Here is a 71863-nt window from a genome sequence, read left to right as displayed (position 1 = left end):
ATGGCAGAAAAAAAAAACTTTCTATACATTAATGCGCTGTTTAGAAAGAAGCCCGAGTTTGCCCACAGCAGGTGTGGGCTTTGCGCGTGCGCTGAAAAATATAACAAAAGTCATATGCAAACAATCTCTGAAGACTTCTTAAAAAAGGCTGATAATTCGCGAACATAATCAGATCACGAAAGATTACAAAAAACAAAACCAAAACAATACTTAAACCACAAAAAAAAAAATCAATACACAAGGCCCATTTATGTGGTTAGGTCCTACGACCTATGCTTATAAAAGTCGCATGGCCCTACCCGTGGCACTGACGTCACAGCGTTGTGGAGGTGCTGGTGTCGGCGCGGCGCCTGCCGGGCCGGCACCAGCGCTTTTAGCGTAATCAATACAACGGGTCTGCGCTTGTACTGAGTAGGCATCGATGCCAGGGACTGGCTTACCTTGACGGTTTCTGGGATGTCCGTGGGGTAGGCGACGTCGCTGCCGAAAGCCACGGCTGCATTCTCCTGTCCCGCGTCGTTCAGCCGGACGATGGCGGAGTCCACGTACCACGACGCAAAAAGCGCTAGTGAAACGAAGCACGGCACCTTCGTCATCCTGAGGGAAAGCAGCCAAGTACGGTAATCATTGTAGACGCGTGTGTGATGCTAGTCTATCCGCTAATGTGCACCAATATACTTTTTGCAAAAATATCAACAGGCCGCTTCTATCATTCGCTGCACGCGAATGATGGGACCGGCTTGCATTAAGCGCCGTTCACACTCTTGCAACCGACTACGACCGAGAGAGACCAGAGTGGTTTTTAAGCCTCTTGCGATCTCTTAGGACCAGCTCCGCTGCACCGCATCCGGTCCTAAGAAGTCACAGAAGGCAAGGCTTAACAACCAGTGTGGTCTCTTTCAGTTGTAATCGGTTGCAAGAGTGTGAACGGGCCTTAATTCTGCTTAGATACAGAGAAAGAGAGAGAGAGGGGGAGGGGGGGGGGGGGGGGGGGGCTGGCGTAGTAGATGCAGTTGCCTGGGGTGCTATGTTGCGCTTTTTGCACTCCCAGGAGACTTGGAAGAGGGAAGTGACGTCAACGACACAGCAAACGCAGATTGGATGTCGACAGAAGAAAACGAAATCAACATCCAATCTGCGTTTGCTGTGTCGTTGACGTCACTTCCTTCTCCCTAGTCTCCTGGGAGTCCAAAACACGCAACATAGCACCCCTGCGTGCCCTCGCGCGCCCGCCGCTGCGCTACAACCAGGGACTCACACCGAAAAATATTACGTTTCGGGTACGGCTACCGCTCCCAGGTAATATCAGTTTCGTACCGTTTTTTTTTTTTTTTTTGCGGTTTTAGTGTTTACGTTTTTGGTTACCGGTTACACGTTCCTAAAAAAAAAACGTCTTTTTTTTTTTGTTTTTCAACTAATTTGTGGTATTGAAATGCTGGAATGCCGTGTTATAATAAGTAGTCACAAATATCCAACAACAGGACATTCACAATAATAAGAACTCAGAAACGTTTTATGACTTTTAATTGGTCAAAAGTTACTCAAGTTTCTAGCTTCAACACTTGTTCACTACATCTATTTGCATTATATAGTTTGATACCCGAGCATACATGTTACCCCCGCTGCTCTGGGTTCATCGCTTTGTATATAATGAAAACGATAATTACCATTGCTACTTTGTTGTGTGGCAGCGTTTGTCGATAAACCTCAGAAAGTTTCGACTGGGTAACGGAAGACTTGTTTGCTCCTTCCGGTTGCTACGGTTTGTTGCAGCCTACACGGAAGAGTCTTCGCCCACACCGAAGGAACGAGCAGAACTACAACCCACCTCTAGCAAAATACTTCCGAGTGAAATAAAGTAATAAAATTAAGCGCTGGGCTATTTGGTGAAAATCAAACATAATGTAAGTGCAATAGCGCCAAAAAGGAAGACAAAGAAGAGGAAGGAAGAGCGTAGGAAGCTGTAAAAATATCTCCTGTACTGTTTTTTTTTTTTTTTTTTTTTTTGGTTTTGCGGATTTCAATCCGCAGAGGGGGCAGAGATAAAGGCATGATGCCTGACAGCGCCTCTGCCCCCTGCAGTTCATACAGCGGAAATAGCATTTCAAAGAAGTCACAGTGATAATAAATAACAAGACAGCCATCGTCATAAAAACAAATAGAAACAATTATTATAGAAATATCTGAAAGCACATGAAATACAATGACTCAACTCAAACAACTACACAAGCGGCACAGCTTGGACAATGCGGGCGATATGCTTATCATAACCCAGAAGTAAAATAAAATTAAAATAAAGATAAAGACAAAAATAGACACCGTTTTTTTTACATATCTACTAAACATTTATAAACAAAGACTTATAAGAAAAAGCGGAAACAAGCTAAATCAAAACCAAAAATCAGACTACAAAGCCAAAATTGAGAATTCCGAAGTTTCGTAGTACGTTACGTTTTATTGAAAATAAATATAAATAGATATGCATGCCTTAAATAGATGAAAATGCGATATCACTGCAAACCAGAGCTCGTCTGCAGTCTCTTTGGAACTTTGGAAAAGGGGAAGTGAAATTAACGTCAATGCCAGGGGAATTAAATAATTTAGTACTCATGTACGATAAACTTTGCCTGCCATAATTTGTTCGTATGCTTGGGATCCTACGTTTCGGGTCTCGTAATGTGTAGGCACTAGAAGGAGGTGTCTGTGTCAAATAGAGGTTGTTTTTGTAGATCCATTGAAATAATTTAAAGTGATATATCCAGTCTGCCTTCAATATATTATATTTAACAAAAAGTGGTTGAGTGCTCAAATTTCTGACATTACCTCTGTAATTTTCGCAAATACGAAGAATTTTTTTCTGAAGGATGATTAGTTTGTTGTAGTTAGATGCAGTGGTCGTACCCCAAACCAACATACCATAACTGATCTTAGAATAAAAGAGAGAATAATACAACGTCATTTTAAGCCAAGTGGGTATCAAATTTTGCATTTTATATATAATACCAACGACTCGAGACAGCTCTGCCTTCCTTCTATTTACATGGGTGGACCACGTGAGCTCTTCGCTAAACCAGACCCCCAAGAACTTTTGCTCTGCAACTTGTTCTATAACGGTGTTTTCAAATATAATGTTAATAGAGCTGTTGTCGCGCTTACTAACAGGTTTGAAGATTATGTATTTTGTCTTACTTGTGTTTAGCTTGAATCTATTTACTCGTAACCAATTCGATAAATTAATGAGGTAGGCATTGCAAGCATTTTCTAGGTATTCTTTAGTCACACCAGTAAAAAATACATTTGTGTCATCAGCATTCATTACTAACTCGGGGGAGCCTGGTATTATCGTTATGTCATTCACGTAAGCTAGAATTAATAAAGGACCTAGAATGGAACCTTGAGGAACGCCGTGCTGTATTCTCAATTTACTAGATGCTATGTTGTTAATAGAGACGTACTGCTGACGATTTTGTAGATAAGATTCTATTAGTTTTAGCGCTATTCCTCTTATACCGTATCTCTCAAATTTTTTTAGCAGGATATCATGTTGAACAGTATCGAATGCTTTTTTTTAGATCTAAAAACAAACCAAGCGTGAGCTGTTTGTTTTCAATGTTTTCTACAATTTTGTCCTTAATGTCTAGGAGTGCTTGCTCGGTTGATTTATGTTTCTGAAAGCCATATTGCTATTTCGTTATTATGTCATACTTCAGGAAAAAGCTAGTTAATCTATCATTGATCACGCGTTCATAAATTTTTGAGAATATTGGCAAAAGAGAAATTGGTCTGTAATTATGAATATCTGTTGCTCCACCTCCCTTGTATACAGGAATAACTTCTGCTAATTTTAGTTCGTCAGGAAAGTCACCACTCACAAGCATCTTGTTTATAACGTCGGATAGTAATGGACTCAGCAGAGCTGCTTTATATTTCATCGGCAGTGCCTTCATTTCGTCATCACCGGCGGCAACAATATTTTTTAAGCTGTCAATTATTTTATTAACTTCCCTTGGCGTCGTCGAAGCTAGCATTATAGATGCTGACGGATTAGCGGTCGTTGTGTATTCAGCTGTGTAGTCGTGTTGTTCAGCGTACTTGCCGATATCAACAAAGTGCTGATTTATTTTGTCGGCAAGTGCTTCACCAGATACACTTTGATTATCTATTAGGATATGTTCCACGTGGTTGGTTGCTTGCCTTCTATTAGTGAGATCGTTTACTGTGTCCCATATTTTTCTATGGTCATCGTGATTGCGTTCGAATTTATTTTGATAATATTCGCACTTCGCCTTTTTTAGGTCCGAGTTTAATTTATTTCTTATCTTTTTAAACTCAGCGAGCATGCTTAGGTCACGCTACCTAATAAAAGAGTGAAACTTCCTATCCTTATCTTTTATTCTTTTCAGCAGGTCAGCAGTCACCCACGGTTTTCTTATCTTTTTATTTCTTACTTTTGTTTCCTTCAGAGGGAAAGCTGTATCATAACAGTTTTTAAATTTCACCAGAAAGTTTTGATAAGCTACTGTAGCGTTGCTTTCAGAGTAAACGTCATCCCAGGTTTCCTGTTCTATAAGGGAACTAAATTTGCTCAGGGTCTCTTCGCTTATTGTACGATGCCAAAACGTTTTTGAGTCGTTTACACGAGCCATTTCAGGAGTAGATCCCAAGCAAAAAATCTGAAGATGATTGCTTATGTCTTGTACTCGAACCCCAGCTATAACATCATTTTTATTCAAGTTTGTGATGCATACATCGAGAGAGGTGGCAGTATTTAAGGTCACCCTTGTTGGCACTGATATCACATTATTACAGGCATGCTCATTAAGCAAATCTCTGAATTCGTTTGCTTGTGAATTATCGGAAATGGTGTCTATATTTATATCTCCCAGAATCACGAGAGGCGCTGAAGTTGATCCTAGAACACACAATATATTATCAAGCGTATTCATGAATTCAGCAATATTGCCCGAAGGCGGTCTGTATAAAGCAACAACTACTGTGTTCGATATTTTGATAACTAAGCTTTCAATGTTTTCATCAATCCTTGTGAATTCGTCAATTATTTGGTACCGTAGATTGTCCTTGATATAGATTGCTACGCCTCCACCTCTTTTTTCTTGTCTGACCAGACTTTCGCATTTATAACTATGAAACTTAGGTGGTGAGTCACTACTCGTTAACCAGGTTTCAGTAAATATAATTGCATCAAATTTTGCATTTACAGAATGTAAGAGAGCTTCAACAGTATCGACCTTATTTTTTAGACTTCTCGTGTTCATGTGTACTGCCGAAAACTGTCGTTTGCTTTTTTTGTACATTTTATTGAAGGCCGTGCAGTCATAATAATTACATTCGGGTTGCAAGTCTTCCATCAGAATGGTAATGATCTATAATTTGTGAGTGTTACTCGATTCAAATTGCAATTCTGTCGACGTCAGTCATGCTAGTAATTTTTAGGGCGTCAGTGTTCACATCTTTTCTCGCGAAGACTTTACCGCTGGAGGACCAAACAAACTTCCAGCCCACCTTTTTTTTCTGCGCAATTGCTGCGCCAAGCAGTTTCTTGTTCTTGCTGGTCAGATGCTCATTTACGTATACGGGACAGCTAGGGCCACCGTAATTGTTGTGTTCTGCTTTTATGTTGGCAACACTGTACATACCATAACGTGATCTGGCAACCTATGACTCGCATTAAAAAGGCTTTTTCGTTCAACGTTCGAATGGACTAGTCGACCCTTTCTTCGTGTCCTCAGGACACTACATAATGGCGACGAGGGAAGACCGTTGAAGAACCCTGCCGGGCCTGCTACTGCCTGCTGCCGGTGAGCGGACGCCATGCTCAGTTACAGTCCGTCACCACCCCCGTTCCTCGCTACGCCGGGACCAGCGTGCGTGCCATGGCGGCAGTGGAAGTTAGCTTTCCTGAACTACTTGGAAGCCGTTGGCGGCGACGACTTCGCGCCAAAACGCAGGAGGGCCATTTTGCTCAATGCGCTGGGCCTGGAAGGACAGCGGATCTACAATAGTGTAGCACCGACTACTCCGGCATCGGTCATCAAAGAAAAAGGAAAGGAAGGTGTTGTGGCTTACGACCACGGTGCTTACGACAAGAGACAGGACGAGGTGCAGCCGATGTAGCTTCCAGAGCCAAACGGTTTTAATGTCCCGTGCATTCGTTTCGTCTCGCACATCCCAGGCGCGCGCTCACTTCTTTGCCCGCCGCCTCGCGCTATTTATTGAAACAATACTCAAGCACAACACTCCTTCCCCATCAATGTTTTGGCTGACTCACACAAGAATACCTCTCCGGTGGCCTACGTTGTCGTATGCTACTTCGAAGCACTGGTGTGGTCGGTACCGCTGTCTCGGAAACAGGCTCCATATCGAGGGCAGCAGGCTCTGTCATGTTGTCTCGAGAACCACCGGACGCCCTTCGTGGTGTTGCAGCCGGAGTGTCGACATTTCTTCTCTGTGCAGACGAATCTTCGAAGTGTCTCGGACGGACATCATCCACGTGCACATACCGATGCTGATCTTGCACTATCACGACGTAGGTTGATGCACTTACTTTCTTCAACACGTCCCGCCAACCATGCAGGATCTGTCGGACGTGATCCCCGGACGAGGACTTGGTCGCCTTCTTCGAAAGTTCGCCAAGAGCCTCTTCTCATGTCGGCGGCTGTCTTGATTTGTTGCTGGCGATCTCTCATGCGTCTCTCCATTTCAGGATGAAGGAAGCTCAGACGGGTCCTAGGCTTCCAAGAGAGAAACAGCTCGGCTGGAGTTCTGTCGGTCGTACCAGTTGGGGTGTTTCTGTATGCAAACAGGAACTGGTCGACTCGATGTTGCATCGATTTCGGTACACCCGTCCGTTGCTCGTCGATTACCTGCCTCAGGAGGTCCCGCTTGATGGTTTGCACACACCGTTCCGCGCTTCCGTTTGAGGCGGGATGGTACGGAGGACTTTTCGTGTGGCGTACCCCATTCATCGACAGAAACTCTACGAACTCTGTCGCCACAAACTGGGGTCCATTGTCTGTCACTACCTCTTCTGGTAGTCCAAACGCGGCGAAAACACTTCGCAATCTTTCGATAGTACATTTTGTCGTAGTGGAACTCATTAGAAACACCTCTACCCACTTTGAATGAGCATCTACGACAATCAAAAACCAGTTCTGATCCCGGAATGCAAAATCAAGATGCACCCTTTGCCATCTGCGCGTTGGCCAACCCCACGTTAATAATGGAACACGTGGTGGCGCGTTCTGCGTTAGTTGACAAGTACTACAGTTTTTGACAGTGTTTTCGACATCATATGTTATCAAAGGCCGCCACACGTGACTACGTGATAGCATTTTCATTCTGGTGGGGCCTGGATGTCCCTCGTGCAACAGGGACAACACTTTTTCCCTAAACACTTCGGGAATGATCACTCGATTTCCCCATGTTACACACCCTTGTCAACTGACAATTCGTGACGGCGCACAAAGTACGGTTGCAATGCCTCATTATCCACATGTGAAGGCCATCCGTTCAGTGTGAAAAACAACACTCTTTTCATCACACTATCCTTTTCAGTTTCTCTCCTAATTTCACGAGCTGACAATGGCACTTCGTCCACCGCCGAAAAGAAACTGACGTAGTCTGAGCTATCGTTCACGTTGGGCAAAGGCAGACGTGACAGCGCATCAGCATTCTGAATCTGGCTACCCTTCCGATAAACCCACTTGTAACTGTAGGCAGCAAGTAAGAGAGCCCACCTCTGCATCCTGGCTGCTGACATCGCCGGAATTTGTTTTTCATGACCTAACAGCCCTGCCAACGGCTGTTGATCCGAATAGATGCTGAAATTTCTGCCATACAGATACTTGTGAAACTTTTTCAACCCAAAAACAACTGCTAGGGCCTCTTTTTCAATTTGGGCGTAACCCTTTTCAGCCTTGCTCAGAGTTCGTGATGCATAAGCAATCGGTTTCTCATCATTCCCAACTCTGTGAAAAAGAACCGCTCCCACTCCGTACGCTGAAGCGTCACATACAAGCCCCAATTCCTTTTTTGGGTCATAGAACGTTAAGACGTTTTCATGCGTAAGCCACGCCTTACTTCTGTTGAATGCGTTGTCTTCTACCAACGCCATTTTGCGCCCTTCTGTAATAAGTCATACAACGGCTTCAGCTCGGTTGACATGTTCAGCACAAACTTGCCATAAAAGTTAATCATGCCCAAGTAGGCGCGCAGTTCTGATTCATTTTTGGGGCATGGGGCCTCCCGTATGGCCTTTACTTTCTCTTCCGGTGGTCGAACCCCATGTTGATCTATCACATGTCCCAAATAATGAACAGACGTCTGAAAAAATCTACATTTTTCTTTCTTTAGTCTGATGCCTTGTTGGCTGAACCGTGCCAGCACGCTTTCCACCTTTTTGTAGCAGTCCTCATAAGTTTCGCCCGCTATTAGTACATCGTCTAGATAGCACGCGACATTTCTCAGCCCTTCCAGTACTTTGTCCATGACGGACTGAAAAATTGCAGGAGCACTAGTGATGCCGTAAGGCAATCTCGTGGACTTAAACAAGCCAAGGTGTGTGTTCACAGTGACCAAATCTTGTGACTCCGGATGCAATTCCAGCTGCTGGTAGGCTGTAGACAGATCAAGTACGGTAAAGTACTTACAACCACTCAGTAAAACAAACAAATCTTCCATGAGCGGGAGAGGGTAGTGATCCGTCCGACAGACTGGGTTTAAGGTCACTTTGTAATCTCCACACAACCGGACCTGTTTGTTTGGTTTAGGTACCACTACCAAAGGTGTCGCCCACTCACTTTGCAACACTGGTACCAATATTCCTTTTGTTACTAATGATTGAATTTCCTGCTCCACAGCTTCTCTTAGCGCATAGGGCACAGGTCGCGGTTTGCAGTAGACAGGGGTGCTTTGTTCCTTCAAAACCAGTTTAACCTGTTGTCCTTTTATCAAACCCACACCTTCTCCAAAAAGTTCAGCGTACTTCTCAAAGAGCCTTGCTTCCTTTTCTTCTCTTACACCGTTTACGCATGACCAGTCTAGCCTCAGCTCTTCTAGCCAGTCTCGACCAAGCAGCGGGGTTACGTTGCCCCCTGGTGCCTTAACTACAATAAGAGGAAGTGTCTTTCTCTGTCCATTGTGCTCGACTGGTACTGACAACTTCCCAGTCACCGTGAGAAAATTCCCCCCATACGTTCTCAATTTAAGGTTGCATGGCTCCTTAGGAATGTTTGCCCAGTATTTCACACACCACGATTCTGGCACTACCGACACGGACGCTCCAGTGTCTATCTGCATTTTTACGAGCTTGTCGGCTACTTTAACATCTACTTCATAGTTACGCCTTCCCGTTTCACACGCGCACACTGTGTAAAGCTGCATATCATCAGCTCCCTCACTTGCGACGTGTTTAACGGAGTCTGTTTTGAACCTACAAACTTTTGCCAGGTGTCCGACCTTTTTACAGACATGACATTTGTACTTGTGGTACTTGCAGGGCTGTCCAGTGTGTACCTGTCCGCAGTAGGAACATGAAGACGTGGTGTCTCCCGTATGCCCGGATGTCTGTTTAGTCGTGGAAGCTCGTGGACCCTTATTTGACTTGCGCCACGGTTCCCTTTTCTGTTGCCGAACCGCGTTCACGTCGTCTTCTTCTCGTTGGCTAGACGACCTATGACGACCTGCAGTAGGCTGAAACGTGATGGTTTCTTTGCGTGCGAGCTCGATGCTTTTAGCAATGTCACACGCGGCACCAAACGTCAACGTCGTCTTCTTCAACAAGTCGGACTGTGTTTTCTTGTCTTTTAATCCCGCGACGAACCTGTCGCGCAAAGCATCATCCAAGAAACTGCCGAACTCGCAAGTCGACGCGAGCCTCTTCAGCTCCACTGAAAAAGTGGCTACCGTCTCCTCTTCCTTTTGGTAGCGACGGTTAAACTTAAACCGCTCTGCTATCACCATCGGCCTCGGAGCGTAATGACCTTTCAGAACCGCCACCAACTCCTCCCAGCTTTTCTCTTCTGGTTTGACCGGATGGAGTAAAGTCTTAAGAGTCTTGTACGGTTTCTGGCCAATTGCGGTGACAAAAGCAGAGAGCCTTAGGGCTTCGCTTACCTTTGTAGCCTTTAGGTAGTGTTCGAATCTTTCGACGTAAGATTCAAAATCTTCGTCACCATCCTCCACAAATGGATCGAACCTTCCCAACCCTGCCATGTTCGTTCGTCCTTGCCGTGGCCCGGTGGATTCCTTCTACGATGCCCGTTGCAGTCGTGATGGACGTTCCATACCTCGTCGCCAATTATGTTGTGGCTTACGACCACGGTGCTTACGACAAGAGACAGGACGAGGTGCAGCCGATGTAGCTTCCAGAGCCAAACGGTTTTAATGTCCCGTGCATTCGTTTCGTCTCGAACATCCCAGGCGCGCGCTCACTTCTTTGCCCGCCGCCTCGCGCTATTTATTGAAACAATACTCAAGCACAACAGAAGGAGTCACCGAAGGGCATGACGACAAGAACGTATTCGACGAAGCACTGGACGTGTTGGACAACCACTTCTCGACTGCGACGAACGAACTGATGGAAAGACATCGTTTCCGTCAGCGCCGTCAGCGCCGTCAACTGCCGGGAGAAGCCTTCGAAGCCTACGCCGCCGCACTTCGTGAGTTGTCGTCGGACTGCAATTTTGGAGAGGCAGCTGACAAGACTATACGCGATCAGCTCTTGGAGGGAACAGCGTCGCAGCAGATACGCGAGCGCCTGCTCTTCGAGGGAACGAGTCTGACACTAAATCGCGCGGTCGACCTCGGCAGGCACATCGAACAGACTCAGCGAGAGCTGAAGGAGTTTGCTGGAGACCCCGTCGTCCAGCGAGTTGTCGACAAGCCGACGAGTGGGAGCACCGGAAAGGCGTCGACTGCGTCGTGCTACCGTTGCGGCTCGACTGCGCACCGCGCGAATGCGAAGGAATGCCCGGCCAAAGACAAGACATGTCGCAACTGCAACAAGCGGGGGTACTTTGCTGCGGTGTGCAAGACGAAGCGGAGGCAAGAAGGTCGGCAGGAAAATCACGCCGCGAAAGAATTGTCGGCGGCCACGAACTCTGTCACGATTTTGAACCTGGACCCTGACAACATGCGAGAGAAAGGGATCTACGTCGACATCGACGTTGACAGCGTGACATTACGGTTTATGGTCGACACCGGCTCGTCTGTTTCACTTCTGAGTGAAGATATCTTCCACAAGCACTTCGCTGGCCGCTCGCTGACTGACGCGACGGTGACGCTGCTGGATTATTCCAAAAAGCGCATCCCAGTGAAAGGCTGTTTTTTAACTGACGTGGCCTACAAACACACACGCACGCGTGTTCTGTTTCATGTTGTACAGCGTGGCAAGTCACTTCTTGGACTGGATGCCATTCAGAACCTGCAACTGAACATCCACGGCGACACGCTCAGTTGTCTACAAACTGTCGCGCACTCAGCGGATTTGCTGCCAGTGAATTTACGCGGTGAATTCTCACATCTTTTTTCGGGCGAGCTTGGCCTGGCCAAGGGCTTCGTTCATCAAGTCAAGGTGCGTGCATCGGTGAAGCCAGTCGCTGCGAAGCTACGCAGATTGCCCATTACGTTGCGCGAACAGGTGTCTGAAGAGTTGCAACGGTTGGAACGTCTCGACATCATCGAGCGGGTGGATGCAGCGGAATGGACCTCACCCATTGTCGTGGTTCGGAAGAAGGACGGCACAATCCGGTTGTGCGTCGACTTGAGGGAACCGAACAAAGCCATCATCGTGGATGGGTTCCCACTTCCCCATACTGAGGAGCTGCTGCACCAGATGGTGGGTGCTACCAGGTTTTCAAAGCTCGACTTGGCATCTGCGTACCACCAGGTCGAACTGACGCCGACAGCCGCGAGTTAACAACTTTCGTCACCCACGATGGTCTGTTTAGGTTCAAGCGTGTCTGTTTCGGACTTGCACCAGCGCCGGCTGCCTTCCAAAAGATGATGTCGCTCATCCTGAAAGGATGCAGTGGGGTTCTCTGTTACATTGACGATGTCATTGTGTGGGGGAGGACGACCAGCGAGCACCAAGAAAACCTGAGACGTGTTCTGAGGCGCATTTCCGAGGCTGGACTCCAACTGAATGACAAGGGGGTGTTCGACGTAGACCACCTTTCTTTCCTCGGACACGTGGTGGGCAAGGAGGGCCTCGCTCCTCTGCATTCGAAGGTGGAGGCCATCGTTCAAGCACCAGTACCGAAGGACGTCTCGGCGTTGCGGTCATTTCTGGGACTCGCAGGCTACTACTCCCGTTTTGTCCCACACTATTCTGATGTGGTCGAGCCTCTCAGGAAACTTCTGCGTCAGAGCCAGGCATTCACTTGGGATGACGCATCGCAGAGAAGCTTTGAGAAGATCAAAGAGGTTCTGTCGTCAGGTCCCGTCATCAAGATGTTCGACCCTAACCTTCCAGTAGTTGTGACTACCGATGCATCAGACACTGGCCTTGGAGCTGTCCTTCAGCAACAAGCTGGGCAAGAGCTACACACTGTGGCCTTTGCATCCAGGTCACTGACTTCTACCGAGCGGAGGTACTCTGCTGGGGAAAAGGAGGCGTTGGCGTGTTTGTTTGCTTGTGAACATTGGCACATCTACCTCTGGGGCCGAAGGTTCCTACTTAGAACGGATCACCAGGCGCTTGTGACTCTGTTATCGTCCAGAGGTTCCGGCAGGAGGCCACTACGAATTGCAAGGTGGTCAGCGAGACTTCTTTACTACAATTTTGACATCGTCTATCAGAGAGGCAGCGACAATGCTGTCGCAGATGCGCTGTCCCGACTACCTTTGGTGGCAGCAGCAGAGCCAGAGATGGAGGAAGAAGTTGTGTCTTTAGTGTCATCTTGCATCACCAAGGATCAAGTGCAAGTCGCAACGGCCAAGAATTCTACCCTACAGCTAGTGACCAAGTACCTTGAGAAGGGATGGCCAGCAAAGAGGATGCTCACTCAGGAGCTGATGCCTTTCTTCCAGCTTAGGGATGAATTGTCTATGGTGGATGGCATAGTCTTCAGGGAAGACAAAGTTGTTGTGCCGGATTCGCTGACCTCGGACTTGGTTTCTTTTGCACCCGAGGCACACCCTGGCATCGTGAAAACCAAACAAAGACTTCGAGACAAGTTCTGGTGGCCCCGGATGGACAGGCAGGTGGAGTGTGCCGTGCGAAGTTGTCACGTGTGCCAATCAGCCGACAAGTCAGCCAAACCGGTCGTGGCACCACTACGTCCAGTTACTCTCCGGAAAAGCCCTGGCAGAAGCTGGCTATGGACATCGTGGGCCCGCTGAACCTGACCACCGCAGGTCCTAAGTTTGTCGTCACCCTTGTGGACTACCATTCCAAGTGATTCCAAGTGGCCGGAAGTTTGTTTTGCAAATACAGTTACGTCACACGCAGTGATAGATTTCTTGCGAGGCGTGTTCAGTCGGGAGGGCTATCCGGAAGAACTCGTAACAGACAACGGGCCACAGTTCAAGTCAAAGCTTTTTGAAGACTTCCTGAACCAAAGAGGAATCAAGCACTGTGTCTCGTCGGTATACTACCCACAGGCCAATGGGTTGGTCGAACGATTCAACAGGAGTCTGAAGGACTTTATTCAAGTTGCAGTTTTGGAAGGACGACCGCTTAAAGAAGCCGTCGTGGACTACTTGGGCGTATATCGGTCTACCCCACACTCAACCACAGGAGTGTCTCCTGCTCAGCTCCTCCACGGTCGTCAACCAAGGACCCGACTTGACATCATGGGCCTTCCGTCAAAGAACTTCTTCCAGGAGCCAGCCACGGCAATGGAACAGTTACGAGCTCGTGTCCAAAGCAAGCAGCGCTCGACGAAGGAGTATACAGATGCAAAAAGAAGTGCCAAAACTCCAAAATTCAAAGAGGGAGATTTCGTACGGGTTCGTAAACCCACAAATGGCGGTAAGGGTGAGCTATCATATTCCCGACCACTGAAAATACAAAAACAGGTGGGTCTAGGCACTTTCCGCTTGGAAGACGGACGCAGCTGGAATGCCTCCAAGCTGGTGGCTGTGCCTGAGGAGTGCGTCACGGAAAGAAGTAAACGGTTGCTACACTTGCTACCCGTTCCTGGAGATGAAGAGCAGTCAGCCAGGAGAACAGTCACGGACAACCAAGGCGAATACTCCGTTGGGGAGAATCGCGAAGCTTTGGCAACACCATGTCAAGTTTCTGGAGGCGCAGACTTGGTTGACGAACATCGCCTAGCAGCTTCGGAGACGCCAATACTGTCGTGTACGGCGAACTGTTGTGGCACGTTCTCAACAGAGGGCGCCACCTCACCGGCGCACTGGGCAGCAAGGAGAGGCAGCGCGGCAAGAAGGACGCTGGCAAGATGGCGTAACGACTGAGTATCAATAAACATGTTCTCTCGTGACATATGAATGTTCGACCTCGGAAACATGACATGGTGGCAGCGGTAAAAGAAAGAAACAACTAACCTCAAGAACAAGTAGACGCCGTCCAGAGACCGTTGAGCGCCCACCAACTACTCAACATGCCGGACGAAGAAGGAAACATCGCCACACAAAGGGCAGCGGGAGCGCAGCAGCAAAATGGCGGGAACTTCTTCAACCCGTTCGCCATCGAACTTCCAGAAAAGTTGGACTTTCGCGATCCAAGTGACTGGAAACGGTGGAGTGCACGTTGGGAGCGCTACCGTGTCGTGTCGGGTCTTCACCTCCGCGACGCGGAAACACAGGTGAACACTTTTCTGTACGCGATGGGCAAGGGAGCCGAAGACATCTTAGCGTCATTGCAACTGACCGACGCCGACCTCGCCGACTACACAACAGTGAAAGGCAAGTTCGAGGAACACTTCATCCCCTGCACGAACATAATATTCGAGAGAGCAAAGTTTAACCGTCGTAAGCAAGAAGCGAACGAGTCCGTCGAGGCGTTCATCACGGATCTCCACAAGCTCGCCGACACGTGCGAATACGGTCGGCTGAAGGAAGACCTCATCCGCGACCGGTTGGTTGTGGGACTTTTAGACGTGGGATTAAGCGAGAAGTTACAGCTAGATCCCAAGCTCACGTTACAGACCGCCACAAAGAAAGCACGTAACTCGGAAATCGTAAAAAAACAACAGAACGAGCTGCGCGATAAAGCTGAACAAGGTGCTGCGGTAGACGAACTGCGAGGGCCAAAAGGACGCCTGAACTACGGAAATGGGCCACGAAAAGGAGGCAAGGCACCAGTCAGACATCCGACGGTACAAACCTCTTGCAAGTGGTGTGGCAGCACTCAACAACACTCAAAGAAACAATGCCCTGCGGCTGGAAAGCAGTGCCACAACTGCAGGAAGACCGGGCATTACGCCACTGTATGCTTGTCGGGACGTCAACACTTGGGAGGAGAACCACAGCAGAGGCCATTCACCACAAAAAAAGGAACTGCAAATGCGGAAGCCGTGTTCCTCGGTGAGCTCTGTGACAAAGAAAACCAAGAGCCATGGTTCATCACAGCAACGGTGGAAGGACGTCCAGTGCACTTCAAAGTTGATACAGGAGCAGACGTCAGTGTTATTCCTCCGTCCCAGCACAACAACTGCATGGAGAAACCAAAGACACCGAACAAGAGACTTTTTGGACCTGGCCGAACACCCATCAAGGCGAAGGGAATGTTTGATGCAACCATTTCATGGCAAGGCAGGTCAACATACCAACAAGTCTTCATAGTGGAAGGGCTACAGACTGCACTGTTGGGACGACCAGCCATACGAGCTCTTAACGTTCTGGCACACTTGGAGACAGTGGAAACAAAAACACAGGATAACCCGACTCAAAAAGGCAAGTCTCCCGAGGCGAGACCAGAATTCAGCTCACTGTTCACGGGTCTGGGTGAAATGAAGACAGCTTACAGGGTGACGCTCCAAGCCAATGCTACACCTTATGCAGTGGCAGCACCCCGACGAGTACCTGTTCCACTCCTGCCTAAAGTCAAAGCCGAACTCGAAAGCATGGAGAAACTGGGAGTCATCAGGCAAGTTGACCATGCAACGCCCTGGTGTGCGCCTATGGTCATTGCAAGGAAAAAGAATGACGAGATCAGGATATGCGTCGACTACGGACAGCTAAACCAGAAAGTGATCCGGGAGAGAGTCATCATGCCAACAGTGGAGGAAAACCTGGCAAAGTTGGCAAATGCGAAGCTCTTCAGTAAGCTCGATGCCAATGCTGGCTATTGGCAGACACCCCTTGCACCAGAATCACAAGACTTGACCACTTTCATTACGCCATTTGGAAGATTTCAGTTCCTGCGGCTACCCTTCGGCATCGCAACAGCTCCGGAGTTCTTCCAGAGGGAAATGCTCCGCATCCTCGAAGGACTGCCTGGGCAGGCATGCCACCAAGACGACATTGTCGTGTTTGGGAGAGATCGAGCTGATCATGATGCTAAACTTCTAGCAGTGCTCCAGCGCCTCAAGGAAGCTGGAATGACGTTAATTTCACGCAAGTGTGAATTTCGGAAAACGAAAATCAAGTTCCTTGGACACGTGCTGGACAGTAACGGTATCGCTGCAGACCCGGAGAAAACAGAAGCCATCAGAAAGATGTCACCACCAGGGAACACGACTGAGCTGAGATCCTTCCTGGGCATGGTGAATCAGTTGGCCAAATTTCTTCCAGGACTAGCCGAGAAGACAAAGCCGCTACGAGAGCTGCTGCTCAACGAGACGAGTTGGTGTTGGCACCAACCTCAGCAAAGAGCGTTCGACGAGATCAAGGCTGACCTGACGACAACTCCTGTCCTGTGCTACTACGACCCTCAGAAGCCTTTGACACTATCAGCAGACGCTTCATCATATGGCTTAGGAGCCGTACTCCTCCAAACCGACGACGAGGGGAAGCGACAGCCAGTGGCATATGCCTCCAGGGCTATGTCACCAACAGAGCAAAGGTATGCTCAAGTGGAAAAGGAGGCTCTCGCTGCAACGTGGGCGTGCGAGCATTTCAGGATGTATGTGCTCGGACTGCACTTCGTGATTGAGACTGACCACAAGCCATTGGTGCCTTTGTTTTCGACGAAGAGCATTGACGAAATGACACCACGACTTCAGCGTTTTCGCATGCGTGTGCTCGAATACGACTTCACGATTGTGCACATTCCAGGAAAGGACATGCGCACTGCCGACGTGTTGTCGCGAAAGCCACTACAGTGCCTAGATGAAAACCTCGCGTCAGCGATCGAAGAGTATGAACTACTGACGATCGAGCAACTGCCAGCCTCGACTGACATGCTAAACAAAACTAGAGCCGAGCTGCAAAAGGACAAGACGACGTCACTCGTCATGCACTATTGTGCAACAAAATGGCCCAAAACGGAGACGTTGACACCAGAAGTGCGCAAGTATGCAAGTGTCGCCGACGAACTGTCAGTTGTACATGGACTCCTGCTCAGGGGAACAAGACTCGTCTTTCCTCCAAGTCTACGCCAGGAAGTACTGGAAAGACTTCACACAGGACACCAAGGTATTGTCAGGTGTCGAGCGAGAGCCCGCGAGTCTACATGGTGGCCAGCGATCAGCCAAGACAGCGAGGTGTTCGTGAGCAGATGCCCAGCCTGTGAGAGGCACCGCCAAGCACCAACAGGGCATCTGCTTCAAACTCCTCTCCCAGAACGTCCTTGGCAAGTGGTCGGCACCGATTTGTTTTACTTCAAAGGAAGAAACTACATCCTAGCCGTCGACTACTACTCAAAGTTTTTTGAACTTGAAGAGCTGCACGGGACACTGACGAAGCATGTTGTCCATTTTCTGGAAGACCTGTTCGCTCGCTATGGCATTCCAGATATCATTAGGTCGGACAACGGCCCACAGTATAACTCACTCGAGTTCGCACAATTTCTGAGTGGCTGGGGCGTAGAACATGTGACATCTAGCCCACACTATGCCCAGAGCAATGGTGAGGCTGAGAGAGCGGTCCAGACGGCCAAAAACATTCTGCGAAAATCTGACAGGGTCATTGAAGGCCTTCTGGCACACCGAGCAACGCCAGGCCCTGAGGGCTACTCCCCTGCCTAACTTCTCATGGGCCGCAAGCTAAAGACAAATGTTCCTACCATACCTGAGGCATTGCAACCAAAGTGGATGTATCGATCCACGTATCGACAACGAAACAAGGCCATTCGGGAGAGGGAGGCGGAAAACTACAATATACGACACAGGACGCAAGAAAGAGAGCCCCTTCATCCAGGTACGGTGGTCTACGTCAGGCAAGGCACCCAACAACAAGGAACCGTTGTTGGACCAGCAGATACACCGAGATCATACATCGTCCAGACAGCCGCTGGGAATGTCCGACGTACAAGAAAGCACCTGCACGCAGTGCCTCAGGGAAATCTTCCTAACAATGGAAAACCGCCCTGCCCAGAAGAGGCCATTCAAGTCACCCGCAGCGGTCGAGCCGTGAGACCACCAGAACGTCTCAGCCTCTAGTTGAGCCAAAGACTCGCTTCTCAGGAGGGGGAGGTGTCGTGTACGGCGAACTGCTGTGGCACGTTCTCAACAGAGGGCGCCACCTCACCGGCGCACTGGGCAGCAAGGAGAGGCAGCGCGGCAAGAAGGACGCTGGCAAGATGGCGTAACGACTGAGTATCAATAAACATGTTCTCTCGTGACATATGAATGTTCGACCTCGGAAACATGACAAATACAAATTACGATTGGACCAGATTCCATTGAAGAACAACGTCGGGAAGTTTTGACATCGCCGGTACAAGTGTCACAAGATGAATGTCCTGTTGTTGGACTTCGACTGGAAGATTCTGCGGCGCCTACAAAGGCTCGAGGAACGACGTGGTCGGACGGACCTTGCAGAGGACCGTCGACAAGAGAACGGCGGCGTCCCTCCCGTCTGCAGGACTTTCATATAAATTAGCCATTTTTTGCTTAGTTGTTTCGTTTTTCAGGGGGGGATGATGTGTTCTGCTTTTATGTTGGCAACACTGTACATACCATAACGTGATCTGGCAACCTATGACTCGCATTAAAAAGGCTTTTTCGTTCAACGTTCGAATGAACTAGTCGACCCTTTCTTCGTGTCCTCAGGACACTACAGTAATCAAGCTCTTGAGTTGTCAGCCTTTGTTTTTTTTTACTTTTCCAGGGTTTTGTTTCTCTGCGCGCGCCGTACGAAACGGACAATAATGTTTTTTTCGTTTGGTTTGAAAGTAGGGACGCGGTGGCATAGGTCGATATCATGGTCAGAGATCGGAACATCCAGAATGCTCGCGATCCTTTGAACAATGTCATAAGGGTCACACTCCGCTGGGACTCCTTTGATTTCAAGGTTATTAGACCGCTGATACTGCTCGAGTTCTACTTTAGTACTAAGCCTGTTGTTCTCGGCAGTTAGCTCCTCGTTTCGTTTTGATAGTTCTTGTACCTCTTTGCGAAGTTCTTTCATCTCATCCCTAATTTCCTTAACACCATCACATGTATCATTGCAGAATTTCACGCTGTCCTTCACAGTCCTTAGGTCAGCCCTGATCTCCCGTCGCAAATCAAGCGCTTTCGAAAGCTCCTTGTTATCCTTGCTCATTTTTGACTATACTCCGTTTCAAACATAGCGTGCAACGTAGACAAAGCTAGCGCGCCGGTTTGCACAGCCGACCGCGACTACGTTCGCTCCACAAAATAGTGCGGCCCCTGAAAAAAAAAAAAAAAAAAAAAAACAAAGTCGGAAAGTGTACATTTTTGTAGCTAGTAACTAATAGTGGCGTTATGATTTCGAGGGAACACCGATTCTTTTTCAATAAAAAGGAAAAGATAATGTAAACTACTCCAAATTATTTTCCGTTTTCGTTCGTGCGGCACTCGCACTCGCTTCGGGTTTTCGGGTTGTGCGGTTGCCCCTGCCTCGCCGGTTTCGTGAAGATGGCGTCTTACGCGGGAAGCTTTCTTTTCCTGCTCGGATATTTTCGAAGATTCGTTGTGTGAAGATCTCGCAAAAGTGCAAGCACGTGATCGCCAACGTGTACGCGAGTTCAAGAACGTGTTTCCCGGAGACGTCGGTCCGTGAGGTCCTGGAGACGGTCAGTAACGACACGGAGTGTCTGGCAAGGTGGCGTCCCCGAAGCGAAGACCTCGCAACGTGAAAGTTCCGAGCACGCGGACAGTGTTGTGAACTGCCACCTGTTATTTCTGGTGTTGAAATCGGCCTTATGGCTTCAAAGTGAAACAAGCCTCAAGAAGGAACTGTGTCGGTGATGAATCGTGCCCACGGCTCCGTCTGCTTGCGGGACCTTACAGCAGGCGGTGCCCGTGATTGCATTCCGAAGCGTCTGGGTTCTTGTGCCTGCGGGACCGTAACCATGGTCGGCTCCGTCTGCCTGAGGCACCTTAACCTTGGTCGGCTAAGTAAACGACGCACATGCCCGTGCCTGTATTCCAAGGCCCCTGCTTTCCTCGAAAAGGAAACAACACTCGATCCTGATCTCGAGTGCCGTGTGTTGTGTACGCGTCTATTGTGAATCACTCCCGCTTGATGGGGGCGCCGGCACCAGAGCACCGAGATACTGCCGTCTGGATGACTTCTTCCATGCACCGGCGAGTATTCTGACTCTGAAGGAAACTTCCATGAAGTCACATCACGTGAGGGAATGCCAAGCCGTCTGAACAATGGCAGTGCGGTCCCCTAATCACAATATTCGTTATATAAAGGACCGTCCACCACACTCTCAAGGTACTCTCTGATTTTCACGCTACCATGTAAATAAACGGCTTTAAATAGAGACGCCCTGGATCTCGACCGTTCTTCCGTTTTGACGAGGCCGGCGCAAGTTCGAGCGGAACACCAGCCCCTAGTCTACCTTCTTATAAATAAAAATCAACAAGAAAAGAGGAATTGAAATATGCACTTCCGCAATACGCACAATCTTGCACAAAAAACCGGTCGAGGAAAAAAAAAAAAACAAAAAAAAAAAAAACCTTTGCGCCCTAAGTGGATTCGAACCACCGCCACCGAGATGTCGGCATCGCCGGCATCACTAGAGTAGCGCCTTGTACCGCTCGTCCACGAAATCTCGCGGAGTAACACAATTTTGTGTTTTTTCATGCGCACTACTTCAGTAGCTTTCCCAGCGTTGCACGCGATGTTTGAAACGGAGTATAGGAACTAGGGTGATTAGGGAAATGTACACGTCAACAGTTCTAGCCCAAAACAATCAGTGGAATTAAAACAAAAGCAAAAACAATAGTGGCTGTGTTCGGCAGCAGTGCAGAAAGTGTTCTCTAAATTAAAACAGGAAAGTGAATATATTCTCACCTATGGAAGAACACAGAGTAGATTAGCGACTGGTATCAATCTGCACCGCTGCCGAACTGTTGTCCGAGTTGGTGTGCTGCCTGCTTATATGAACGAATTTCGCCGCAAGCGGCGCCTTGGTCTTCCTTCGCTTCGGCGCGTGGCGATGTTTCCGTTGGATGACGGGGCGATGTCTTGCGAGGCAGAAAAGCAGCGCGAGGCCGGGAAACTCTGGAAGAACACAGAGTAGATTAGTGACTGGTATCAATCTGCACCGCTGCCGAACTGTGTTCTGTCGAACTGCCGTTCTGAAGTGGCCAAGGTGGCCCTTCATTTATTTACAGGAGATATTTTTAAGATGTTGCCCGGACCGGGAACCCAGCCAGCTGATGGTGCAGCCGTGGAAGCCTTACTCCAGTGATCTGCTCGAACGATGTCTCGTGGAGCTTCTTTTTCTTTCACCCTTGCACTGCTGCGCGTCTTTTCGCGTGGCTCGCTTTCTGTGAGCCACATCGCTATCGCGGACGCCTAGTCGCTACAAGTATCCCCCCCCCCCCCCTCCCCCTTAGTGGGGCAGTAGGAGTTTGCTCCACGTAACAGTTCTTTGTTTTCTGAAGGGTTCTTGAGTAGTCCTGAGACTGTCGTCTTGCGGCTTCTGCGAGGTCAGATGATGACACGAATGCAGTGTCGCAGATTGAGGCTGCCATAAAAGCAGGTTTTTCACGGTCGATGGACACGACGTCGGTTCGTCCATTAATGATGATGGTTAAAGTGTTCTTAGCTCGGGAAATTACTTTAAATGGGCCATCGTAAGGTGGTGTTAATGATGGACGCACGGAGTCACGCCGTAAAAACACATCGTTAGTTCTGTGTGAATGAAAATTTTCCGTTGTGCTTGTTGTTGAGGCAGGGTCGGTCGCAAAGAGGATAACAGGTGTCGTAGACCTTGAAGATACGAAGGAAGGTCGGGTGGTGGAGTGGACAGGTGTGTGAGGAGCTCGCCAGGAAGACGAAGCGTTGTTCCATATAATTCGGCAGCTGTGCATTCAACATCTTCCTTCAAAGTGGCCCGGATGCCCAAGAGCACCAAAGGAAAATGGTTCACTCAGTTGGTCCTGTTGTGATGAGCGAGGGCTTGAGTTGCCGGTGTTGCCTCTCGACCATGCCATTGGCGGACGGATGGTAGGCTGTTGTGGGGATGTGGAACATTGCAAGCATTTTGGCCAGTGATGAGAAGAATGAGATTTGGAAATGCATGCTACGGTCCGTGGTGACAATGCAAGGGCTGCCGCACCGTGAAATCCAGTGGTGAACGCTTGTGCCACGGTTTGTGCGGTGATGTCCGATATCGGGATCGCTTCTGACTATCTGATAAAGCGATCCACGCGTGTAAGCACATATCGGAACCTTTGGAATGGTGGGAGCGGTCCAACAACATCCACTTGCTCGTGGTCGAAGCGGGCATCTGGTGGTTTGAAGAGAAGTAGCGGACTTTTTGTATGACGCTGAGCCTTGGAGCGTTGGCAAGAGGTGCAAGACCGCGTCCAGAAGCGAATGTCTTGGTTACTGTTGGGCCAAACATATTTCGAGCAGATGAGTTGTTGGGCTGCTTGAATACCAGGATGGTTCAGGTCATGGAGTGGGTGGAAGATGGGGCGTCGAAAAACGGGAGGGATGTAAGGTCGTGGCGTACCCGTGGCGTGTCGCAGACCACCTCGCAGTTTGCAAGTGGTAGTAATACAGGTCGAAGCTACAGTGAGGTGGAGGACCCTTGCAGTCTCTGCAACTCGGCATCATTCTGATGAGCTTTTTCCAGTTTGAAGAAATCGAGGTAAGGTGACGCAGTGATTCTCTCGGCGTGTGACGGGCACCTGCCGCCTCGTTGTTCGCCCCCAGATATGTGGCGCAGATCAGTTGTATATTCAGATATATACGCGAGGTGGCGAATCTCTCAGGTCAAATACGAGGTTCGATTAGCGTGGAAGGCGAGGGTGAGGGTCTTGCGGACCGTAAGGACATGAAATCCCGGCCTTCCAGGAACTGTCTGTAATGTCGTACTGTTGCATCGGCAAAGAGTTCGCGACCAAACGTGCTGTAACGTGTCTCCGCCGGCTTTAACTTATGTGAGAAAAATTCTAGCTGAAACCACTCCGCCTGATTTTACTGTTGAAGCACGGCTCCCATTGCGACATCCGAAGCGTCGACTATAAGTTTCGTGGGTGCGTCTGGTCGTGGATAGGCGAGAAGTGCCGCGTCGACAAGAGCTTGCTTTGCAGTCTTGAATGCCTTCTCTGCCATCGAATTCCATTCGGCCGGTGATGTGGGACCTTTTGGTTAGCGCAGTAGATCTGGTAAGGGCTTGAGAATTTGGGCACAGTTGTTAATAAAGCATCGATGGAAGCTGACAAGGCCCAAGTATTTTCGTAACTTACAAAGGGACTTGGGTTTGCAGAAATTTCCTGATGGCTTCATTTTCGAAGGTAACGGGGAAATACCTTCGGGTGTCACTCGGTGTCCTAGGAACTCGAGGTCGGACGTTCCGAAGACACATTTTGATGCGTTGACGACGAGTTCATAGTTACGTAGCTGCCCAAAGAGTAAGCGCAGATGTTCGTGTTCTCCCGGGGAACTGCTCGTGCAGTTCCCTCCGAAGGTGGCTATGGTAGATTCATTTGCTGCGATTAGATTTTTTTCTGTCTGCTTAGCTCGCAGTGTGTTACGGATATCTGTTAATTTTTGTATTGTTCCTAACATTCGTGTTAATACTCCCCCTATGTAATGTCCGAAAGGGCCCTTGGGAGAAATAAATAAATAAATAAATGAAGAGGTCGTCAAAGTATGCAAAGACGAAGGGCAGCCCGCCACTTCGTGCGTGAATCGTTGAAATGTTTGTGCCAAATTTCTAAGCCCGAAGAGCATTCGCACAAACTCGAATGATCCCAACGGCGTGGTGACAGCAGTTTTCGGATTGTCAGCTGGCTCAATAAGTATGTGGTGGTAAGATTCTACTAAGCCCGCCTAGCTGCAAATGCAGGTCCCGTTGAGTTTCTCTGTGAAGTCATGCAGGTGTGGTAGATGGTAACGATCTGGCAACGTGCTGGCGTTGAGAGCGCGAAAATCGCTGCACGACCTCCAGTGTCCTGGCTCCTTTTTGGGCACCACGTGTAGAGGTGATGCCCAACTGCTGTTCGACGGCCGAATGATTCCGAGCTCGAGCATGTGCTCGAATTCCCGTCGAGCCGTTTGGAGTCGTTCACCGAAGAGGCGGCGAGGTCGTCCGTATACAGCCGGACCAGAGGTGACGATGGTGTGAGTCACAGCATGCTTGGTCAGTTGTGGCATGCTGAAAGGCCTAGTGACTTCTGGGAAACTCGTTCTTCATAGATGCAAGTCCCCTTAATGGTAAAATTTGGCGTATGCCAAGGGATGAAGCGGTTGCAGACATGCCATTTACAGCCAGACCTGTCGTATTGTCGAGAAGACGACGGTGGCGCATGCTCACATCAAAGTTAAAGTTAGGCAAGAAGTCAGATCCTAGGGTGGGACACTTGACGTCAGCGATGATGAAGAGCCACCTGAAAATTCGACGTAGTCCTAGGTCAAGAGTCACTGATCGCATACCGAAGGTGGGTATGGTAGATTCATTTGCTGCAATTACGTTTCTGCCTTTATCCAGGTGTCTTCTTTCTGCTGCTATGGGTGAGATGACGGACGCTTCGGCGCCGGTGTTGGCAAGAAGTCGACAGCCCGTGAACCGATCAGCAATGTAGAAAACGCGGATTGCTGCTGGGCCGGAGTCACTTACCGCTTTAAGTGACTGGCCGGGGTGTTTTCCTTCCAGGCACATGGGGGGGGGGGGGGGGGGGTGACGCTTAAGGGGTCGCTGTCCGTACTTCCGGTGGTACCAGCAGGTACTCGAACTCGGTGACGGCGATCGCGCTCGAGCGGAAGACGTGTTCCTCCGGTGGGAAGGGCTGCGTTGCGAAAAACTCCGTGTTCCACCGGCAGATTTTCGTAAAGACGCGACGGTCGCTGTCAGCTGGCCGATCATTGCTTGAAGTTCCTGTGTGGCAATTTTCGTGGACTGAGGTTCTGTCAGCACAGTTACCGTCGGTACCGCGTACTCCGCCACAGGGTCTGCCATTTCCGCAAGACGGTCCAAGGACATGTCATTTGATGGTGCTAGGACCATACGAACGCCTTGCGGTAGCCGTTGCAAGAACAGTTCCCGTAAGATGGAGTTGTTTACGTCGGAGGCCTGTTCGCTAAGAAGCTGGCATAACCGGTGCAGGAGTTGCGACGGCCGTTCGTCCCCGAGCTCCTCAGTTGTCAGAAGACGTTGGAGTCAACTGGTGGTGGATTCTGACTTCCTCAGTAGAATAGTGGCCTTTGGTTAGTCGTATGTATCTGCAGGTACGGTCGCCGTGAGCTCATCGTCGAGTTCGCCAGCGATGTCAGGTGGCAGGGCGGATACTACGTTGTAGTATTTGGACAGCTGGGCACTGACGCACTTCAAGTTAACTTGGGCTACTACTGCCTGAGGAAACCAAGATCTAGGGTTCTTTGCCTAAAATGGTGGAAGTCGTAGCTATACTTTGGCCAGCGCTGTGTTCTCGGAAGATGTCTGGTCCACCGAGTTGTTCGATGTCCCGTGCTCGTCCGCGCGACGAGACCCGTCGGCTCGGTTCATGACCCTGAAGTGCGGACCGGGATAGGGACAGGGCAATGGACGCTGGTCAGCGGATGAGTTTGCTGATGTGTCGAGGTTGGTATCCGCCTTCGGAGGTCTCCAGGTCACCAATTGAAGTGGCCAAGGTGGCCCTTCATTTAATTACAGGAGATAGTTTTAAGATGTTGCCCGGACCGAGAACCAGACACCTAATAGTGCTGCCGTGGAAGCATTTCTACAGTGATCTGCTCGAGTAATATCTCGTGGCTTCTTTTTCTTTCAACCGCGCAAAAAAAAAAAGAATAGTCGTTAGTTGTTTATACAGCAGAAGTTTATACACGGGAACACTTAACTGCAGTTACGCTAAACCACAATTAGCGCACAATACTTGCCGATAACATTCTGCGGCGATGCAGTCAGAGCTGTGGGCGAACGTGCGCTTGAGCATCTTGAGCACCCATCAAAAGAGTTCACGCGCTCTCTTCACTTCTTTTGAAATAGCTGTCCGAGGGTATAGTGCGGCATCTGTGCTGCCACGTAACCGCAGTTAAAGCTCAGTTAACCGCGGTTAAGGGTGCCCGTGTAACAGGGGTATAACAGGGGTATTAGTCTACCTAGGGTGCCTTCATGTGCGCTTTGCTTAGGGTGGTGGCATCTCGCCATTTTGTCTCACACGTTTATTTTTATTTTTTGTTCAGAAGCGCGTGAAAGGGCGTGGCCCTGCACGCCTTTTTGGCGTTGACTGTAATATGGCGACATTTTGTTTTCGTTGATTTCTTTGTATTTTCCCCTTGAGCGCGTACTGTCGGCATTGGGAACTACAAAGGGTGGCATCACCCTAAACAGAAGGACATTGAGGCACCCTAAGTCTACCGGAACATGGCGACAATGTTACCCGCTGTAGATAAGCAATTTAGCCAGTGCGGTACAACCACTAGCCTGGGGTCTTTAACGTGCATCACGCAGTAGTGATACACGACCGCACGCCGGTACGATGCTCAGCCAGATCGAAACGGGCAGGGGTGCGGTTGAACCCCGGATCCCTGGGTTCTGCAGCGCGAGCTTTCGCTCCACGTGCTCCGAGCTGGTGTGCGCTGGCTCCAGTGTGCGCTAGCCCACTCGGCCACCGATCCCCCTTCACCCGCGCACTGGGGCGCGTCTTTTCGCGTGGCTCGCTTTCTGTGAGCCACATTGCTATCGCGAACACCCAATCGCTACAGTTTCTTCCAAAATATAGGTTGTTGTGCGCTGTTATATCTACGTCATGTTTGCTATTTCCAAGCAAACGCATGTCGTATAGACCAAATCAAGTCTCTGGCGTCACAAAACTACGGTGGCGCTGCCGTCGGCAATGCGCATACGCAGAAGCTTCGCTTCACGCGGACCTGGTTTCTGCGCCTCGCAATGCCCTTACCTGGTGTAGGCAAACGCGGGCTAGTTTGGAAACACTGTGTTGGTGTATAGAAGCGCACGTTTCAAGCGATCCGTTTCAGGGACGCTAGAAAAATTGTACATTTACATTAGGTGGCGCCACGCCCGAAAACATAGCGTGGCGCCACCTGACGGGCCTATCGTCGTGACGTAGCATGGGGGATCACGTGACCGTTTCCTGCACTCTGCGTCAAGGGTGGAGTGTCTCGGTTTTCACTTTTTTAATACTACGGGTCTTTAAGGCTTCTTTTAACCCAATGTTTCGTTTCACTACTCGTCCCAGTCAAGTTCCCAAAATCGGCTACCGAACGAATGCTTCCGTTGAGCCGGTTGCAGGCGAGCAGGGAGCCCGTCGCTGCACGGAAGCGCGGCGGCGAGGACCAGAGGGTTCGGGCCAAATTATTGTCGTTTTCGGCGGCTGTCTCGCGCACCGCAATAGATGTTGACGAAGTGCGACCAACCGTTGAAAGTAAGCGAACTTTTCTTTTATTTGACTAGGCGTTTTGTTACAACTGTGTACCCCTTTTCAGTTACGCTGCCTGTAAGTAGCTTCAATACGTTCGTGGACAAGGCCCACCAAACATCCCGGCTATTGCTCGAGGGCGGAAGAGTTCTTGAAGCGAGACACGTGTCCTCTTGCAGCATCAATAAGCTAGGTAAGGATTGCTACACGTTCATTGAATTCGTTCTCCAAACATCGGCACTCACTTCGGACCTACACGAGCTGGAGGTAACAATGAATGGAAGAAGCATGTAATGAACGCATGCGTGGCATCACTCTCTGTGGCTCCTTTTTGTGTTTGTCGCTTACGAGCCAAATGCGAAAGAGCGTCGATCTCTGACGTGCGCCCTCCTTGTGGAGGATCACTAAAATAACTTCAGAGCATTTACCAAACATCTGGCTCCAACCGCATGAACGAAGTCTTCATCTCAAAAGTGCTTGCTCCACACTGTTGAACTCTTAATGCCGGTTCACACATACAGCGGAGCGCTAAGTTAGCGCTACGTGTGCGCTCCAAGGAGCGCTCATGTGGCGCTTCCTAGCGCGTGAGATAGCGCTCTCTTAGCGCTTCAGAGTCTCTCTGTTAGCGCTACAGAAGCGCTCTCACGGTCCTTGTGCCGTGCTTGCTGCTGCGGAACAGCGCGTACACGGCGATTTCTTTGTTGTTGTTTTTCCTCTGGCATTGAAAGAAAAGGAAGTAAAAAAGCCGCTCTCCAAGCAAAGCATCGGGCAGGCGATCCATGCAGAATCCTGGACTCTCAGTGACTAATTGATTGGGTACGATCTCATCGCTTTCTATTCGATATGCGTGACCCTGGTTTCAAAGACACGCAGTTAAATACCTTCGAAAGAGCTCTGTCTCGGTCCCTCGGTCTGGGAATATGGTTCGCCGGATACCCGCCGGTCTCGGTGCCGAAAAATTTCGCGCCCCCAGAAAACTTTTTTGTGTGCTTCTGGGCGTTAAGTCGTCCACACACATATGCACTAATTGAGTATGTAAGAGCATTTGTCGCGTTTCTATTTCGGCGTCGCACATGTCCTCCATGGTGCTGCTGATGCACATCCAACCACATGAACCGAAACGGCAGTGCACGCGCTAATCGGCAGCACCGCGGTACAAGAAGCGCTACTGAAGCGCTAACAAGGCTCCACCGAAGCGCTAACAAGGCGCTACCGAAGCGCTAACAAGGCGCTACCGAAGCGCTAACAAGGCGCTACTGGAGCGCTAGCAAGGCGCTACAGGAGCGCTAACAAGGCGCTACTGGAGCGCTAACAAGGTGCTAATGGAGCGCTAATCACGCGCTATGTTAGAACAAAGTCACGCGCTAGGAAGCGCCACATGAGCGCTGACGCAGCGCTAACTTAGCGCTCCGCTGTATGTGTGAACAGGCCTTTAGAGTTTAATTTGCCCGGTCTCCGTTTCACAAGCCATTCCGTTTGCAGCTGCTTCTTCTTTGGGGGGATCTAGAAGGTGATGTTTGGGTCGGTCGCGTAACTGCGGTGTTGCGGCACCGAACAGTACTTTAACATTGCTCCCTGAGCTCGACACCTGCCGAAGCTGATCCACGCGTGTATGATCAGGCTTCAAACACAGAAAAAACACGTGAAAGTACCGAGCGAACTGTTTCCGAAGACCACAACCAAAAGCAAGACGGAATTGCTGGCCTTATCACGTGATCCCTCATCCTACGTCACGGTCGAGTGATCGCAGCGCTCCAATCGTTCCCGCTCGGGGCCAATAGTAGCGTCATTTTTCTCAGGGGTTTGGAGACAGAGCTACTACAAATATGTTGCAACTGGGGATGTTACGAACTTTCGTCGAGCCTGATATTTACGTCGAACTTCAAGGTTCGATTGGTATGACGAACCTTCGAACTTTTAACCAGGTTCTTCAAGGTTCAGCCTTGTGGGGCTGTGTGGCTAGACTTTTGATGCAAGCACGTCCAGGTTTGGAGAAAATGTGTTTTTTTTTTTTTTTCGGAATAGGTTATTTCTCTTTTTATAATAAGATAGGTCAACGGAGCATAATTCTAATAACTTAAAAGATAATAACATATATTATTCTTGCTATATTACCGAAAAAAAACAGCGCTGCCCTTAATAAAAGTAGAATGTTTGACTTGATCATTTCGTCATCACCATCCAATCTAAATCCAACTGAGCCAGCTCGTCGCGCAAGCGCGTAACAGTCAAACCCGAGTCGAACTTCTTTAATGCCGAATAAGAATTCGAAACCGTCGAACCTTGTCGAACTCGCACCTTAACCGGTTCACGAAGTCCATTTTTCACTGCCTTGATCGTACTCTCCCCCCTCGCCGTTTATGCGGCGATTGGACGGGGGGAGGGGGGGGGGGAGGGGGAGACTGTAACGAGACGTTCGTTGTTTTATATCCTAACTATTTATTGACATTATTTACACGTTGGTTCTAATAGCTGTCGAAGTACGACATGGCTGCCCTGCTGATCACCCGAGAAGAAGTGCCCGAGCCCCCTTGGCGTATTCTTCTTCATCCGCTGCCGTGGCTTCTATCTGGTCGCCACACTACTCCCCCTTCAGTCTGTAGGACGTTTGTGGAAGAAAGAAATGGACCTTGCGTCGCGGAGAGTTGCTGTGGAAGTGAGTCAAACGCAAAACACATGCGCGTCAAAACCGTCCGATCCGGCGTGCGAACTGTCGAGAAGATGGCTGCTCCGAAACGCCGCACAGGTCGGTTCGCGACACATGGTTTCCGACGCCTCGTTGAGTCGCTCCGTTCAGCTCCGCCCAGTTTCGGGTATCCATCTACCGAATGGATGGATGGATGCTAATGGCTATATTTATAACGGGCGGTAGCTCGCGCCACCTAGCCTAGAAAAATAAAATACTTCCCTCGCCCTTCTTGGTTTTTCTGACTTTAAACAAACATAATATTTTTATTATATTCTATTAAAGTGTGGGCGTGTGAAGATTTTCCGCGAGGCTACTTTTCTGCTCAACATCACATAATGGCGATAGACCGCAGCGGACCTTACGAGCCATCCCAGCGAAGCGAGCACTGCGTACAAATCACGTGACTACGTACCGCGCGCATTGCTGCGTCTCTTCCAAAGTTCACGTGACACTCACATGACATTGAAATGGCTCGTAGCGTCCGCTGCTGTCCATTGTAAGGTGAAACAGAGTATATTTGGGTTTCGACGGTCTCGATCGGTCCCAGAAGGCAAGCTTGCTTTGGCGCGCGAAATCTGCAGCTCGTTTTGTGCGCGCGGGAAAACTCGATGGCCTCCGTTTCCTTCACAACCACGAATAACGTCGCGTGACGCACCGCGCACCGCCACATCCGCTCCCCCAGTCACGTAGCGCCTCCTCGCCCGATCGGTCCGAAAGTCACGTGACAACATGACCTTCGCGCCATCCGTGCTGCCATTGGCTGCGGCCCTCCGAAAATCGGACAACGGTGCGGCGATATCTGGCAAGTTGGTCGCACGCCGGCGCCGGACGGAGCCCCCGTCCGACGCTCCGGTGCGACGAAAACCCTCGGCTCCCGGACTTCGTTATGGCAGTTCGCACGTCGGATTGGACAGTTTGGGCGCCCATGTGTCTCGCGCTTCATAGTAGTTGTGGACAGTTGGGTGGGTTCCATATGGGCAGGCTTGAGTCTGTCAATCGATATGGTTTGTTGCTTGCCGGTGAAGGCTTCGGCGAACAGTATAGTCTCTTACAAAAACGTGGCTTGTCTTGGTAAGATCCTTACTAATAAAAACTGGCCGTGGTGATCGCCGTAATGGGGATATTGGTCGCAGTTTTGACATGGTGTCTTTGAGCCGATGAGCATAGTTGGTTGGGTCCGGAGGAACCGCTGGTCCCATGGGGGTGAAAAAATCTTCTAGAGGGCGCAGGGACATTCCGTATACGAGCTCCGCAGGAGTGCATAAAAGTTCTTCCTTGAATGCCGTTCGCAGGCCCAGAAGTACCAGTGAGAGCGATTCTGTTCAATGAGGGTTATCTTGACGCGCCATGATTGACGCTTTTAGCTGGCGATGAAATCTTTCAACGAGACCGTTGGCTTGTGGATGGTAAGCCCTCGTTCTTAGTCGACTGGTGCCAAGAAGACAGGTGAATTCGCTGAAAAGTGCAGACTCAGACTGCCGACCGCGACCTGTGGTGAGAGTGGCCGGCACGCTACACCGTGAAATCCAGATTTGAATAAATCCTTTAAGACAGTGCTTGAGCTGTGATGCTGCTAATGGGGAGGACCTCTGGCCATCTGGTGAAGCGGTCAATGGCGGTTAGTATATATTTGTTGCCTTGTGATTCAGGTAGTGGGCCGACTATGTCTAGGTGCACATGCTCGAAACGGGTACTCGGATTAGGAAAAACAGCTGGTGCAGTGTGCGTGTGCCGTGAACCTTGGCTCGTTGGCAAGGAAGGCAGCTGCGAGCCCAGTTTTGAACATCAACGTTGATGCTAGGCCACGCGTAACGCGCGGTTATTAGCATCTGTGATGCACGGACACCGGGATGTAACAGCGCATGGAAGGAGGCAAAGACTCGTCGTCGTAAAGCGATTGGAACAAATGGTAGAGGGGCACCAGCTTGACGTATCACACACCAACGGGTGTGAGAGTCCAGGTATTGTGATCTCTCGAAGAACTAAGGCACCTGGTGTAGTTCTGAGCCTGGTTAACTCTGCGTCATTATGTTGATGTCCCAAAAGTGTAGCACTTGTGAGGTTTAGATTATCTGAGTTTTGGGTGATAACTGCTCGAGACAAGGTGTGGGCAACAATGTTATCAGTCCCTTTTATGTGCCCAATGTCTGTGGTGTCCGGAAACTCAGAAATGAACGACATTTGCCGCTGTTCCCGAAGAGAGTGAGTTCCACTGTCTGGCTTGTGAGATTGTATGGCGCCTGCCAAGGGCTTGTGATCCGTAAAGATGTGAAATTGCCGAGCTTCCAGAAAATAACTGAAATGACGGATAGCGGAGTAAACAGCCAGGAGCTCACGATCGAAAGTGCTGTATCGGCGTTCCGTATCGGTTAACTTGCGAGAGAGGAAGGACAGTGGTTGTCATACACCCTTGTGGAACTGCTGGAGTACCACTCCAAGGGCGATGTCGGAGGCGTCGGTGACAAGACATATTGGTGCTCCTGTTTTGGGATCATGAAGCAAGGTGGCACGTGCAATGTGTTGTTTGATGCTGCCGAACGCTTCATTTGTGGCATCTGTCCAGTTTAACGGTGCTGTTTTTACGGTTGGTAATATTTCTTGAAGAGGCTGAACAAGCTTCGCGCATCCAGGGACAAAGCGGCGATAGAAATCCACAAGCCCGAAGAAACCCCGTAGTTCACGCGCTGTTTGGGGCTGGGGTACTCTTTTATAGCCTTTACTTTTGAATAGAGTGGACGAATGCCGTGACGATCAATTTGGTGGCCTAGGAATAAAACGCTGGGCACACCTAAGTAAGATTTTCTTGGTTGATCATTAAGCCGTGCTCAACCAATTTTCCAAAGAGACATCGTAAGTGGTCTTGGTGTTCTTGCTCGGTGCGACTTGCGACAAGAATGCCGTCTGTAGGCATATACGAAAGGCATTCCTCTGAGGACTTGGTCGAGAAATCGTTGAAATGTCTGCCACCGTTCCTCAGGCCAAAGGGCATTCGAAGAAATTTGAAGAGACCGAACGGTGTTGTTGTTGCTGTCCTGGGAATGTCCTCTAGAGCCATGGGAATTTGAGGGTAAGCGCGAACAAGGTCAATGGTGGAAAAAATTACCACTCGGTCGAGAATTGCTGCTGCATCGTGTATGTGGGCTACTGGGTATCGGTCGGGTACGGTGGCTTGATTAAGAGCTCTACAGTCCCCGCAAGGACGCCAGTCACCTGGTGTTGATTTTGGCACCATGTGGAGCGGTGATGCCGAGGGCCGACAAGTACTGTACTGCCAAACAGGCCAGCTCCAGCATGTGGTCAAAGGCCTGTTTAGCAGTACAGTACTTGTCGGGAGGGAGCCTCTGGGGTTGAGCGTGAACTGGAGCGCCGGTTGTTTCAATATGGTGCTGGATGTTATGCTGTGCGTGGGTAGTAAAGGTGCAGGGACGAACCAGGGATGGAAACTTCGCAGAACTTCTGCGTACTGAGAGTTGGAAACGGAGAGGAGAAAGTCCTATCGACTGGAATTTTGTCCGAACTCCAGATACTGCCAGATGCGTTGTGTAACCAAAAAGACGGCGGCCGCGCACATCGACCAGGAGGTTGAATTTCTGCAGAAAGTCTGCTCCGAGAATTGGGTATTGCGTGTCTGCAACAATTGATACCCAACGGAGGATGCGACGCAACCCGAGGTTGATGGTGATAGTTCCCAGCCCATGTGTAGGGATGGTGGTGCCGTTTGCGACCTTTAGCTTCGAAGGTTGTTGTTTACCACGGTCTTGAAGGGATGACGGTACCACCGAAACTTCAGCACCAGTGTAGACCAGAAAACGTGCTTTTGAGTCTTTGTCGGTAAAGAAGAAGAGACATGGACGACTGTGTAACTGGCCAGCATCGCTCGTCGTCTTTAGTAGCCGGCTGGATTGTTTCCCTTCTTCTGGCAGGTACATTTTCGTGCGTCAGCGCCGAAGGTGCGATGATACCAGCACTGTTGTGTGGAAGGTCTATGAGACTCGCTAAATCGACAAGTCGGGTAGGGACTTGTCCGTCGGAGAGGTGAATGCGAAGATCGAAAGGCAAAGACCATCTTCGTGAGCTCGTCCACGCGACGTAGAATGCTGGTGCAAAAATTAGCAAGGATTTTCTTTGGTTGTGTTACTTGGTTGACACCTGAAGTATTTGAAACGTCGTTAATTCGATCGGCCAACTTCGCCAAGTCCTTTTCGGTAGCGCTGTCATATGATGCCAACACCACCTAACAAATGCCGACGAATCTCAAGTGTCCGGAGGTGTCATTGGAACCACGATAAGTGGCCACCTACCAATTTATATGCTTGTCGACTCGAAGGTCCGGATACAGAAAGATGGAGATGACTGCCCACTTTATTATCGAAATATCACTGCAGAAAATCTAGGTCCATTTGAACCTGAGATTTGCCGTACTGATTGGAGCACGGTGTTGTCCAGTGTTTCAGCTGACGAGGCATATGATTACTTTATTAGGATTTTTACAAAGATATATGAAAAGATTTTTCCGTACAAAAAAACAACTTGCCCAAAGGAAGGCTCGGAAGCCTTGGGTGACAAAGGAGATAATCAAAATGATGACTAAAAAGACGCTCTCTACAACAAATTGATTAAATCCAGAAAATCAGGTGTGCTGCCATTATTTAAAAAGCAGCGAAATGCTGTGACAAGTGCTTTACGTAAGGCTAAGCGTGCGTATTTTTATGCTGCGTTTGAAAATGAGCGACGAATAGATATTATATGGAAGAAGCTTAACTCATTTCTCCGCCGTGGCCCTTTCAAGTCTACAGCCATGAAGCTCAACATGGGGGGAGACGAGAAGTAGTTTGGCGTTGGCTGAAATATTTAATGACTATTTTGTAAACATTGTAAAGAATGGTAACGCTGCCGATGAATTACCATTTGTGAAAGGTGTCTCTGACACACTTTAGTAACTAATACAGATAAAGCGAAAGCAATACTTTTTTAATCCAAAAATACAGTGTTTTCATCTACTCAAGGGCTCTCTCTCCAAGGACGAAATATTGACTTTGTACAAAATTTGCAGGTTCTTGGTGTGATATTTAATGAGTACACGAGCTGGGACGCCGAAGTTCAATGCATATATGCATTGAACTTCGGCGTCCCAGCTCGTGTACTCATTATAGCTGGCAGACTTTCAGAAGTTGTGGGCACTATTTATAAATCCCGTCATATATTACTCCTTTCGTTCTTAATTCTTCTTTATAACTCCCTCTTTTACTCTTGCTATAATTATTGGTTCCTTGTTTGGGGTAGCACAACGGTTAAAAATATGCATCACTTGCATGGTCTCTAGAAGAGAATAATTCGAATTACGTGCAGGGATGGGCAGTATTTCAAATACAAGTATTTGATATACGTATTTCAAATACTTTGTGTATTTGGAATTTGTATTTAATTACAAATTAGGTAATGTATTTGACTTGTGTATTTAAATACTAAAACGTGGGTATTTAAAATACAATTGTAATTAAATACAATTTTGTGGGCGAAAATACATCCCTCAAATTTATTGTCACTGTCCAGAGCAGGAAGAAAACTGCGTTCTGCACTGAATGCAGTGTCTCTCAATCAAGCACAAGCGTTTAGTGACTTTGGGATTACGGTGCTAGTCCAGGGCAAGAATAGTGATGAAATCGACGTTCACAGGCAGACTGGCTAAATAAGTGCCTGTGACAACTTGTGATGCTTTCCAGCCTGGTTTCCATCCATATTTTTGCCTGGAACATTCTAAATGCGCGGGTCGTCCTGATTTTCGTAACTGGTGCGAGTTGCAACTATAAAAAATTCTCTAGCTAGTGCTGCGCGTCTTGGTCGTCTCGGTTCTTTGTTGGTCTATACCAAAATGTAATCGACAAAAAAAGCTGCTTGAAGCTCTGTACTTTTTTCACCTATTACGTTCAAGCTGATTACAATTTTTGTGGTTATATTTCGATTACGTTACTAGAGCCTCGCATACTAACTCCCGAGTGTGCGACGCAAAATTAAAATGAGATACCCAGAAACCCCTTGCAGGTGCCCTGAAGTCGCTGACGTAAATTTTGAGGAATGTATTTGGAAAAGTATTTGGAGGAGACGAAATACATTTGGTCGTATTTGTATCTTGTATTTAAATGCTTTTTTGGAAATGTAATTAGGTTTGTAATTAAATACATTTTCGACGAAGTATTTTGTATTTGGATTTCGATACATATTTGCATTTTTTGCCCATCCCTCATTACGTGCAATGCAGAGTTCAACGCCTCACACATTACAACTTTTCAAAAACCGTCATATATTTCCAGTTACAAGGCATAATTATGAACTTCTTCTAACATATCAAACGTCTGCAAGGCAAAATCAACTTGTTTTTCTCTCAATCGCCAATATGAAGCGGAGGGTGCCTGCATATGCAGGCCGTTGTGTTGACACATGGTCAACGCCTCGCTCGAGAACAGGCTGCGGCCTCCAGATGTTGCAGTACTCGTCGCCTAATAGTATAAACAAAACACATAGACAGGGCACAGATTTGATGAGTTTGAGCAGAAAGGATAGTCGTTCATTGTTTCTCTAGTTTTATTTGCACATATTCTTGATGGTACCTCCGACCTGCAAGAAAGGTTCGTGATGTACGTCAATTTTTTTTTATATGTTGTGTGTTTTGATTTCATGTAAACCTTGTTCTACGGCTCACTAGTATGTAAAATAGTTTCTCTCGTTGCTGGTGGGGAGGAGAAACTGTCAAGCGACAACAGTCTGCTTTGTTTTTCTTTCTCCCCCTTTCCCCTGGAGAGAAACAATAAAGCTGAAGTTGAAGTCATGCGGACATCATTCGAAAGACGTTGGAGGAATATATCACGGAATAATGTGCCGTCGATTGTGGCGTTAGCGAGCAACTGTTTAATCCGGCGGAGTAGCTGTGATGGTGTTTTATCTCCTAACTCCTCTGCAGTAAGCAGCCGCTGAAGTCTTCGTTGCCCCGAGAGGCCTGTACGACGGACAAGCTCGTCCTTAAGGACGTCATAAGAGCTCACTGGAGAAGGAGCGATGATGATATCGCGGACCTCAGCTGCATCTGTGGATGATAGTTCACACACCACGTGATGAAATCTTCTGTTTTGGTCTGTGATTCGCCTTAACACGAACTGCGATTCCACCTGAGCAAACCATTATTGTGGATCTGCCGGCCAGAATGATGGCGGTCGGATCTCAAGGGCTGTTACCTGCAGTGGATCGACAGGGGCAGGTACATTTGTTGCCCTCTCGGTGCGTCTGGTTGCGATGTTCCTCGTCCGGGTCACCGCTTGTAACAAGTCGTTCGTTGCTTTATATGCTAACTATTTATTTACATTATTTACACGTTGGTTCTATGGACTGTCGAAGTACGACATGGCTGCCCTGCTGATCACCAGAGCAGAAGTGCCCGAGCCCCCTTGGCGTCTTCTTCATCCGCTGCCATGGCTTATATGTGGTCGCCACAAGACGAATATCTTTTCTGTATAAAATCGAGGTCATACTTCGGTGGTGTAGTTTAGAGCTATTAACCGACAAATACTGAAAGGACGACCGGCAGAGTCACATTGCATTAGCGTTATGATTAAGCTTAAATGACACGCGCACCGCGCAACATAGCGCCAACACGTCTTTCCCTCTTGTTTACACCAGGTGTGTGTAATAACGCAGCCTACAGCCTAGACCAGGGACCTTCAAACCTTCTGGCTAAGGGGCCAAATCGGGGACCTGTCGCTGTCTCCAGGGCCGCGAAAAAGAAATAAGTAAATATAAATGAGGAACGTTTAACTAGACAATTCTTTAGATACGCATTTAAATACAAAATTGACAGTTACAGATGAAAAGAATAATATAGGGTGTATGAATATATCTACTTTATTTATTAATCTAATATTTAGTTTGTTATGACATTGGACAATAATTGGGAACAAGAAAACCAGGCATGCATAGAAACTTTAGCGTGTTCCTACAGGGCAGAATACCAATAAGAATGATAGGATTGATGCTAGCAATATGCTATATATACAACACAAAGCACGATGTATATATGGGAACTCAAAGGAGTGTTAACATACGTTGTTATACAGATATGAAACAGGGGACTAATAATACAACTGCTGCTACTAATAATATTCATAAAACTTCTTTAGTATACCGTGCTTCAAAACGATCGAAGTCTTGATATGATGATGCTGATGACGACAATGTCTAATGAATAATAAAGATCCACCAATAGATCTTATTCCAAAAATAATAAGTATTCCTTATTCTAAATTTAGATTAAACGGAAATGTATTACCTGGGCCCGTTTGCTCGAAGCGCTAACCGCTGCTAAAGTTAGCCGCACTACCTAGGAGACGGATTTTTAAATCACGTGATTGGCTTGGTAGGGATGCGGGGAAACATGGCGGTGCCCCGGTGAGTGAGCGCCGCTCGCTTTAAAAATAATATGTCGTTGTAGCTGCAATATCGGACGCGTTAGTCGCCAACGAATGGTGCAGGAGGCTTTCGCTTTGCCTTACCTCACTTTAATCGCAAAGCATGAGCAATGACCTCGTCGCATTTTTAGATAGTATTTCGATTCTGGCCATTCCTAACCCTAAATGAACGCAATAATTGCCGGCATTGCAACGTTTCTGGAAAGTGAATTGCCCTGACTCAATCGGCCGGGTATTGATAGCACACAAAAAAAGCAGACAGCGTCCCAATAGACCTTTTTCTCAATTTCCCAAGCACCAAGGTGCATGCTACGAGTGTCTAGTTACACACGTTGCACGTGCTGGCGTCTGCAGTAGTAATTATTCTAAAGCAAAACGTCTAAAACAAATTTTGCCTCACACGCCCGTTCGTCAAAGCATATATTATGATTATTTTCTTCGAATTTTTTGTAAGAGGAAGGCCAGCGCCCGCAGACCGTAGAATTACACTTCCAACGTGCTGTCAATACCCGGCCGATTGAGTCAAGGCAATCCGCTTTCCAAAGACGTCGCCATGCGGACAATTATCGCGTTCATTTAGGCTTAGGAATGTCCAGAATCGAAATACTATCTAAAAAATGCGGCGAGTCATTCCTCATGCTTTGCGATTCAAGTGAGGTAAGGCAAAGCGAAAGCCTCCTGCACCCTTCGTTGCTGACTAACGCGCCCGATATTGCAGCTACAACGACATACTCGTTCTTAGGCGAGCGGTGATCACTCACCGGGGCACCGCCATTTTTCCCCGCATCCCTACCGAGTCAGTCACGTGATTTCAAAATCCTTCTCCTAGGGACTGCGGCTAATACCCGTGCCACACGGGCAACTCGAATGCCATTTACAACGAATGACATTCGTGTGATTGACGAAACGACTCGCGATCTGTCGCGCGTGGAATGCGCCAAGCCCGGATCGTCGCGCGCTGATTGGCCGATCGCTCGAATGTCATTCGTTGTAAATGGCATTCGAGTTGCCAGTGTGGCACGGGTATTACTTTTGCCGCGGTTAGCGCTTCGGGCAAACGGGCCCAGGTGTACCACTCGCTGATGGTAGCTGTCAAATGGCCACGACATTTCAAGATTTCTCCTCGAGTTCATACTAGAGAAAAACTAATCTTTTTTTTTCGGTTGATATCGGTTAATGTCGGTCCCCGGTAAATAATTTACGGTTATGGTTACGGCTTATATAAATTTCAAATAGCGGATTCGTTCCGGAACCGGTTACTGAAAAATTTCGTTTCTCAATGGCTTTCGGTTTTGGTTACGGTTGCGGTTTGGGACCCTGGCTACAGCAGGTTCTAAACAGGACGTTTCCGCGCAGGGCGGCGCTGCACATTTTGCAATTACAATTGAAAACGAGCGTGTTGGTTAATAGATACAAAACTTGAAAGTATAAAACAGAGAGGACGAGGACGGGAACAGGACATCTTTCATTTAGCAACAACATAGAATGGCACAACGATAAAAAACCGCCCCCCAAGGGTCTCAACGTTCTCAAAGAGGGAAAGGAGATACTAGTTATGAAGGAAAGGGAATACCCTAAAAGAAAAGTTTGTAAAGCGCGTCAGTAATCGAGTTATTTTTCGATTAGTTAGAATTAACCTTGGTCATTGTCAGTGATAATGCAGAATTATTCTTGTTTGCAGTCCAAAAAGAGAATTGTACTATAAATATAAGAGATTAAAAATCTGTAGCGTCACGACGAGGTGTCAGTATTCTAATCATCTCTGGTGTTAAGAATTCGACCTCTGTCTTTGTCAATGATAATGACGGTGCAGAAATGTTGTTGTTAACAGTCCCCATGGCAAATGACTCGACGATTTCTCTCCCAAATCTGTTGTTGTGCCCGCCAGTATCTTAGTATTAGAAAAATGAGGAGTACAGTCATCGCATGTGCGGCTGTGAACGACAATGGGGTGATACGACTCAGTTGAAGCCTTTGATGCTTCCAAGTTATGTTCTCTGAGTCGGTGGTTGACGCATCTCCCAGTCTGTCCAATGTACTGACTGCCACAACTTAGTGGAATCGAATACACCTTCCTTTCTTCGCACTCTACGAACTTTTTTGCGTGTTTTACATTGCACCCTCGGGGACTGTCGCTCCCATTAACCTTTTGGCACATCTGTTTGAGGCGCATACGACAAGAAAAAACCACACTCGTGTCGAACTTGGACGCAATAGACCTTAGACGGTGCGCAGAATTGTGCATGTAGGGAATCACAGCCAAACGACCTTTCTTTTTTAAAACAACTTGCGGAAGTTGTGGCTTGATAATGAACCTCTCAAGGGTGGAGCGAAGTAGGTCAGCAGGAAAGCCTGCTGACCTACTTCGGCACGTTGCAGCAGCAGAGGTTAGAAAAGCCTGCTTTTTCTAACCTCTGCTGCTGCAACTTGAGGCTACTTTCGGAGAAATGCGTGCATGACTTGGAGAATGAGGACTTGAAAAGTGACCTTACTATTCCATGCTTAACGGACTTGGAGTGAGCACTGGTGAAAGGGAGGACTGGCTTCTCCGACCTCTGCTGGAAGGCCCAACAAACACCTGAGGAATGAGGATGCAATCGTAAATCCAGAAATTGTAATCCTTCCACTGAAGGATTTTCCCGGGTAAAAGTAAGCCCTGCCGCACAGTCTTTGAAAACTTCAAAGATGCTGTCAGCGGACGCAGCATCTGGATAAATGACCAAGTAATCGTCAACATACCTAAAAACTAGGCAACCCTGGAAGGACTTTTTCAACTGATCGTTGATAGCCCTGTCAACAAAAAGAAGAAATATTTCGCTCAGGACAGGTGCGAGGCAAGAGCCTATACAAACTCCTTTCTTTTGTCGGTAAATATTTCCTTCGTATTCTACCAAAGTGGACTGTAAATAAGTATCTATCAGGTCGATGAAGCCCTCAACCGAAACACCGGAGGAATTTTGAAAGTCGCAAACTCAGTGTTCATGGATTGCATTAGTCACAGAATCTAAGAGGAGTTTTGGTTCTAGGCTGTAAAACATATCTTCAATGTCGAAGGACATAACTGAGTGCGGGATGGAACAAAAATGAAGCGAATCGAAGCGGGGGATTAATTCAAGGGAATTTTGGACTCTGACAGGCTAAGGGAGGATGATATTAGACAAATGTTTTTGTAGATAACGACCCAGGGGCTTTTGCCAACACCCAATTTCTGAAATTATGCTCCTGAAGGGAACTCCATACTTGTGAGTCTTTGCAGTAAAGAAAACAGACAAATACTGTTTGGCAGGACTACCAATGCCGTTCTTAAGAGAGGTCAAGTTCAAGGAGGAACAAAGTTCCTTTGCCTTCGAACGCAGTCTACCAGAAGGCCCAGTTTTTAAGCGCTCAAAATTCTTTGACACGGCATCAAGAACCTTATCATTAAAAGCACTCTCCTCCAAAATTACAAAAACACCCGTTTTGTCCGATTCAAGTAATTTTAAGTGTTCTTGGCGAAGCTCTTGCACAGCCGCACGTAGTGGAAGCCTGCTTGGCCGAGGTGGTGGATGGTGACACACTGCACGCACTGCCGAGCCCAGAAAGTCTAGCCGTTGATGTTCAGGTATAGACGACGCTACTTGATGCACAGAGGCTAGCTGGTCTACCTTCAACGAAGGAAGATCTGGAGCAAACTTTGGTCCCCTCGACAGAAGATCCATTGTGGCAGCGGAGAGCTTTTTTGTAGAAAGCATCACAGGAGGTTCAAACTTGGTGGTCTTTACCTGTAGACACGAGGTGTTGACTTCCTTGAGCAGTTTATTCCACGATGCTTGAAGAAGACTGGCAGCAGCATCCATGACGAACTTGTACTCCACTCGGGCGCTGAATCCTTGTCCGAAAAGTTTCTCCATTTGGGAGGGAAGCACTCTTTCCATCACGTGAAGTTCATGAGAAATTTCTTTTCTCGTAATCTGCATTACTCGGTAGCATGAAGCCCAGTTGTTGCAGCGAAACCCAAATGCCAGCTCTACAAAGGGATGAGGCAAATCCTTGCGAAGGTAGAGGCCCAGTGAACGCAGCCGGAGACGAAGTTGGGTCATCTTTGAAATGAAGATGGCAGCTTCCAGAAAAGACACCGGATTGAAGACCGAAGAAACGCAGTTGGGGTTTGGACGAAACATGGCTCGAAAAACGTTGTCAGTTACAATTGAAAACGAGCGTGTTGGTTAATAGATACAAAACTTGAAAGTATAAAACAGAGAGGACGAGGACGGGAACAGGACATCTTTCATTTAGCAACAACATAGAATGGCACAACGATAAAAAACCGCCCCCCAAGGGTCTCAACGTTCTCAAAGAGGGAAAGGAGATTCTAGTTATAAAGGAAGGGGAATACACTAAAAGAAAAGTTTGTAAAGCGCGTCCGTTAAGCATGGAAGTCCGTTAAGCATGGAATAGTAAGGTCACTTTTCAAGTCCTCATTCTCCAAGTCATGCACGCATTTCTCCGAAAGTAGCCTCAAGTTGCAGCAGCAGAGGTTAGAAAAAGCAGGCTTTCCTGCTGACCTACTTCGCTCCACCCTTGAGAGGTTCATTATCAAGCCACAACTTCCGCAAGTTGTTTTAAAAAGGAAAGGTCGTTTGGCTGTGATTCCCTACATGCACAATTCTGCGCACCGTCTAAGGTCTATTGCGTCCAAGTTCGACACGAGTGTGGTTTTTTCTTGTCGTATGCGCCTCAAACAGACGTGCCAAAAGGTTAATGGGAGCGACAGTCCCCGAGGGTGCAATGTAAAACACGCAAGAAAGTTCGTAGAATGCGAAGAAAGGAAGGTGTATTCGATTCCACTAAGTTGTGGCAGTCAGTACATTGGACAGACTGGGAGATGCGTCAACCACCGACTCAGAGAACATAACTTGCAAGCATCAAAGGCTTCAACTGAGTCGTATCACCCCATTGTCGTTCACAGCCGCACATGCGATGACTGTACTCCTCATTTTTCTAATACTAAGATACTGGGCGGGCACAACAACAGATTTGGGAGAGAAATCGTCGAGTCATTTGCCATGGGGACTGTTAACAACAACATTTCTGCACCGTCATTATCATTGACAAAGACAGAGGTCGAATTCTTAACACCAGAGATGACTAGAATACTGACACCTCGTCGTGACGCTACAGATTTTTAATCTCTTATATTTATAGTACAATTCTCTTTTTGGACTGCAAACAAGAATAATTCTGCATTATCACTGACAATGACCAAGGTTAATTCTAACTAATCGAAAAACAACTCGATTACTGACGCGCTTTACAAACTTTTCTTTTAGGGTATTCCCTTTCCTTCATAACTATTATCTCCTTTCCCTCTTTGAGAACGTTGAGACCCTTGGGGGGCGGTTTTTTATCGTTGTGCCATTCTATGTTGTTGCTAAATGAAAGATGTCCTGTTCCCGTCCTCGTCCTCTCTGTTTTATACTTTCAAGTTTTGTAACATTTTGCAACTATTCGCGTGTCTGGCACACAGCCGGCTTTATTAGGGGCGACCAGGTCACTCCACGTTTCCCTAAGGGAGCGCGCGGGCCAAGAAATATTGTCACGAAGGGCAAGTGATGAGGCGGCGAATAACTGAAGAAACTAAACGTTTACTGGGCCGAACTTGTGCACAAAACAAAAGAAAACAGAAGAGCGTCGCGGGCGTCGAAGTCGGCGTAACGGCAGAGTCGAACGCTGGGGCGAGACTGGCTCCGGCGTGCCACGCGGAGCCCCTTTTGTACACACGTGGACTTTTGGAACGTTCGGCCTAGAACGTTCGGCTCATAGAAAATTTGTAACTGGATCGGACGAGAGGGTTCTCGACCTTTCGAGAACGCCATGTAGAAAGAATAGATAAAAGAAAATTCCGCTCCCTGGACTCGAACCCAGATCCTCGCGCGACAGTCGACCATGCTAACCACTCCGCCACGTACGCGCTCGCTCGGCGGCGTGCGTTGCATTACTCTCCCCTTTTAAAAGCGCATCGCCTCGATGCGACATACCAGGAAACAAAACATAAAAACAAACAAAAATAATGGCAAACTACGTAAACTTGAGAAATATAGTCCTATTGAGCGTAGTACAAAACACGATTCACAGTCCTATCAATCGTAGTCGTCCACGTCGTGCGCGTGAGGCGCACGATGTGGACGACTTCCGGTCGTGGAGTGCGGTGTGATGAGGTCCTTAATCTGTCGGGCACCACCTCGTAGTTCAAATCCTCGAGTCGACGAAGCACTTTGTAGGGTCCAAAGTAGTACTTCCGGAGTTTTTCGCTGAGACCACGGCGGAGGATCGGTGCCCATACCCACACCATGTCTCCGGGCTGGAAGTGGACGTCCCGACGACGAAGGTTGTAGCGGCCAGTGTCGATACGATGTTGGGCTTGAATCCGGACTCAGGCGAGCTGACGGACTTCTGCCCGTTGGGCAACCACCAGGGCGTCGTCGCTTCTGTCGAAAGCCGATTCGTGGGGTAACATCGCGTCCAGCATTGTCGTCACTTAGCGACCATGAGCCATTTGAAAGGGTGTAACCCCTGTGGTTTCTTGCACGGCCGCGTTGTAGGCAAAGGTGACGTACGGCAACACTTCGTCTCATGTCTTGTGCTCCACGTCTACGTACATGGAAATCATGTCGGCGATGGTCTTGTTGAGTCTTTCCGTCAGCCCGTTGGTCTGCGGGTGGTACGCCATGGTGCGACGATGGCTGGTGTGGCTGAGACGAAGGACTTCTTGCGTCAGCTGGGACATGAATGAGAATCCACGTCTGAGATAAGGACTTTGGGAGCGCCGTGCCGGAGCACGATGGATTCAATGAAAAACTTGGCAACTTGCACGGCAGTTGCGGAAGGAAGGGCTTTCGTTTTCGCGTCCCGCTTGAGATAATTCTTGGCGACAATGATCCAGCGATTTCCTGACGTCGACGGCGGAAAAGGGCCAAGTAGATCCATTCCGATCTGCTGGAAGGGTGCTGTTGGCGGAGGAATTGACTGCAAGAGTCCGGCCGGCCTCGTCGGAGGTTTCTTTCGTCGCTGGCATTCATGGCATGATCGTGTGTATAGGTGGACGGTTTTGGGGAGCTTGGGCAAGTAATACGTTTCACGAATACGGGCCAGTGTCCGGCAGTAACCAAAGTGTCCGTACGTCGGGTCGTCGTGGCGGGCTTGAAAGATCTCCTCCCGAAGGTCGGTCCGGATTACCAGCAGCCACGGCGAGTTGTTTTGCCCGAAGTTCTCTTTGTAGATTACACCTTGTCTAATGGCGAAGGTCGGAAGGGCTCGAGAAAAAACACGTGGCATGGCTCCCGCGCCCTTCCAGGTGATCTAGTGCGCGCAGCTCAGGATCGTCTCGTTGACGTCGGGCCATGTCGTCGGTGTTCACTGCGCCCAGGAAACACTCCTCGTCATCGTCGTCGCTGCTGCCGGAAGGTGTTTCGACGGGAGCTCTGGATAGGCAGTCGGCGTCGCTGTGCTTGCGGCCTGACTTGTAGACCACGGTCATGTTGAACTCTTGTAATCGGAGACTCCATCGCGCGAGGCGTCCTGACGGCTCCTTGAGGTTCTCAAGCCAGCAGAGCGAGTGGTGGTCCGTGACTACGCGGAATGCGCTTGCGTATAAGTACGGGCGAAACTTCGTCATTGCCCAGACGACCGCAAGGCATTCTTTCTTACACTCTAAAAAAAAAAGGTGTCATCTTAACACTTTTTGGAGTGTAAATGGTTTGTCGCAGAATCCACCCTTTTTTGAGAGTTAGGGTTACTCTTCGAAAGAAGGTGTTGACTTTACTCTTTTAGGAGTAACAAGGAGTTACTCTTGACAAGAGTTACAATTACTCTTCAAAACGAGGTGTTGACTTTACACTTTTGAGAGTAACCAGGAGTTACTCTTGACGAGAGTTAGTGTTACTCTTTTCTAGGGTAAGGGTTACTCCTTGAAATGAGGTGTAAAATCAACACTTTTGAAGAGTAGCATAGACTCCTACAGGTGGTGTTGTACGTACCCTCGAAGCGAATGTTGTGGCTACTCTCTTAGGTGCAAATAGAACAACTCTAATGAGTGGTCAAGGCTACACTCTCATGCCAAGAGTTATTTTAACTCCCTCGTAAAGGGTAACTTCAGCTCCATAAGAAGTGTTAATTAAGCTCTACGTCAGAGCTAAAAGTACACTCTGTTAGGTGTTATCTTTTCCCTTTCATGTAGTGTGCCTGAACTCTATAGAAGGGCAAACAAAGAGCTTCCAAGACATTGAATCCCTTAAGCAAGGTGTTTATTTCCCTCGAATATGGGCATTTCTTGTTCACAGCTACAACACTCCGCAATGCACGGATGCGAATGTCCGAAGAGAATTCTGCATGTGCTCACAGGACGAAAGGTGTTGCTTGAGCCTTTTCAGAGGGTGCCCATACAGGCCCTCATACAAGGTCGAGTGAAAACAGTAATACGGTGCTCGTTAAAAAAACAGATTTTAATGTACATGTAAAAAAATACACTCATTTAAGATCTCAATCTTCCAGTTTTTAAATTAAATCTAGTACCAAGAATGACTTGGTCTTGTAGGTCAAGCCAATGAAGTTGCCAATCACAGCAAGTGACCAGGATGCTTTTTGGACAGCAGGAAATGTCATGGACCCAGTATAGCACAAGAATGAGCGCAATACCGGCCATAATGTCCGTTACCTCGAAGGAGCAGTCCTCCAGCACCACTGTGAGTGGTGAACTTGAGGCCCCTCCCCTGACTTGCATCACAGGGAAGGCTGGCTGGACATGATCCTCCTCCTGTGAAGAAGAAACATGGGCAATTTGTAGTATTTGAAAGGAAGATAATTATTAAAGAAAGTCTACTCAGTCTCCTCGGGGTAATTACAGCAATTTCAGGGTGTCTAGCGAATTATTATTTTGAAATTCCCCAACTTTTCCAGATTTTCCCTGACAATTTCAGGTGAAATTCCCTGACCTCTGTAGAGGCGGTTCAATATATGAGACCATTACAACACAAGGCATTGAGCATTGAGCACTGTGAGCAAATTTCTAGAACCACGGGTTTTTCGAGTAATTAAGCAACTGCAGTGGTCCCCAGATTCAAACCCAGGATCTCTGCATGACACCCAGGAGTGGTGCCCACTCGGCCACCACATCATGCGCGGCAATATATGTGGCCCCCTCGTGGGCCCAGAAAAATACAACACAATGCAAATAGCACATCAAGTAGCACACCGTTAAAGGGACACTTCAGTAAAGTGACAATTTGTAGATGAAAATATTTGTTCATGTTACACCAGCACACAATAAGAGCAACAACACCATATCCTGCCTTTTGCTATAATTTTGGCCTTTCAGCTAGCTCAAAGATTGAAGCCTAAACTTTCTTTCCCCACTTCACACCACATTGTCTTTATAAATTGCCAGAATTACCAAATAAGCACGACAGGCTTATTTGCATTTTATTGTATGTATCTCGGTATGCTCGGAGTCTGTTGAGGTAGTGCATGCCTATATAAAACACTGTTGCTTGTTGCTTTATTAGAGCATCTTTTATAGAGGCAGAAGGCATAAGACCAATACTGCCTGTCAGCCCAGCAACAGGTGCAGAGCAAGTGTTTGAACATCTCCTTCACCATATTTAGTCACATTATAATATTTCTTAAATTTTTTTGGCAAACCAAGTTTTTAAACAACTTCATCTTTTTAAAGCTACTCTTCTGATTTCTTTCAATGCTTTTTGCGTGTTCTTCGAGTTGGTGATGATGAATCTCTGTTAAACTGCAGGTTTCTTTTTTTCTACGAGATGCCAGAGAGGCTGCTCTTAGAACAGCCTCCCTGGCTGCTTTTGCTTCACAGGTACCTGCGAGCAGGGTTCTGAGTTACCATGCATACTGAAATTGACATGTGAGCCAGTTTTCACTTCGTTTAAGAGGTTAGAAATTATATCAGAATGGTATACCATACCTTCTCAATCAGAGAAGCTGGTGAATCCTTCAGCAGGGCTGCCACGCTCTTTACCACCTCCATGGCAGGAGCTGCAAAGAATGAGGTTGCTTAGTTTTCTGATGGTAAGTGTATTCTTATATGGCAATAATTCCTAAAATTCTATGCCAAAACACTATGAAATCAAGGCAATGACCACCACCCCCCGACTACATAAAAATAAATATCAAGGCAGGGATAAGAAACCCATATGTTTTATTCAACACAGCTGAATGATCACAATAATGCAGAATCCAATCAAGAAAGATATACCCAACTTTTTTGGACCTAATAAAAAAAACTATGCGTTGCAGAAAGCTGAAAGTTCACCAGCTTTAATGTAAAGTCAGCAATATTAAAAATGAGTAAACAGCTTGCTAAGTGTCCTTAGTTAATACCACCACACTCATTTGCAAGACAATAGACCATTTTCGAAAATCCCAGGAGCCATTCATAGGATTACTTGAATAGTTGACTGGGGCTTGCTTTTTTGCCGATTGAACAAGATTCCGAACCAAACACTTAGGCAGCACTCATGGCTATCTCGCTCAGCCACAACCATCCAAAACCATTAGTGGTTTTGGATGGTTGTGGCTGAGCGAGATAGCCATGAGCGATTCTGACATGAATACCTAAGAGAAAGATAATCCACATCGCTCTCCCTCTCTCTCTATTTTCTCCTTTGTATGCAATGGCAGCCGTAAGTGGTTGCATTTATTTATGGCATCCCCAAGTTATTACCCCCTGACAGAGGCATCGGGACAAGGGTGCAAGGGGAGGGGGCAGTTGCCCCCCCCCCTTTTTTTTTGACATTTGAAACAATTATAGCAGACAATATGGGAGAGAGGGATAGGGCTTAGCTTCCCTGCACATCACCCCTCCACCTTCCAAACGGTAGCAATTTAGCTGGCCTCTGCCCACAGTGGCGAAACACATAGCTCTATATTTATACAGACTTTCCCGAAGGGTAGGATGAATGCAATTTCTTAACAACTGGATTTGTCCAAGTGGAATCGTCCAAGTTTTTATAGATTAATTAGTGTGAACAATCTATTGTGTTTCAGAGCTGGCTGCCGTATACTATAGTTTATTTTACACCTTTACAAAAAAAAAAGCTAGCAAATGCATATAACATCTCAGTTTGGGGAGACCATTGACTAAATGTAATTTCAGCTCTACAAGGAGCTAATTTGCTATAAAGTACCATTTAACCTGAATAAAAAAAATAAAAAATTATACATACTAAAATGCACAAATTCTATAAAATATATATATATATACATATATATATATATAAAAGCAGCCCAACCCAAGAACACACAGGTTGTGATTCGCAAGAGTTAAAATAATTGATAAATGTGCCACATGTCAAAACAAAGAATGCATTATGGCCTGCTTAAGCTCCGCCACAACCGACACTACTAGATAGTCAGCAAGCTGTTCATGTGTGCCACTTCATCATGCAGCTAGCTGCACAATAGATGTGCGCTCTAAATTTCTTGGTGCATGTGAATGAACTGGTTGCGCCACTCTGAATGCAGGTGCAGGCACATGCATTGCAAGGTCGAATTTAGAGCTCTTTTTTTCTTTTTTTCAAATAGTAGGAAGGTGAATTTATAAATTGCTTAGGCCCGCTTCAGACGGGGCAACTTTTCCAGCAATTTTGAGGTTGCTGGCGGGTTGTTCCCTAGCTTTCCCTAGATCAACACGAATTGCTGAGATCGGGTCCGGCTCGAACGAGCGAGCAACTCGGAGCAATTCGAAGACGTTTGAAAGGGCTGCAGCCAATCAGGGACGCGATATTTTCACTTGACACCCCTGGGGTGGTGATGATGACAGCTATGAACTTGGTTCTGGTTTGAAATGGATCGTTTTTGGAAATAAACTGCTTCAGAAAGATGAGTTACTATTCTCAACACAATTCAAACATATAAAAACACGTTTTTAGCGCGTAGCTGTGCGTCTAAATAGTGCAAGAAAAATCAAATTTCATGATGATGATGGCAAGTCGGAGCAATTCGGTTGCTGCGTGTGAACGCGGGCGGCCCGTGTTGCTGGAGTTGCGACGTCAAGTTGCTGGGCGAAATTGCTCCGTCTGAAGCGGGCCTTAGGCCTACTCTTGCAACATCATAGTGACCCTCAACCCTTCATCTAGCTTTAAAGGGCCTCTAAAAAAAAATTATTTTAAGCAGCTTGGTTGGGACGCGCGTGTCAAAAGAATTTTATGCGAAAAAAAAATGTTCAGAGCAATATTGACGGCAAAAGATTGATTTCAAATTATGCGGGCAAAGTCCATGACATGACAGAATGGTCATTTGCTCTTTCCACCTCAACGAGATGGTCATTCGTTCTTTCCACCTCAACGTGAAGGTGAAGCCGATCCACCTTTCCTCCACACGCCCAAATGCCAAGAGAAAAGCAGTTGAAAGGAGGTGACTACTGACTTAATTGCAAGGCACCTCGCGCCATCAATATTTCTGTAAAATAAAATGTTTTTTTTTGCTTCAATTTTCTTTGACACGCGTGCCCCAACAAGACTTTAAAAAAAAATTTTTTCAGGTGTTTTTAAGAATTGATAATTACAAACTTGCCATTTAAGTTCAACCTATATTTCTACGTTGATTTGGAAACAAAAAAAGAATGTTTTAAGACTTACGGTATTTGCGGCACAGAAATATGTAGTCATAAATGTACCCATATTACCTCCATATTATTTACAAGTTAAAAATCAAACCGCTAGCCTCCCTCTTCAGCTAACCAGTGTCAAATGTACTACTAAATTAACAGTCCAATAAATACCCTGTTATACGAAAGAACATAACAGTTGAACAGAACATGACATTTGAATGAATCAAGAATTTAAAATAAATCAGTCACATAACAAAAAAACTCGTTGAGTAAAGATAATTCCTGGCAAATACATTCACATATCGCAGTGACGTAACTGACACTCCACTCGCACCCAACAAGCCGAATCTTGGCAAATAAGGACTAACTCAACACTCTGTGGCATTCGGCTTTGGACCTACTGGGAGGACTTTACTACAGCACACATCTACCGCCAAGAAGACAGCCATATTTTAACAGCGAAAATGAAATAAACATGACTTCGAACACAAAAATAACCAATCATAACGTCTCTCACGGACTATTAGAATAAAAAGCACTTACAAATAGCGCTGTACAGGGCCTTTCGCCGTGGATTACACGCTGGACTCGTCGGAGATTCCCGGTCAAGAGTTAGACACAATCCAAGCTCATCAGATCCTGACAAAAAGTACATTCACTGTAAAAACAAATTCCGTCAAAATAAAAATTGTTAGCTAATTTTTGATGCCGATACAATTAGTGTTGTCTTCCATCACGGTCACAGCATTAACTATCTATTACGTGCATGACAGTAATGAGGCCCCACGGTTTTCCCCGTAACTTGACCTGGGTAGAAGCATGGCAGAAAACTGCAACTCTCAGTCAGCATGTGATGCACGGATACGGGTATTGTTCCGGAATCAAAAATTAGCTGCCATGTTGTCTGTAACTTGCGACGGCAAAAAACCGCAACTTTCAATCACAGAGTTGCACGTGACGCACGACGACGGGAATCGTTTAAATTAGCTGGCATGTTGTTCGCACCTTGAAGCAACGGCCAGAGCTTGTTAAACTGCTAGCTGCAGTGACTTAACAAAATGGACGTCTCAGTGAACAATAAATATAGCATTTTACTAATATAATTATTGTTCGCAGAGACGTCCGTTTTATTAGATCATTGCAGCTAGCAGTTCAACAGGCTCTAGCCGTTACTGCAAGGTATGGACAACACGGCAGCTAATTTTTAATGTCTGAATGATTCCCGTTGTCACGCATGACGTGCAGCTCAGTGATTGAGAGTTGCAGCTTTTTGCCGCCGCAAGTTACGGACAACACACCAACTAATTTTTGATGCGGGAACAATTCAAAGTAAATATCTAGCGACCATAAAATCTGATTAGGTTGTGGGCCCAAGTTACTTTCAGGAGTTAACGCCAGCTGCGCTTCCCAGCGGTTAGCAGGTGCTTAAACACTGTTAGAAATTTGAAGCAAGTGCACACAAGATACAGTATTAGGTAAAACATGTTCATACCTTTTTTCTCAAGAAATAATTAGCGGGCCATTTCCATCTTTCATGTACAAAGCAATCTCTGATTTTCAGAGCAATAAAGTCCATATGAAGAACTACAGATCCTGGAAAAGCAAAACAGAAAATATGGAATGTGATTAGATTATCAACAGAGTGCGATGACAGAATAAATTTCCCAATTTCTGCAAACTATGAGTTAGACGTGAGCGCATTGCAAGAGCCTCAGCTTAACTCTCGCAGGAACTAGACAGCAAAACCAACTTGAGACCTATGCTACGAATTAACAAAGGAAGTCCGAAAATGCCTTCGAAGACAAAATTGCTGCAATCAATGAGTTTCTGCAAGCATGCTGTCACGAGTTACTTTCAGAAGTTACTGCCAACTGTGTCTCTCAAGAGATAATTACACACTGTGGTAGCAAGAAATTTCAAGCAAGCGCACATAAGATGCAGTACGGAGTAAAACCTGTTCATACCTTTATTCTTGAGAAATAATTAGTGGGCCATGTCCAGCTTTCATGTACAAGGCAATCTCTGATTTTCAGAGATTGGAAAACTACAGAACCTGGAAAAAAAATAAGTGGAATGTGATTAGGTTCTGAACAGAATGCAATGACAAACTAAACCTCCCGATTTCTGCAAACTATGAGTTATACATAAGCGCAGTGCAGGTAACTCAGATTCATTCTGGCAGGCACTAATCAGTGAAACCAACGTGTGACTTATGCTATGAAACCATTTTAACAAGGCAAGTTCGAAAAATACCTTTCAAAATGAAATTTCCACATTCAATGAGTTTCTTCAAGCCTGCTGTCACAAGTTAATTTCAGAGGTTACTGCCAAGTGCACCTCCCAGAGATAGGTGTTCAAACACTGTGTTAGTAAGAAATTGCAAGCAAGTGCACACAAGATGCAGCACTGAGTAAAACATGTTCGTATCTATTCTTGAAAAATAATTACTGGGTTACGTCCAGCTTTCAAGTGGAAGGCAATGTTCGTAACCTGCACAGCAATCAAGTCTATATGAACAACTATAGAACCTCGAAACAAAGAAAAACAAAAAAATGTGGAATGTGGTTAGGTTCTGAACAGAATGCAATGACAAACCACCCGATACCTGCAAACTATGAGTTGCACGTAAGTGCACTGCAGGTGCCAGTGTGATTTAAGAAAGCTGTAAACCCAAATGAAATCACTTGAAAGGGGCCAGGACACAGAAATTAGGGAAGTTGGAGTATTCATTACATGATAGCCCCATAGGTTACTGGGCATACAGAAAACACTTAAGAATATTGAAAGTTCCAATAATTACAAAAATATATCTTTTAATGTTTCTGATTTTTATCTGCTGACCAGGATACCTGGGTGACCAGGCGATGCCTGAACACTGTCGAGATTGCGGTGCAAACTGCAGGAAACCTATTACATAATGAAGGAAACCTATTACATAATAAAAAACAGACCATCTTGAGTAAGCCAACCTTCACTGACTCCAACGAACAGTGAGATTCATTTTCTGAATCTTGGTTAGCATGTGGAGTGTGCAATGAAGAAGAAGGAAGTGCAAAATTCACGGTGCGCCTTATACCCAAGCGAACATAGTGCCATCTACACACTCCAATGAAAAATCAGTTGTTAGTAAGCACTTATCCTATGTAGTCCTTCCTTTTTGTCCTTTTCCCTTTCGTGCTGTTTTTCACGAAGAAAATTTCGAATCCATGATAAAGTGAGAGAATCAAGATTTAGTGAGGAAAGTTTTGATATTAAATGACAGTGAGATACATGATCGAAAGCCTTAGAGTAATAAAAAAATATGGCATCATACTTGGGAGTTAGTGTTCATATTAACATGAATATCACGGGTGAACTCCAGCAACTGCCTCTAGCATGAATATCTTTTACGAAACCTGTACTGATTTTGGTAGAAAAAGTTGTTAGTAGATTCCAGATGCGATACTACATGAGAAAATATTTTGAGTTCTAACAACTTGCATACAACGCTGGTTAATGATACGAGACGGTAGCTTCCCGCAGAGTGACGATCGCCACTTTTGTAGATTGGAACGACCTTCCCAACCTTCCACTCGGGTGGGATGCAACCAGTGGATGAATGCTGGAAAAGTAGACTGCATATTACTGCGTGCTTAGGGGTAGCCCAGGGGGCACCGCGCCCGACTGTCATGCAGAGGTCCCGGGTTTGAATCCTGGGACCGGCAGATGTCTTTATTTATTCCTAAAACGATGCTTCTAGAAAATTTGAGAAGGCCGTGGTTAATTCTAGAACAGAATGTTGGAGTACAGAATGTTCGAGTACAGAATGTTCTAGAAAGGAGAGTGCTATAAAAGAAGCCCCGCGTGGCCTTATGCAATCAGTTATCGCTTGTGCTCGACCCTGTTGTATTGAAGACACTCGACGCCTCCGACGTGCTGTTATTTCCCTTTAATTTGGGCAAAGTTCGCCCCATTAAACATTCATTTTGTTCAGTTTTACTTCGCCTCGTCACCTATTTTTTGTGACAACCCTTGGTATTTTTTAGAATTTTTGTATTATTTGAGTCGACACCAACCAAGCTGAAAATTTTGAGGTTATCATTAATATCGCAATTTCAGACGGTGTTATAGAAATAGGGTCCATATACCTAAAATCTACATCTGGTACAAACGGTAAAAAGGAACTATCTCCATCAGTAAAAGTAGACTAAAAGCAATTGTTCAAAACCGTAGGACATTCATTGTCCGAAATAACAGTGCCATCATTGTTCATCAAGAGTATTGAATGGGATGACTGATATGAGGAAATAAGTTTCCAAAACGTTTTTTGGTTATTCTATAATATTGAAGGCAGTTCACAGTTATAAAATTTGTCTTAGAAGAAATGCATACGTTCGATACAGAGTTTGGCCCAAGAGTTATATTTGGTCCAGGCTGCCTCAAAATTCGAGTTTTTGGCTATCTTAAATAGTCTTTTCTTTCTTTTGCCCTAGTTTTTAAAATCTTCCATGTACCAGGGTTTAGTGCTGTCTAACCAAATACGAACGCATAGAACAAAGGCAAGAATTCTAGCAACTTTTGTTTGGAAAGTAACTAGTTGTCATTAACTGTAGAATCAAAAAAATTTACAACATAATTGTCAGAAAATTTCGAGAGAGCTGTGTCAAATTTGGCCATCACTGGGCCACAATACCACTAGCAGACATTAGTTGCTAGAATGACAGCAAGCTGAAGTTTTCAAATAACCAACCTGCAGAAAAAAGATGTTTGAGTGCTCCATCACGGCTGTGCTAGCGTGCCCCGAATGACCGGCATGGGATAGCGGCTTTTGTAGAGGCATCGCAGCTGACGACCAATGTAGGCAGGCTCCTAATGCTCCTAACTTGAAATACACCAGGACGGGTTCTGGGAGCCGCTGTTTTCCCGTGGTTGGCTCGAGAATGATCGGTTCAGTGGCGTCCCATGGTCCGTCCAGCACATGGGCCCGTCATTGCTGGCGATGCTCAGAAGTATAGACTGCAACAAAAATATGTGTAAGTGCTCCATCATGGCTGTGGTAGCGTGTCCCCCCCTCCGATTTCAGCTTTTGGAGCAGGTAATTCTCGTTCATCACCTTGTAAAAAGCGATGCAAGTACTATAGAAAACCCCGCAGTTCCTCAAAGTGCCATAAAAACTGTTTTAACTGTGATTATAACACAGACAAATATTTACAGCAAAAAGATTGTTGTTGGAAGTGTTGTAATAGAAGGGGATAGAAAGTAAAAACGCAAAATGCCTTTAAATCTCGATCCATTTACTAAATCAGTTCAGTCTTCGACAACTGCAGGGCAATAAAACTATTTTAACAGAGCGAATAAACTACACGTCGTAACATGCACTTTTCCTTAAAGGGGTGGTGAACCGAAATTTGGATTTCAGAAAACAATGCAGGAGCTGTAGATGGGACGCTACAATCCTTACAACACTACTCGTAAGGCGATATTTCGAATGGACGGCCGTATATTTGGAAAAAGAGATGGAGATTGAACGAGGCCAAAGAGGGACGTGGAGTCAACGTATCTGGTTCTCTCCTCTCTTCGCTTTGCCTCATCAAGGCGACGAGGCGAGGAAGACGCAAGAAGATTCCCTCTCCTTCTCGACTCTTCTCAAAGAAACAAGACGTCAACATATCTGTCACATGCGCCTCCTTTTTTAAAAAAAATATGGTTGAGATATCGCTATATGGGTGATCTTTTGGTGTTTGTAGCATCCCGTTGCACGCTTTTGCTGCCGTGTTTTGTGGAATCCAGATTTCGGTTCAGCATCCCTTTAAAATGCAAATATAGCGAGGAAGAGTCATACGAGTGTTCCTCAAGTAATCGGGGCCACTGAAACAATGATTGACACCTCACTTCCTCCCATGCAAAGCATCAATAACCATTTCAGCCAAGGGGAAGCAACTATAAAGGGGAAGTAAAAGTTGAACACTTGTCTCGGAAAGTGGCTACTTTTCGCTCGAGCACATAATTTAATAGTTGCTTTTACGTAGGGAAATATAAGCGAGTAACTTGGTGTTCCTTAATTTCATAAAAGGACAAAATTGTTTCCGTCTATGGCAGTGCTCTCTCAGGTCACCGTGGGACAGAGGTGGTTTGTGTACCTCAGTCCTATTTATTATCGAGCGGTAACACATCATATCCGCTGAAAGTATTTAATAAATCATAGCGGCCAAAGCAGGTGGCACGTCATCGTCTGCTTCCAGCCAGCATCTAATGATGTTGTTGGCGCCATCCTGCGGTATGTTATGCAAGCACGGTCGTCGTTCGCCCGCTAGGCCTACCGCGAAACGAACGAACTACCGGTCCCTATGACAATTGCCGGATCACGCATCCCCACTTGCTCGCTGCAGCGCGAGTGCGGCCACCGAACAACCATCTTGCACATTGAAAAATTGTTTTTGGAACGTGGTGGAGGATGGCGGCAGCTAGCTGAAGACATGTTTTCTACTTGTTTCTCGTCATTTGCCAAACAAGTTTTTTAAAACCCTGTGTAAGCCGTGAAACTTGCCGTTGAGAAAACGTGGAAATTTTTACGGCAGCAGAGTGTCACAGGAAAAAGGCACAACTTGTCGAAAGCATGTTTCACCGGTCTAGCAGCGTGATCAAAGCTTCCCTGGCCCACAAAAGCACTGCGTCTCTGCGCCTTCGCATGCTCGGATGACAATAAAGAATCGACGTGTAAATGTGTTTTACGAGTGCGATGTGTGTAAAGCCATATGTGCTTCTGGAGCAGCATTTTACTTTACCCCGACGACTGTACAGGGTGTCACAAAAGAAAATTTACACGGTCTTTTTTACTGCAAAAATCAACTAGGCATCATCGAACGCTCATTCTCTGCCGAAAGATAGAGCTAGAGGTCACAACCGGATGGCAAAGTTTCAGCCCGATCCGATAACTTAATAAAAAGTTATAAGCGATTTTTTGAAAATTTCAATGGGCAAATGGCCGCCGACAGAGTTTTCAAAACACATGGGGCTCTATGGCACCAGAAACCGAAAACGGGCAAAAATGGGCTCCATTTTCCCATTGAAATTTTCAGAAAATCACTTATAACTTTTGATTAAGTTATCGGATCAGGCTGAAACTTTGGCATCTGGCTGTGACCTCTAGCTCTACCTTTGGGCGGAGAATGAGCGTTCGGCGATGCCTAGTTTATTTTTGCAGTAAAAAAGACCGTGTAAATTTTCTTTTGTGACACCCTGTATTTGTAACTTCCGGCACTTGCGGCCCAGAAAGAGCTTGATCCAGGGGCCAGTGGCAACGAACGAGGAGGGGAAGGTACACATCATGATACTGTTAGCGCGAACACGACATCGGCACATTTTACTTCCAATTAGTATTAGCGAGCACGAAATGTTTTTGCTTACATTATATGAGCTCTTTCCGTAGCAATAATAACTTGGATGACATCCCTTGGTTTCAAAGAGAAAAACTGGAAAAACCAGCGATTATTTGTTCGCACAAACTGTGTCGCACTCAATACGTCTTTTTTCGTTGTTAGACTATTTACAGAATATTGTGCACGATAGCTCCTCATCACTGATTAGTGCTGAACCATTATAAACCTACTTTATTGCACTTGACGTTTGAGCGCGACTCGCCTAATTGTGATTGGCCAAGGGACTGCACACGACCGTATGGGTCGCGCTTCAAAAATTTTAATTCTCGCTGTCTTGTAGTTTTGCCTTCGAAAACCAAACTTGCTCCACAGCGTTGCTCTATTTGTGCTGCCATGTGATCCATTAGAGCAGATATGGAACATGGTTAATAGTGCATAAGAGCAACCGTCCATATTGTTTTCCCCCTTTATTCAAAGCAACTTGCCGGAACAGCTGAACGACCCAGAACTCCGTGCCCGATATATGATGCCCAAAAACATCTACGCGCGACACACCTTCAAAACTTTGCCGCGGCGCCGATTCTTGATCGGTATCCAAGCGCGCGAAGGCAGAGAGACGCAGCGCTTCGGCGTGCCAAGGAAGCTTTGATCACGCCGCGGTAAACTTGATTTCGACGAATTGCGACTCTTTCCTACGGCACTGCGCTTGCGTAAAACTTTTGACGTGTTCTCAACGGCAAGCCTCTCGGCTTACACAGGGTTTTAAATAACTTTTTCAGCGAATACCGACGAACGAGTAAAACACGTAACTTCAGCACGCTGCCGCCAGCCTCCGCAACGCTCCAAAAAGGCAATTTTTCGACATGTAACATGACCGTCTGGTGGCCGCATTCGCGGAGCGGGGATGCACGATGTGAAACGAACACACCACTGCCTAAGACAAGAACTTTTTTTTTTTTTTTTACATAGATAAGTAGACTAAAGAAAACATGACATCCTCTCTTTAAATTTCAGCACGCGAGAGCGCTTATCGTAATTATTCAACGAGTGCGGTTCAGTGTTTTCGATTTCTTCCGTTCTTCTTACGGCGCCGGAAAGCGAAAAGGTACGAACAAAAAGTGTTTGGAAGAAACCAGAGCAAACCGAACTCCCATGGATATGAGCCCTTGTCCTGGACACATCAATCGAGTCGAGTCTCATGCGAGGATGCGTTGCCCTCGTGCAACTGAGTGGGGAAAGCAGAAGCAACAAGGTTGAGCGCGTTTTCTGACACAACACGCGCTATCGCGTTAAGTTACGCGTCTTTCATTCCTTCTGCACTTCGATTATCTCTCAAGGCGCATGCGAAAATGAGCTACTTACCTTTTAAGTGCGGTTGAATGGTGACAAGAGGTCGCGGCAACGAAGTCACGGAAGAGCTGCCGTCGGCGAGCCTACGCAGCGGTGTCGACGGTGCGCCCAGTAAACATCACGTGACAGACGTCTTCGTCCGCGAGCTGAGTGCGCCGGCTTTCGGGTAGGCCTCCCTAATCCTCCCTACGCCGCTCCGATGGCGAAATGCCCTAAAGCAAAGAGATCTCGCCTCGACGGCGTCGGCGTTTTGCCGCGCGCGCCCGCGCGCCCTCTCAACGCTTTCGTCTCTCTTTTTTTTTTTTTTTTTTTTTTTAGTGTGTGTGTTTTGCGTGCTGGGCTCCGTCACTCCTAGACTGAAAGTGTAGAGGAAGCTAAGGGGTGCCCGGTGAACTAATCGCACGTCTGTCTTTAACCACGTGATCACGCTCCCTCCTGTAACCACGCGCAGAGAGCGAGGCAGGTGATAACTGGTCCGGTGGGCGCTTAGCTCGCTCGACACTGTCAGGTCCTCCTTCGAGGACGAGTCCTCTTCGCTTGCAAAGAAGAGATTAGAAGAGATTGGTGATGGTGTAGGGCAGTGTGGGGAAAACGGGAGGGGAACTGTTCTCTCATCACCCTCTCTCGCCCTTTCCCAGGGAAAGAACGAGTTCTTGCACCAGGCCGAGCGACCTTGTAATAGCCTCGTCCCACTAGAGCGACAAACACCGATTTTTGTCCGACGACACCACAAAGTTCCGTGTCGCCGATGCTGTCCCACTACAACGACCAATGCCCGCGACATTCGCCGACACGCGCCGACAAACGATCGACGACGGACGAGTCCTTGTCTGTCGTTGGAGTTGAAACGCAGCAAGCAGTCCCACTGAGGAACATGTCTCGGAGACAAACGTATCCTCCTCGCCCGGTTGTGCCTTCTGTTGCCTCCCTTCCCACCCTTCTACCCTTCCTCCCGTTCCTCCCGTGGCTCGCTTCGCCGCTCGACCTTCAGAGAAGCCCTTGGCGGCCACTCCTCGTTCCCGCAGTTCCGGTCCCTCGATTGCTCGTAGTGGTCGCGGGCGCGGCTTGCTTGCTTGCGCCGGGCGGACGGGTTGCGAAAGGGAATTTGCTGTGGTTGGTTTTGCTCGCGAAAACTTGGTGCGTGAGGTGGTGCTTCAAGACGCCGAGGTCTACGGCCCTGCATCAGGATGGATACCCACTCATGTTCGAGGACTAACCAAAGTAAGACCTCTCAACACGAAGTAGGACACCACGTTCCGCGGCAAGCCATTCCGGCAGACGAGAGACTTGTCATCACGTTCTGTGATAATCGGGATGCCTTATTGTCCTCCAAAAAAACGCCTTCCCTTTATCATTCGGATACGAGGTTATAAACATCCTCGAAATCGGCGTGAAGTTCCGTGGCGCTCACCTAGAATTCCTCGAACGACTCAAAAAAGGAACGATTCGGGTATTCTAACTCGGAAAAAGCTTGGTGTCGATTGTCACGACTGTTTGCGGAAGGTCGCCAACGGCAAATGAAGACAAGTGAATGCTTTAATCAAGAAATTAAGTAATCGTTTCCTCTTACACCGTGTTTGTCGGCGCGTTTTATGCCCAAAGAGCGAAACACGAAAACCGCGTCGCCAGACTCAGTTTGTCTGTGTATTTCGAAGTGTTTTGTTGACAACTCCAGTCCCACTAGGAAACAAGTTTCCTTGTCCCGGTGTTCTGCGTCGTGTCCGCCAAGTGGGACGGCGGACTTCGACAAACAGGCTGTCTGTCGGTGTCGTCTGTCGCTCGTTGTCGTGTGTCGCTGTCGTTTGTCGCTGTCTGTCGCTCTAGTGGGACGCGGCTATAAGCATTCCGTTTCGAGGCCGTCGGTGCGTGCGCCTCCTCCCCCCCCCCCCCCCCCCCCCCCCTTTCCGTGCGGGAGAAGGGCGCTCGAATTCTTTCGTTTGTCTCTGTTGGTATTTGCTTGCCGGGTATCCAAAAAACCAATGTGGTAGAGATTGCTTAAACATGACAGCTTTAGAGCAAGAAGACAAAAAGAGTCTGGCAGACACGACGCTCCGAACTCAGCTTGAAGCCTAATGTCAAAATTAAAAAGAGAATGATAAATCAAATGTCTCCCAACGAAAAAAAAAAAAAAAAGAGGCAATATGATTTTCAAGAAAATCGTCAGCCACTTTCGCGTTGCCTCGGAGCACCAGCGAAGCTAACTAGGTTATGCCTCAAAATAAACAAAACAACAAAACATGCCCACCAAAAAAAAAAAGAACATGCACGCAACCATGTGGATTGCGCCAGATCGGTAGTCTAAAATACCAACCACATGTGGGCGATCGTACGGGTGTAGCATTATAGCCTCACGTGCAGAATCCCTGTGCGAGCTTCAACCAGCATTGTTCCATGTTTTAACCTAATATGTTGAGGGTCTACAAATGACGGCATGATTACGTTACACACGCTCGCGTGCACACTTACTGTCTCTTAATTAAAAGCAGAAGGCTCAACCGTCACGGTGAGGACCCGGCCGTATGATCTGGGGATTCGAGTCATGGGCTTCTGATCAAGCTAGCCTTTTAAAGGCGGGGCTAAAGGGTGGGGTGTCAGTCGTGGGGCATTTGGCAACTTCTTTGTGCTCGCTTCTTTTTTTTTTTTTTTGCGTTTTGCGTTTTGCAGCTGACGTTATTTCCGGCTAAACTCTAAACCAAACACGACGTTATCGTCTGCTGTCAGTACCTTGGTGCCATGTTGGAGGCATTCGGCGTGTTATTGTGGCAGCAGTAGTGCCGTAAAGTCATAGAGCCGTCCTTGTATAACCACGCTTCAGAATATGTTCTTGTCCTGTCAATCGCAACGGGGTTCTTCACTGGACACGAAATGGAGTTCATAAACCCGTAGTTAGAGCACGGAGCTTTTCTCTCGAGGTCGTAAAGTCAACATAATAATCTGGAGCGAAAGGTCCCATGCATTTGGTCGCGACGGAATGACGAGGCATTGACGCGAACATCGGCAGCCCCATTTGGCGGCCCCGATGAGCCCATATCGAGACATTTCTTATCGTAGTTTTCGGTTTCCAGAAACAAAGATACGGTATTCATATCAAGATCGGCAATAAAACAAAAGAAATTCTTCATTAACCCTTTGCTCATGTGTAGTCATAAAAGGATGTACTTTTATCCGAGTCTCTGAAAAAAAGTGCTGAGGTTTCGTACGGGTCATCGAAAAGCTTTTGTCCGGCAGAGCTCTTGTTCGGGATTCATGGATTCATCAGTGACGATGTTTACATCGCCCGCACGGATTATAGTCACGTGACCTTGTGACTATTATATGGAGCGCTATTTCCACTGTGGTTACGTGGTGGCTCCAATCTGTTGTATGGTTACAGACGACCGACCGGCGGACCGTTACGGACGCGTAAAGTGCGCAGGGCTCGCCCATAAATGCTATCGCAAAGCAAGCTATGTTGTGAAACGACACAACGCTCGTTTTGATGAAACCGTCGATGGGACAGCGCAGTGTCGACGAGGCGATTTTGTCGATGAAGCATCCTCCAACAAACTGATTGCCATAGCGGATCAAACACGTCGATAAAACCCATTTTCCGGATTGCTAGTTGGAGGGGTTAATTATCATATGATATACGTAATACCGAGGCAAGAGAGAGCGGGTGCACTACTGAACGAATGCCCCCAATAAACAAGAGCTCACGCGTTGAAAGCATCCGCCACAGTAAATATATTCAAACCAACATGACCGAAAAAAAAGAAAAAGTACATTGGAGAGTGTTTACCATTTTACAGCGATAGCTCTTCGAATCTCTAAAACCCGCGAACGGTTCCACTTGCCTTCACTACAAAAACAGATCTCAGCTTAATATTTGAATGATTAACTGCCGTAAAATACCAACCTTTGAAATACTAATCGAAAATTATTCATTCAGTTATTAGCGCACCCTTCCCGCGGATATTTATTTGTTCTATTTATTTATAAAATGCCTACAGTGAGCAGAGGGCATTATTTTAGGGATTAATTTCGTACATAAACTATCAAATTGTCACAGATAGAGAAATACAGCGTCCGACTACATAAAAGTCCAGTTGCCAAATTGCAAAAAAAAAACAACAAAAAAAAACAGGAATAATAAAAAGGAACACGATGCATCAAGAGCACAGCACTCAAATGTCACGCCAATATGGCACTATACAGGTATCACTGGTAACCGGTATTCTCGGAGATCACTCCAATCACGAATCAATTTTTCGGGAAAAAAGAACAAATAGAAGATTATTCAAACAATTACAATCTGTTTCTAAAAGTAGTAGCTTACGTTAAAAGTACTTACGCTACTTTCGCGAGCACTCTGCTCGTGAAATAGATGCGGGTGGCTTCTAGCTTTTCTCCTGCACTTCAAAATACTACTACAACACCAAAATATATTTCCGCGCGAATGCTGCACGTGCCCGAGGCTTGTCCTTAAACAGCGAAGGCTACCGGCACGAAAGTGCAGCCTTCAGAGATGTTTTCGCGGAATGACCGCTTGCGCTAGAAATTTCTGTTTCAAAGGGAGGATTTCGCGCTAGCCCGCGCGAGTCGCTGACTGGTTGGAGCTAGGAGCACGAGGAGCGCAAGCTCATTCTGCAGAACGTGCTATGAACACCAGGAATACTTCGTCTCAACTCAGCATGGACCATTGTTGGTCACACGTGCTAAAAGCGCGAGCTAATTGTTTTGGATGACGCCTCGGCGGGCACATGAGCGCTCGCGGATACACAAGCACTGAAACAGCATCTGCGGTTCATTCGGAGGTGAAACTAAGAATAGCGCGTGATGCACGTTAACGACCTCAGGTTAGCGGACGTGCTGCACTAGCTACGCGTGTCTCATGTACAGCGTGAACTAGTGTCGCAAATCTTGAAAGGCAGACCGACTTCACGCCGAATAATCTCTCACGAACAGTTTGACCTTTGAATCGAGTGTACACCAACTCATTGCGTGTAAACAAGCACGCGTTTGCACACAAGAGCTCCGCGCACGACGCGCTGCATGTACCCATTTTCCGAAGTGTGAAGCGTTCGGCCATGCTCCTTTCAACAGGCTGCACCACCGCCTAAGCGCGACGTCATAGAATTGGTGTAAGTGGGACTCTTGTTTAATTAACGATTCACTCTGGCACATCGACTGTAATTTCGCTCTCATTTGCATTGAAATAATGTTTTCATCCGAAATACTATCTATAGATTACGAATGACGAGTCACTGATCATTTATACGCCAGGCGAGCACGGGATGGCGGCCCTCTCATTGGAAATGCACCGGTGATTTTGGCACGGGTGTTTATTTCAAATTTATAATATAAGCAGTCCTGACCTGTCCTATCAAAAATATGTTTGCTTTTCTTGGCAGCAATGACAGCAGGGTTGCACAGAAGCATATATGCATTTAAGCACGTCCCTTATTATAGGGAAAATTTAATCGAGAAAAGTAATTAAGGTAAATTAACGTAAAATTCTTTTGTATAAAAATAAAAAAAAAAATTCTGCCATATAAGTGCACACGTTAGTACTTAAATGATTGTGTTGTTACCCATGAAGCGCGCGAGAAAGACCTTCTTGAGAAAAAATGTGAAGCAGATACTTTTATAAATATATTAATTAATTCATTTATGTATTTTCCGTGTTCACAAACATAACAAACAAATTATCGTTGTCCTATATATTTATTCATAATTGCGCATGGAATACCTACTATCAATGACACATTCATAGTAATAAATGATAATGTAGTGATTGCGCAGGCGAGCTGGTGGATGTTAACCATTTTGTTCTTAGCCCGAGACTGAGGCAGGAAAAGAGGAAAGTTTCAAAGTAGAATAAAAATGAACAGTCGAGGACACGTCCTCGACTGTTCATTTTTATTCTACTTTGAAACTTTCCTCTTTTCCTGCCTCAGTCTCGGGCTAAGAACAAAATGGTTAACAGTCATAGCGTCACTAAATCTTAGTTCTGTGGAGATGCCAAAACGGTATTCGGTCATATATTCCGAAACCGTTCGTGAAATCAAAAACAGAATTAAAATTAAAAAAAAATTATGGCAGCGCTACTCTTCCTAGGCCCCATCGTTCGCAAGGCATCCGTTCTAAAGTTCCGGGAAGCTTGATCGTGGGCAAAACGATCTTGTTGCTTTCAAGGTTGGAGGTTTCGCGCGCAGAAAGTGATGTCAGGCGATAACAGGCCGGAAATTGATTGTAGAGGTGAGCTCTTATTTCGTTCATCTCTAAGTTGACAATGCGGTGAAGCTAAGCGTTAGCCAACCATTAGTGGCCTGACTCCTATCGCTTGATTTCGCTCGCCTCGCGTGTGTATGCCGAGAAGGGGTGATCACGTGGTGCGAGACTGACAGTCAAACGGTCTAACAAGCACGTAGTTTCCACCGCGCTGTCAGCTTACGGGGGATAAAGTCCCCGATCCATGACTAAAGGCTTTGTGTGGCAACTGAGGACATCGTGTGCGTCCGAAGGCGGTAATCCAGGGAATCCGGACTCAACGGGCGCCTCGCTCGTTCCTTGCGCACCTTGCACCCAGCTTGCACTAATGCTCCATACAAAAAAAAAAAAAAAAAAAAGATAAGAAAAAAATATTAACGAACTTTAGTGTCCGCAGCATGCCCATTCCACACCATCTTTTTTGTGTTTATTTATTTGTTTTTCGAAGTTTTTTTTTTAAGTTTTTTCGTGAAACTATTTGCGTCGTAAAAGAGCTGGTTGGTCGGTGCTGGTTTGTTGTCGATTCGGTAACTAACAAACACAGGAGACCAAATTAAAGTTCACAATATTTCCACATCATGACTTTCAGCTGGCTGGATTGGTACCAAGACGAAGCTTATAAGTAAATTTGGCTGTCTCTAAAAGACAAATTTATTTATCTTCTAAATTCCTCTAAATTTATTTACTCTCTAATTTCCTCTGGGTCCTCTAAATTTCCGCTTGCGACACTTCCCTCACTTCCGAAGCACTTCGATGGTGAAAATTTTTTTTGTAAATCGGATTTCTTTAGCTTACGGATGCGGCAGGCTATGCTTCTCGGGACGCGCTGACCCACGTCTTCTGTACAGCCCATTTAGGGCCAATGCGTGCTTAGAGTGTCATTGGACGTGGGCACTTGAACGCTTAGCAAGAGTACCACGGCACTCTAGACACAGGCTTTTTCAAAGGCCATGCTAGGTGGAAGAAGCTACCGCTAGTTACAGAACATACAGACAATTTCGCTCATTCATTTCAACTGAGCTTCTGTCGTCCGTGTTTCGTACCTCGGGAACATTGAACATAAGAAGCTTAGCATACCTTTTAACATATCGTAGGGCGACATAGAGCAGTCTACGTTCTTCCCAAAATAATTGAGCTATCGCTTGCTGTGTAGAATCAACTGAACGTAAGGTGAACCCGTCAATGGCAGTTTAAATGTGGCTCTGTTGGACAGCGAAATAAGACTTCTGTAATACACACTAATGTATCTATATTTAAAGCCAGTGAGATCCGTACCACAAATATCGATATCCGGAATGCTACACGGTGCTTCCGCTGTACATTAGGAACTGTTTGATGAACAGCGGAAAAGAGCAGCGATCTTGAATGTTCCCTTATATCGAAAACCTTCCTGTCAAGGGAGCTTCGGAGAGCGAGGTTAAAACAGTTAAAGGATGTAGCAAACTGTGCAGAGTTAAAGGTTTAACCCCCCAGAGCTTTTCTTGAACAGAGCAGAAGACTGATCGACTCCCGCGCTTCGGAAAATAAGATGTAAAGATTGAAAAAAGGTAGTAGTCAAGCCAGGTTTATTTAATGACTCAAAAAAAGACCGCATAACAAGTTTGGAAATCATCGCTAACAACTTTTCCAAACGCTCTGGCTCCGTCGTTTATTTTCTCCACGGCGGTGAAAATAAGGGAGCCCCTAGTGTCACGTACCATAAACCTGGCTTGCCGCCATGTATAGGTTTTTTAAACCTATACATGGCTTCGAAACGAACGCCGTGTTTAGGGCGACGCTTTATGAAATGGTCGTCACGTGGCGTATGCAATAGACCGCGCGAAGCCGACCTCTTCTGTCACGGAGGGAGGTTTTCCTCTTTGCTTGCTTTTAATGCGAATGTGGAAAAAATACTTTTTTTATACATATACCTGTTCCTACGATCAGTGAGGTCGGGCTCAGCAGTAACTTGAAACGACCCCCCAAAAATATAACAATGCCCGAAAAACATCTCTGGGCTACATAACAACCCTAGGCACTTATGTAACGAAACATAATCGCACACGCGCGTCAGCATCCGCTCATACACCCGTTTACACACTGATCTATGTGTTTATTGTTTAATATATCTGTCTAGCAAAAACATTAATTGCCTATTGCTTGGATAAAGGAGTGTCTCCCGCTCCAATGATCTTCCTGCCGCAGGTAATAATTAAGTTAATAAATACTGAAATATAAACCCGTCAAGGCAGGCTGTACCAACGCATTTATTAAAACATCCTTGCCCCATCTCCCCCCCCCCCCCAAAAAAAAAGAATAAAAAAAAAAATAAAAAAAGAAAAGCGGATCGGAAAAAAAGGTTTCCCCGAGAAAACGAAAAAAATACCTGCGACGAACAGCGTCGAACTTGCGCCGAACCCATAGCGGCGCCATCTATCGACAGCCCGTGATATCGCGAGGAGAAACTAACTCTCGTTACAGTTACTCTCGAGGTCGAGGGAGGGTTAAGGTAGAGTATCATCGAAAGAAGCGGTCGGTAAAGAGTAACTTCCATGCAGATAGAGTTAAAGGAGAGTAAGTTAGGGCACTTACTCTCCCTTGACACCTTTTTTTTTTAGAGTGTAGTTGTGGAGTAATTTCTCTTCGCCCTGGACAATGTCCAACTTGCGTAGGCGATTACTCGATTGGTGCCTTCTTGTACTTAAACCAGTACCGCGCCAAGTCCTGCGTTACTTGCGTTCGTGTGAATCTCGGTTTCCCCATCCTGGTCGAAATGTCTAAGAACAGAAGGAGTCTGTAGTCATCGCATTAGCTCGTCGAATGTCTGCTGCTGCTCCTCGCCCCATTCGAACTTCTCGGCGTTTTTCGTGAGGTTTGTGAGCGGTGCGGAAATCCTTGCGAAATCTCGAACGAAGCGCCGATAGTACGCACATAGCCCAAGGAACCTTCGCACGGCCTTCTTGTCTCTTGGCGCTGGAAATGTTTCAACGGCGCGAGTCTTCTCTGGGTCTGGGCGAATGCCATCGTTACTAACCACGTGACCTAGGAACTTCAGTTCGTCATAGACAAACCGACACTTTGACGGCTTGAGGATGAGTCCGGCGGTCCGTATGGCTTGGAGAACAGCTTGGAGTCGTCGCAAGTGCTCGTCGAAACCGCCGGAAAACACTACGACGTCGTCGAGGTAGACGAAACAGCTCTGCCACTTCAGTCCTGCCATTACGGTGTCCATGACACACTGGAAAGTTGCTGGCGCCGTGCATAGTCCGAAGGGCATCACCTTAAACTCGTTTAGCCCATCCGGAGTGACGAATGCTGTCTTCTCTCGGTCCCGTTCGTCGACTTCTATATGCCAGTAGCCGCTCGTCAGGTTCATCGATGAAAAGTATCGAGAATCGCGCAGCCGGTCTAACGTGTCGTCGATGCGGGGGAGTGGATAGACGTCTTTCTTCGTCGCTGCGTTCAGCTGCCGGTTGTCCACGCAGAACTTAAGCGTCCCGTCTTTCTTCTTAACCCGTGCGACTGGAGAGGTCCAAGGACTGCTTGAAGGTTGAATTACGTCGTCGTTCAGCATGTCTTGAACTTGCTCCTAGATAACCTGCCTTTCTTTAACGGAGACTCGGTATGGCGATCGATGCGCAGGGCGCGCGTCGCGCTCGGTAACGATGCGGCGCTTCGCAACAGTGGTTTGGCGCACCTTGGACGAGATCTCGAAGCAGTCGTGGTATTCGGCGAGGAGGTTAATCAGCTGACGTCGTTTCGGGCCCGGAAGCTTAGGGTCAATGTCGAGCTGCGCTGGCAACGTACCAGGGTGGCTAGAAAGTTGGGTGTGTCGAGCGCGCCGGGTCTCCCATGAATACCCGCGGCCGGTTTGGAAAATCACCGTCAGGGGCGCTCTACTCAGCGTGTATGCTAGGCGCGCGCAGCTGGCGCAGGGATTTCCGTGTGGCAAGGCGGGTAGCGACGAGTTTACGCACGCTTTCATCTGTTCTTCAGCGCTCGTGTGAATTTATTTCAACCGTTCCTGCATGCCCGTCCGTCAGGTGACACGCGGAGACTATCGACAATGCCCCGTCAGCCTCCGGCGTAAAGAAAACGCAGCGAGCGAAGCACTCCTTCGTTCCAGGATGCACGACAGGCTACAGGTCTGTAAAAGAAAACACACGTTGTTCGCCGTCCCGAAGGACTCAGTCCTCTTCTCCCTCACTGGGACAGGAATATTCCGAAGGGAGACACGCATCTTCAGGAAAACCCCGGGGTGTGCGCACTTCACTTCGACGAGCGGTACATCGAGTGATACTTCTCTAAAGTATCGCTCAATCCGTTCGAGATATCGCTTTATGTGTGGTGTTTTGGGGTTCATAGCGTCCTGTTGAACACGTCTGCGGCCAGTGTTGGTAAGTACTTTAAGTAAATTGTTGCTAAAGTACTACTTAAATTAGGTTTAGGAAGCTTGTACTTTACTTGAAGTACATTCTCTGAGGATGTACTTGTACTTAAAGTATTTTTCCTGCTACTTTCCGAGGAAAGTACAATTCCCAACTTCAAAGTACATTCCCCAAATTTGGTTTTGTTAAATTTGTATCACGAAGTGATGCCTTCTCAACTCCGAAGCAATACTTGGAAGATATTCTACTCTCCCCGGAAACGTGAGCAGACGACGCATCGCCCTGTTTGTTCTGGTAGCGACTTTCCCGTAGCTTTTTGAACTCTTGCTACTTCTCGGTAGCGCAAGCGAGAAGGTTTAAAATATTAGGAGAGAAAAATTAATCATAGTGTAGCACCTAAGTCTGTGGTGCGAAGAAATAAAATTTTCAAGTCGAAGTATAAGAGACAAGAGAGGAGAACGTTGTTTTGAGACATTCTCCTTTGTCTTTTCCTTCTATTTGAAAGTTCCTTAATTTTTCCGCACCCCAATCGCAGGTGTTACATCACGATTATTTATTACCATGCTGGCTTGCACACTTATTTTTTTATTTTATTTTTATTAAGGAGAGGGCATTTTTTATGAGAGATGACGTCAGCCCCGTAGCTTGCGGAAGCTACGGGGCTGACGTCATCTCTCCTAGTACATTTAACCCCCTTGGGTGCACCGATTCATTGCAAGGGGCGCCAAATTCAGAAGAGGGTCTTCTGAATTTGGCTCCATTCCTTAAAAAAAAAAAAAAACTGCTCTGTGGCCACTTGACTTTATCAAATATTCGCCGCCGTTTTTGAGGTCATGCTGCCTTGATTACCCCTGGGCAATGCATACCAATTAAAAAGAATATCAC

The 71863-nt window shown here is 47.0% G+C and overlaps 1 protein-coding gene, 2 long non-coding RNA genes and 1 pseudogene across 3 annotated transcripts in view; 1 reads left to right on the top strand and 3 right to left on the bottom strand.

Moving 5' to 3' along the window:
* Positions 1-7352, bottom strand: part of LOC120850227 (uncharacterized protein K02A2.6-like) — a 7493-nt gene extending 141 nt beyond the window's left edge. Inside the window, exons 1-2 of the mRNA XM_040498526.1 lie at positions 6566-7352; positions 441-565 (exon numbers count right to left, since the gene is read on the bottom strand). Of these exons, the coding sequence (XP_040354460.1) occupies positions 441-565; positions 6566-7352 (912 nt within the window). The remainder of the gene's footprint in view (positions 1-440; positions 566-6565) is intronic.
* A 10792-nt stretch (positions 7353-18144) lies between these two features.
* Positions 18145-18696, top strand: LOC120850285 (annotated as a pseudogene).
* Positions 18697-47509: 28813 nt separating this feature from the next.
* On the bottom strand, positions 47510-49052 carry LOC115325556. The gene is made up of 2 exons (XR_005718106.3): positions 49009-49052; positions 47510-47838 (listed from the first exon to the last, which is right to left on the bottom strand). It is a non-coding gene; the product is annotated as an uncharacterized LOC115325556 (long non-coding RNA).
* Positions 49053-52239: 3187 nt separating this feature from the next.
* LOC120850303 lies at positions 52240-53679 on the bottom strand. The gene is made up of 3 exons (XR_005718110.3): positions 53619-53679; positions 53147-53247; positions 52240-52293 (listed from the first exon to the last, which is right to left on the bottom strand). It is a non-coding gene; the product is annotated as an uncharacterized LOC120850303 (long non-coding RNA).
* Between the last annotated feature and the right edge of the window lie 18184 nt (positions 53680-71863).

The sequence above is a fragment of the Ixodes scapularis genome, unplaced genomic scaffold (genome assembly GCF_016920785.2).
Source record: "Ixodes scapularis isolate PalLabHiFi unplaced genomic scaffold, ASM1692078v2 PGA_scaffold2__306_contigs__length_199485367, whole genome shotgun sequence".
In the NCBI taxonomy this organism is placed as follows: domain Eukaryota; kingdom Metazoa; phylum Arthropoda; class Arachnida; order Ixodida; family Ixodidae; genus Ixodes; species Ixodes scapularis.
Note: the sequence above shows the minus strand (reverse complement) of the source record. Positions and strands in the feature narration are given on the sequence as shown.